General features: G+C 43.5%; 5 protein-coding genes across 8 annotated transcripts; 1 reads left to right on the plus strand and 4 right to left on the minus strand.

The window, feature by feature from the left end:
• Positions 1 to 7,776: 7,776 nt before the first annotated feature.
• LOC147861247 (uncharacterized) lies at positions 7,777 to 11,194 on the minus strand. Its single transcript, XM_087324045.1, has 5 exons — positions 11,064 to 11,194; positions 9,658 to 9,894; positions 8,861 to 9,075; positions 8,347 to 8,385; positions 7,777 to 8,120 (listed from the first exon to the last, which is right to left on the minus strand). The coding sequence occupies exons 1-5, from the start codon at positions 11,131 to 11,133 to the stop codon at positions 8,052 to 8,054; spliced, it is 630 nt and encodes a 209-aa protein (XP_087180171.1). The 5' UTR covers positions 11,134 to 11,194; the 3' UTR covers positions 7,777 to 8,051.
• A 1,918-nt stretch (positions 11,195 to 13,112) lies between these two features.
• Positions 13,113 to 16,876, minus strand: LOC147861248 (uncharacterized). 2 transcript variants are annotated; one of them, XM_087323771.1, is made up of 4 exons: positions 16,308 to 16,876; positions 15,578 to 15,728; positions 14,733 to 14,907; positions 13,113 to 14,421 (listed from the first exon to the last, which is right to left on the minus strand). In XM_087323771.1, the coding sequence occupies exons 1-4, from the start codon at positions 16,741 to 16,743 to the stop codon at positions 13,483 to 13,485; spliced, it is 1,701 nt and encodes a 566-aa protein (XP_087179897.1). In that variant the 5' UTR covers positions 16,744 to 16,876; the 3' UTR covers positions 13,113 to 13,482. The 2 variants fall into 2 exon arrangements, with proteins under 2 accessions (XP_087179897.1, XP_087179896.1); XM_087323770.1 differs by having other exon boundaries at positions 16,290 to 16,743.
• Positions 16,877 to 18,729: 1,853 nt separating this feature from the next.
• On the minus strand, positions 18,730 to 22,322 carry LOC147861249 (uncharacterized). Its single transcript, XM_087323241.1, has 3 exons — positions 20,348 to 22,322; positions 19,584 to 19,704; positions 18,730 to 19,198 (listed from the first exon to the last, which is right to left on the minus strand). Exons 1-3 carry the CDS (start codon positions 22,287 to 22,289, stop codon positions 19,057 to 19,059), a joined length of 2,205 nt encoding a protein of 734 aa, XP_087179367.1. The 5' UTR covers positions 22,290 to 22,322; the 3' UTR covers positions 18,730 to 19,056.
• A 1,364-nt stretch (positions 22,323 to 23,686) lies between these two features.
• Positions 23,687 to 29,472, plus strand: MED21 (mediator 21). 2 transcript variants are annotated; one of them, XM_087323202.1, is made up of 6 exons: positions 23,687 to 23,799; positions 26,924 to 27,036; positions 28,109 to 28,314; positions 28,780 to 28,857; positions 28,969 to 29,020; positions 29,116 to 29,472. In XM_087323202.1, the coding sequence occupies exons 3-6, from the start codon at positions 28,114 to 28,116 to the stop codon at positions 29,190 to 29,192; spliced, it is 408 nt and encodes a 135-aa protein (XP_087179328.1). In that variant the 5' UTR covers positions 23,687 to 23,799; positions 26,924 to 27,036; positions 28,109 to 28,113; the 3' UTR covers positions 29,193 to 29,472. The 2 variants fall into 2 exon arrangements, with proteins under 2 accessions (XP_087179328.1, XP_087179330.1); XM_087323204.1 differs by lacking the exon at positions 23,687 to 23,799 and adding an exon at positions 24,637 to 24,792.
• A 1,980-nt stretch (positions 29,473 to 31,452) lies between these two features.
• LOC147861251 (uncharacterized) lies at positions 31,453 to 37,547 on the minus strand. 2 transcript variants are annotated; one of them, XM_087323784.1, is made up of 5 exons: positions 37,436 to 37,547; positions 36,934 to 37,071; positions 36,305 to 36,673; positions 34,315 to 36,211; positions 31,453 to 34,227 (listed from the first exon to the last, which is right to left on the minus strand). In XM_087323784.1, the coding sequence occupies exons 2-5, from the start codon at positions 37,024 to 37,026 to the stop codon at positions 31,679 to 31,681; spliced, it is 4,908 nt and encodes a 1,635-aa protein (XP_087179910.1). In that variant the 5' UTR covers positions 37,027 to 37,071; positions 37,436 to 37,547; the 3' UTR covers positions 31,453 to 31,678. The 2 variants fall into 2 exon arrangements, with proteins under 2 accessions (XP_087179910.1, XP_087179911.1); XM_087323785.1 differs by having other exon boundaries at positions 36,934 to 37,068; positions 37,436 to 37,454.
• Between the last annotated feature and the right edge of the window lie 33,231 nt (positions 37,548 to 70,778).

Here is a 70,778-nt window from a genome sequence, read left to right on the forward strand (position 1 = left end):
CCTCGTACGGATCCGACCAGGAGATGAATGGAAGACCGTGTTTCGCACCAGATATGGGCACGTCGAGTATACGGTCATGCCATTCGATCTCACTAATGCGCCAACAGTCTTCCAGAACATGGCAAATGATATATTCCGAGATCTCTTGGATGTTTGTTTGATCATCTATTTGGATGATCTATTGGTTTATTCAAAGACCCAAGAAGAGCATGATTCTCATGTACTGTTAGTACTAAAATGACTTCGAGAACATGATTTTTATGCAAAGCTGGAAAAATGTAGTTTCGAGTGCAACCAGGTGGAATTTCTAGGATATGTCATCTCCTCGGAAGGCATCTCCATGGATCCAGCTAAGGTCAAAACGGTGGTAGAGTGGCAGACTCCACATTCATTGCGAGATGTGCAATGATTTTTAGGCTTTGCCAATTTCTACCGCAAGTTTATACAAGATTACTCAAAGCTTGTTCGGCCTCTCATACAGCTTACCAGGAAGGGACAATCGTTTGGTCTGAAGAAGTAGACATGGCTTTTGAGAGTCTTAAGAAGGCATTTACATCAACTCCTATTCTAGCTTATGTTGATCCGGAAAAACCATTCATCATTGAGGCAGACGCGTCGGATTTCGCCTTGGGTAGCATTCTATCACAACAAGGCGATGATGAAAAACTACATCTTGTGGCTTTCCACTCACACAAGTTTGACTCCGCCGAAATCAACTATGAAATTCATGATAAAGAGCTTTTGGCAATAGTGGACTCTTTTACACAATGGAGGCATTTTCTAGAGGGATCTTCTCATCAAGTCACTGTATTCAATGATCACAAAAACCTTGCCTACTTTCAAAATGCTCGTGTGTTAAATCGACAACAAGCTCGGTGGACCCAATTCCTCACTCGTTTCGACTTCAAAATTAGTCATATCATCCGGGAAAGCAACAAGGGAAGGCAGATGCATTATCACGGCGCTCATATCTAGCACGACGTCCCAGCGAGCCAGCTTTTGATAACCAAAAGCAAGTAATCCTGGGACCGACACGACTGCAAGCAACGCGAGTCTTCGGTATGCCATTAGATTCCCACGTTATTGATACCATACATGAGGACTTGAAGACAGATGCTTTCACCCAAGCCATTCTAGCACAAATTGATCCCTTTCGAGCATCTTGTTCACAATCGCAACAACCAGGTACGGACTATCGACAATTCGAATGTCATGATGGATTACTATTCTTTAAAAAACTCTTGTATGTTCCCAATGGTTCTTGTCGCCTTCGAGTAGTCCAAAACTGTCATGACACATATACATATGGGCATTTTGGTAGTACTAAAACATTAGATTTAGTACAACAATCATTTTGGTGGCCCCATATGCGACGATTTGTCGAAGATTTTGTTCAGACTTGTGATACATGTTGCAGAGCAAAAATGCCAAGGCCTCATCCATATGGTTTATTAGAACCATTACCAATTCTAAGCAAGTCGTGGCAATCCATTGCTCTAGATTTCATCACAGATCTTCCAGTTTCTAAGGGATTCGATGTGATCTTAACAGTCGTAGATCGATATACGACGATGGCCCATTTCCTGCCATGTACTAAGGAAATCTCCAGTGAAGAAACCGTCGAAATTGTCATGCGTGAAGTATGTCGGCATCATGGCCTCCCCGATAGTATCATCAACGACCGTGGACCCTAGTTCGTCTTCAAATTCTGGAAGCACCTCTTCAAAATGCTCAAGGTCACTTGTAACCTCTCCTCCGGCTACCACCCACAAACAGACGGCCAAGCAGAATGAACAAATCAAACGCTGGAGTAGTATCTTCGGTGCTTTCTAAGAGCTCTATCATCAAGATGATTGGGCAGATATTCTCCACTTCGCCGAATTTGCATATAATAACTCTGTCCACTCATCAACAAAGGTCACCCCCGGTGGTGTGTATTTGAAACACCGGAGTTACCCACAAATCCTTGCGCAGAAGATCATTTGGAGCGGCTACGCAAGATACAAGCGGATTTATCTACTCATCTACAGCAAGCTCAACAAACACACAAGGTTTACGTGGATCGTCATCAGCTTCCATCCAATTTTAACATTGGAGATCGGGTAATGGCTACTTCGACGACACATCAAGACTACTCGCCCATGCGAGAAGTTGGATTATTGGTGATTAGGTCCTTTTCGTATTATCGAAAAGATTAATGATGTCGTTTTTCGTCTCGATCTACCTCTACAACTACGAATACATCCGGTGTTTCATAGTTCTCTCCTAGAACCCTATCAAGACAACACCATCCCATGTCGTATTAAACCACCTCCACCCTCAATCGAACTTGAAGATGGATCTAAGTACGAGGTTGCAGCCATCCTCGATTCAAAGATTGTTCGCAACAAGCTCTCCTATTTAGTCGATTGGCTAGGATATAAAGTCCTAGCGAGCGTACTTGGGAACCAATAGAGAATGTGACCAATGCTCGTGCTCTTCTTGAAGACTTCCATCACCAATATCCAGACAAACCAGATCCTCAATCCAAAACGACTTGTGACACTCGTCGTTTTAAAGCGAGGATAGTGTCGCGATATGGCAAGATTCGAACCCAAAACCTTATGTTACATGGGTTGAGCTCTTGACCATTAGACTATATATTGTAATACGAAAGATATTATTTTCATTTAAGGTTTACTATAGAAAATTGATGTATATTCCAAATTTCTCTAGAACATTCTAGAAACTTCAAGAGTACTCCTGAGAACACTATAAAAGGAGGCACAAGGCATTATTTCGAACCAAATCGGTTCAACGTCAGTCTTAAGCCTCCTAGCCATCCTTGTATATTCTTTCACATAATATATCGTTGTCATCATCATTCTCTCTCTCTCTCTCTCTCTCTCAAGTGTTATACACCCTCTTTTCCTCTTAGTACTAATTTCCTCTCTGTCTCAGTACTATTCCTAACAAAAACCCGTCGAATATTCCGAAGAGTGGGCCAAAGTTTGACTTTCTCGATGCGAGAAGGATCAATTTCAACTCTTCGTTCGGTTATGAGATGTCCAAGATAAGTAATTGATTTCTTGAAGAACTCACATTTTGATATCTTCGCGTAGAACTTCTTGTCGCGCAATGTTTGTAAAACAAAGCAGACATGTTTAGCAATGATGTGTATAGACTTGAAGGACATTAGGAATCTGACCTTTATGGTATGAAAGTTTTGCTTTGTTGTCGTGCTCTTTCCGTTGGAGCTTTCGAAATTGCTCTTTTGTATGACCCTTCTTTCTATGCAAAAAGGATGATGTCACTTACAATCGCGATCCATGAATTCGTTGGGTGTCTTGCGTTTCCTAGTGAATTGCGACTGCTTAGTCCTGGGCGCTTCGTTGGGTTTGTTATGGTCCTTCGAAGAAGTGCGTTGATAGCGAAGAACTATTTCAATGGCCTCTTTGAAGGATTTTGGATCCTTATCGTGCACTATCCAATGATAGTCCGAATTGGGGATGTCGTTGACAAAACAAGCTATTAACCAGTTGTCCCCTACTAGACCCAATTTTTGGATTTGGGTTCTCGCATGTTGAACATAGTCTTCTAGCGAGGAAAACTTCATGCTAGAGAGGTTCATTAAAGCTTGTGTTGTCTCAGTTCGAGATAGAGGTTGCAGAAATTGGCCCTTGAAAACTATGACAAAATTTGTCCAGGTATCGGGCAATTTCCCCAATGTTCAGAGCCCACGCGACCAAGAGGCGGCCTTACCCCCTAGTTCTCGACCGTCATATGCAATCTTCGTACTATCTGGCGTGGGATAGAGCTCAAAATGAGACTCCCATCAGCCCAGCCACGTGCAAATTGCTTCTTCGGTTCTTTCCTTTTTTCTCCCATAAATTGCTTTACGACAAATGATGGTTCACCCTGATGCTTATCGGGTCTATTAGTGTCACGTTGTAAACTAATGACACGTGTCTCAAGAGCACTTTGAGATTGCCGAAATTCGAACATCTGATGAGCGTTGAACTATGGAAATTTTGTATTTGTAAGAAATACGACTCAATGGAGATTGGCCCAGGAGGATTTCCTTGAGTTCCTTCTACTTGAGCAAATAACATCGGGTCATTATTATGAGCCATTGAATGATCATTTATGGCAAAGAAATAGGATAAGGTCAGACAAATAGTCATAAAATCATGTCGTGATGTAAACATATCATGGGCCAACATTAATCGATATCATGATCTCACGTCAATACCCCTCTAGATGTATGAGATGAGGTTCAAGATCAGGTTACTATGGTAACACAAAGGTGTTTTAAAAACCATGGGGGTGACAAATGAATGTCTTTCCCTAATCTCTATATCAATTTTTTCTTGGCGGCTCCCCAAGGCTCAACCATGTATGTTCGCGTCATGAATAGTTTGTACACGAAAAAAAATGTTAACAATAAACTATGTTTCGGCTCTTTAAGTCCTATTACGAGAACCCCGAAGTGCACTTAGACCTAAAGTCTAAACATGTATTATAGTCATATGTATCAACAATGTTGTATGGTCTTGGTCATATTTAAACTCGAGACCTTGAGAACAAATGCATTAAACACTTGAGCTAACCAAATAGGTTGCTCGTGTGGAATGTTAACGTTTTATGCGTATAAGAGATATGTGAGGCATTTGCCCATATATGTTTTTTTAAAAGAAACATATATGTCAAGAGTCCTTATTTCCCTCTCGTTTACCACAAACTATGTTAGTACGTTACCTAACCTCAAGTCTCATAATTACGATGGCATACGCCAAAGTGCAACCTAATGGTCAAGCCAAATGAGTCGGCCCATCACATGGTTACGTCATTATGAATGCCTTTCGTAAGAATGATCTCATGGTGGCATCGTATCCATATAATGAGGGAGGGATATTGGATATGTGTGCCTTAGGAACGACCTCACATGAAGTGGGTGAAGCCCTATGTTCTCAACATCATTGTGGCTATAATCATTTCGTTACGTAACGAAATCGAAGTGACCAACGGGGATGTCAACAAAAATAATTGTTGAAAAAAGGATGGTGATTATGTCATTCTCACAAAAATGTGAGGACGGCCACCAAGATCCTTTCCTCGAATATACACATACGATATAGAAATCACGTAATAACTAATATACACATGTATAGTTATCACATATATACGACCAAATACGTATACATGTGACCACATGCATATATTAAAAAAATTGTAATATCAAATAGCCAGCAATGATGTAAACGAGATACGTAATTGAGGCATATAACCTCTACGCACATGAAACATCCAAAAATAAGGGTTGATCGTAATACGCAATTGAGGTAGTAACCTCTTACACATACGGCACCAAACACATATCATTTACTTAGAAATTGAGGTATTGACCTCATGCATACATAACATATGTATGTGAACGTAATACGCAATTGAAGTATTAACCTCGTACGCATACAACACGAATCACACATCAAATATATGTGAAATTAGGTATTGATCTCATACACATATGAATACGTTTTATACAACCAATCTGTTACCACTACAACATCATTGAATCAATAAAGAAAAAACATATTGACTATACATGATTAGATTGGGAGAAGAAAGAATAGAAAAAAAAACAAGAAAGAGTTACCAAAGTTCCTTTGTTGATCGTTATCTGGATCAAGGTCGACCGCACATCGATCGATCACCATCCATCAAGAAGACAACAAAAACTAACAAAAGAAACATTAGAAACATAAGCTCTGATACCAATTGTTAGAGTGATGATCTAATGTGAGCATATGATGGGATATAATATATATGAAATAAGAAAGGAGAGAGAAAAAGAAGGGTGTTGATCCACCCGAGCAAAGGGATCGAGACGGACCCGAGCCTCGATCGGCGTCCCATACCACCGTCATGGCGTCGAGTCATACTTGGTGATGGCATGTATACATGACCATATACATGATTAGATGGGAGAATAAAAAATACAAAAAAAAACAAGAAAGAGTTACCGAAGTTCTTTTGTCGATCGCTATTTGGATCAAGGTCGACCGCACGTCGATCGATCACCATCCATCAAGAAGACAAAAACAAACAAAGGAAACATTAGAAACATAAGCTCAGATACCAATTGTTAGAGTTATGATCTAAAGTAAGCATATGATAAGGATAAAAGATAGATAGATAGAAAGGAGAGAGACTCAAAGGGTGTCGATCCACCCAACCACCCCCAATCGAAGGGATCAAGATGGACTCGAGCCTCGATCGGCGTCCCATACCACCGTCGTGGCGTCGAGTCATACCTAGTGCTGGCGCGCTCGCTACAAGAGTTGGCCCACCACGAAACAGAGTCTCGACGTAGTCAAGAGATGATGAAATAAGGGTAGTTAGGCCTCATATTTATAGTGAGACCCAAGGCCCCCAGGCAAGTTCACACTTGGCCTAATGGGTTGTCTCAATCCCAAGGATTAAAAGTAATCCTCCCCTTCTTTACACTCTTGTTTAACCCTCACACTTATCCTCATGTATAGAATACTACGATAAATTCTCACCACGGGATATTATATGGTCATGCCCGTAACAATCTTTGCACACCAACCTCATGGAAGAAAAACTAAGTAAAAAAACAAACTTTTAGTAAGGATACCGAAAGATGTTACATCTTTGCCATTGTTGCTAAAGATTAAAACCACCGCTTGAAGCTTTTGGTAAGCTCCCACGACTATTGCATAGAAAAACCAGTGTTACCTTTCTTTGATTTTGTTGTTCTTTTTTTTTACTTTTCATCATAATTTACATCGGTAAATCATCATTAGTGAAGCGTAGTGTTCATTTTGATTTTTTTCCTTTCTAAGAGTTATAGCAAAATCTTGACATGTTTTTTGATGTCATGTAAAAGGGGTCAAGGTTCTCTAGTTCTTCCTCCCAATCTACCTCCCTATCTCCTAAGGCTTGTACGTTACAAGAACAAGCGATCATTGGAATAGAATGCATTTGCCTTTTGCTCTTTTTCTTGGACTTCACTAGATGGATTGACTCCTAGGATGCTTTCACTATATTTACGAAGTGATACTCAATAATGTGTCCTCTGCAATGTAAGTAGTTTAGACCTCTTATACTTTATTTTGATCCAACGCAATGGAAGTTTGGGTAGTGTTAGATCCAAAGTAGTTTCGTTGTCTAGGTGTTCTAATTCCTATCTATTGGGGGTTCCTTTAAGCTGACCTTATTGAAGAGAAGTATTGATCATACAATGCTCAAAGTAAAGCTAACAAATAGTACAATAATAATTACCTAATGATGCATGTTCATGAAAAAACCAATGCATTCATTCAACTAGCAATGGGCCCGATTTCGGCTCAAACCGAACCGAACCATTAAGCCATGGTTTAAAGGTTTATAAGTTCCAAAATAATTAAATAGTTTGGTTTGGTTTTAATTATTATTAAACGGTTTGATTTTAGTTTGGTTTGGTTTGATTTTAGTTTGGTTTGGTTTGGCTCCTTATTTTTCACATACAAGGCTACATATTCCACATAATGATATGGATATACTATTGCAACACAAAAGTCTTGGGTCAATTGAGATTAATCAAAAACCTTGACACATTAAAATTTAGAACAATGAAGTCCCACAAAGTTAGATCAAACATAAAACTCTTTATCATAGATTAGAATGCCTTAAATTTGCTACAGATTTCAATGTCGGTAGATTTGATCCTATCTTTTATATAACACTCTCAGTAACATCTTGGGCATTATGTGGCACCAAAAGACCAATTACGCATTGTGTAACGAAATAAAGGTTTTCATGATATTACATAGCAATTACATTCTTTTCAATATTTCATGCCATCTTAATGAAATATGGCAAAGAATGATATTTTACATGAATAGTGTTTAAATGTTATGCATTATTTTGCAAAGATGAAGCTTTCCATATGGCTTACAAATTACAAATTTCATGTTATGCTTTTATATGTAAGAGACGTTATAGTGTGATTTCTCAAATAGCAATGTTCTGTATATGTTTTGTTTTTTGAATACATAATCAGGTGTTGATTATTGTGCCGCCCCATTGTTTTCTGCCTTGACCATCGGCTTTTTGCATTTTTGAATCTCTAGAGTCACCTACAGTTTCAAAATATGTGCATGCATAAATAAAAAACATGCAATATCACATGGTTGTTTTTTTGCCAAATAACCAAGCTTCAATACTACATTTACGTATTATACACAATGCAAGATTAGGGGTTTTAAAGGCCTTCATGTGAAGGTATAGGTCTCCAAGACAACAATGATGAATGTTCAAGACTAAGATGATAAAATGTGTGATGAATTTTGAATTTTTATTTACCTTCATATGCGCAGGATGGGTTCCAATGGCAGCCATAACCTGCAAGTGCAGGTAGCAATGGTTTGCATCAAAAAACTCCAAAGCAACAAGTTGTGTATAATATGTATAATATGCGCTCGCACTACAAGTACTATGTCTTGGGTTCAAAACCCAATTATCTCACCTCTCAATTACATACTTCATATATATCTCTTTTAATTCACTAGATGCCATTGTGGAATGTAGGGGTTGAACCCATGACCTCCTGGTCTCCATTGGGCAACCTTACCAACTGAGCTATATCCATCTATCTCTCTCTCTCTCTCTCTCTCTCTCTCTCTCTCTCTCTAAGTCCCTGGGTTCAAAGTTCAACTCTAGAATATAGGGGTTGAGCGCACTACCTCCTGAACTCTCTCTCTCTCTCTCTCTAAAATACAAAATTTGACATCTGTTTTGGACCATATTTATGTATAGTCTATATGCATTGCATTCATACATGCACAAAACACACATATTATGAAAAGAAATAGCTCACCGTATCGAATTTTTCACCAAATACACCCAATCGCACGATTTGCATTCCTTTACGAACTTTTACTCCTTGATAGATCTCTTCCGTCCCATACACAATTGCACTTGTTGCAATCAATTGATCACCAACATCCACCAAACCCGATTTGTCAGCATTCCCATCTTTTACAACTTCAGCCACAAAAATGTTCCCTACCTTGTCTTCCTCCAGAATAATACCTGCATTGCAGACAGAAATGCTTAAAAACTTTTGAGGTAGTTTGAACAAATTTTCCCACGTAAAATATTAGAAATAAAGATACTAAAACAACCCTAGCTTGTTTTGGATTAGACAAATAGGAAACCACTAAGCTTTCAAACAGTTACAGAAATACCAGTCTAGCATAACAAATTTTTTGAGCCAGAATGCATGATTCTCCACATAATTTTTTGAAGCAAAAACATCATAATACCCTAACTTGTTTTTGGACTATTTAATTGGATATACCTAAGTTCTCAAAAATCGCTGTAAGACTTCTCTGAAGCATCAACTTTTGTACTACCACAGGAGAGGTATTTTGTTAGTTATTTTAAATGAATGTGAAAGGTAATATTGTAGATACACAAAATCAAGTTTCAGCTAAAAAAAAATTCTTGACCCCAAAATATGATTTAAGGCATGATTTGCAAAATCACGTCACTAGAGAATCATGTGATATCACTAATGAAAACTTTAATAAAGAAAAATAAATAAATAATAGAAGCATTATATAGGAATGCCAAGATTTGCAATGAGAAAATAATGGAAAATATCTAACTCACCAAGTGGTTTCTTCAATTCAACTTTCAGCCTTGAGCAACCAGGAGGCGGGAAAGAATCCAAATTTGGTTCTTTGTCTTTGAAAGGTGTCACTTCTCCAGAATCCATTGATGCACATAAAGCTTTATGATGATGCATCATCCCTCTATTACATAATGGCCCAAAAATACGTGCACAATAAAATGCATCAATACGTCTATCCTTTCGGAAATTTGTCCCCTTCGAAGTATGGATCGATCCTGAGTTCAATCGCAAAATAAGTTACTTCAGCCACAAACATCCAAATCCCAATATATATATACAAAGCAAACGTCTTTATTCCTAAAACAAATCAAATCAATAAAATCTTACAAATACATCTCAATTTGCTAATCCTCAGAACAAAACTAATTTGTCTGAGAATTGAAATATTTGTTACAATCTCAACGATTATACCCAAAACAGATGTACTATGTCATCATGTCAGTTGATTTTTGAAAATGTGTTGAATAGACTTTGCTCTTAGGTATAAATAAATTTCACGTCTCTTAATTAACGAGTGTTAAATATAATTACATCCTAGTTGGTCCAATCTCCTAATAAAATCACTTGTTCTTCTCTTGATTTTAATGGATCTCTTCCAGCACGATATTTACTGAAGCCAAAAGAAATATTTTCATCTTCATGGGCGAAAATTTCTCTACCTCAATATATAAAAAAAATTCCACGTGAGGCAGAAATGATGGTTTTCCTACCGTCTCTTATAAAATCATCCAGAAACACTTTTTCGACATAGCCACAAAGGTTGGTCCTCGGCTCTCTCTCTCTCTCTCTCTCTCTCTGGATGTTGCAGGGGTGAAATATACTGCAGGATCAAAGTTCATGGAATTGAGAAAAACCCAAGTTCAATCCTCGTCATGGGCTCAGTCCCATCCCTTAGATCAAATTCAGTCCCCGGTACAGGTTCAAATCACAATGTTTGCACACTTCTTTTGTTACACCACATATCACTTCTCTCAATCTACAAGCCATACCCATGTTATCCAATTGGTGCATCAAACTAATAACAAGCAAAAACTTTTCGGTAGATGCATTCTTCGGTAATATCATCATGACTCTTGAAGCCATGGGCAGTGGCTATACCAAACCTCAGGGGTCTCCAAACAGATGGCAGGAACCATCTGAATTATGGTTCATCAACATTCTCTCTTTTTCCTGTATTAGGGTTATATCCCAGTACAAATCTCACTCTATAAAACTGCTTCACTAGCTGATCCTGTGGAATGGACTCGCGGGCTTCTGGTCTTCACGTCAGACAACGTTGCCGACTAAGCCAAAACCCTCCAGGCAGTTGTAGCTCAGTTAGATCTCTCTCTCTCTCTCTCTCTCTCTCTCTCTCTCTCTCTCTCTCTCTCTCTCATATACACACCTGAAGAGCTCTGTCTTTCTTGTCGAAGAGGTAGCGGCGGTGGTAGGGGTTGCAGTAGCAGAGCTTCCATAGCCTCATGAGGGGTTCTCAGGACACCATAGGATAAAGAAAAAGCAAGCTCCTGCTTAGCTTCTTGGAATTCATCTCCACCCATCCATTCGATCCTCGCCACATGTGGATGATCATGTCAAAATCCGTTTCTGTTTTGCTTTTTTTGCTTTTTTTGCTTTTTGTTCTCTGCTTTTTGCTTTTTGTTCTCTGCTCTTTTGCTCTTTGATTTTGCTTTCTGCTTTCTGCTTTTTGCTTTTTGCTTTTTGCTTTTTGCTTTTTGCTCTTTGCTCTTTGCTCTTTCTTGCTTTTATCTTTTAGCTTTTTACTTCTGCCTCTTTGCCCTTTGCTCTATGTTCTTTTTTTTGCTATTTGCTCTTTGCCCTTTCTTGCTTTTATCTTTTTGCTCTTTGCTTTAGGTCTTATTTGCTTTTTGTCCCAATCCACCGAGACCTGAGGTAGACCATGACTTGTTGATCAACTAGGGACTCAGATCCCAACCAAGAAATGTGTCGTTACTGTGCTAACTGGGAAGTAAAAACATTTAGTAGCTCAACAAACCCTTTCATATGCGTTCGATTAAATACATGTGTGTTCTTTGTCAAATCCTTACTTTTATATAAATCGCCAAAGTGTTCCGACAAATATGCATGGTTCTTCTCTTTCAGAATTGTTGTCCTAATTGCTTCAATGCTTTTGAATAATAGCAAGTGAAACGCCTAGATAGTAATAAAATGGGCAAGAAAGTGTCTCCAAATCTTCACCTTTTATGTTCAACTAGACTAATAACAAATTATTAGTAATTTGTAGCAATTGAAGTCAGATTTCTCTAACTATTCTGGTCAAAACTTCCAGGGGACCTCGTCACTTTTCACATTCTTCTTCAATAAGTTGATCATGTTATTCTCTTAGGGATTTTCTTCTTCATAGCTTAAGCTTGATATTCCTAGCGCTTCGATATTTGAAATATATTAATACTTTCTGCAACACAAACAAGCCAATGTGTTGGTCAAAAAAGACTACTGGGAGTAAGAGTTGAAAGTGACTACTACCCAACCAGATGATCTATCCTCTTCTCTTTCCCAAGTCCTCGATACAATAACAAAGCCTTTGCATACACATCGAGACTTCAAGGTTTTGATGCTATATCCATAACATTAGAAATAAGTTGGTAAGTGCATGCACACAATGAGATGCACATGGGAAGAAGCTACGAGCATCTCTCGAATCATATGTATATTTAACCGTTTCAATGAATTTGTTTCCTACGTTATTTATGTCTAAACCATTTCATATATATATATATATATGGGCTAACATTTATAATAATACTAATAAACACATTCAATTCAATGTACAACAAATCTAGGTATGACGATTAAAGGTTCCAAATACTTAAAAAGTATACTCACTAACTACGACAATTTAAAACGAATTTCAAGCATAAAACAACATACATTCATGCAAGCTACTTGAACACAGTTTCATGTAATGGACATTTTCAAGTGCATAGAAGCATAGATTGTAGTAACGATTGAACAAGAAAAAATATTCGAGTGCTTGCAAGAGATTTAGCTACTTTTTATTAGGGGTACAAAATTTACTTTGCAATAGATATCTACTAAGATTAACTTGATATATCTGGAAATCGAATTAGGCATCAATAGAACAGATTGCATAGTAGAAGTATTAAAATACATCTTATACAGGTACATTTTTGGAAGTATGTACTCAGATTGTCATTAGGAACCACAACTCCCGTGGTTTTGCTGTCTTTGTAGGTTGTCCCTTACTTCATGCATGGTTTTCGTCCAATCGTGATTGGAATAGCATCACAAAATCAGGCATCGTTCCATCTCGTTCTGAGCATAAATGGAGCACAGAACTTCAAAATCAAAACACGATCAAAGACCCAAGTAAACCCAAGGAGATGCCTCCAAGAATCGGATAGCATATACAAATTTTAAAATAAAGTAAAAATGCAAGTTAAATAACTCAGACTGTGTGCAATGGGATTTCATATACACATCGATATTTAAGGAATTTTACAAAGATAAGAAGCTTCAATGTTGCTGAAGACCGAGAAGTAGCCCAAGAAAACACATGATACAAATGGCATAATCCTCAGGCACCATACATTTGAAGTAAAGGGGAGAGTAGATCCTGGTTATTGCATTCAAATATATAGTCATGAGTTCAACTCCCAGTACTCGCACTGCCAAATAGCAATCGATGTCCCCCATAAAGAGAAATTAAGGATGATACATCTAAAAGTATTCATTTCAATCTCTCGGTTATAATGAACAATAAATAGCAATCCATCTCTCCATAAAGCGAAAAAATAAAGCACACATTTCTCAACTATTTGTTTTCATCTCTCAGTTGAGCGATCGGCTTGGCCAAAATACTCACCAGCAACAGTGATGAGTATATTGAGCATGTGCAATTCCTCATCATCCAATTTCTTCTCCATTCTCAGCTTTGCGCAGATACGCAATAGCTCACGAAATGCTGCGGATGTCTGATCATCAAGAGGAGTGTCAACCACAGCTGAAAGAGCAAAAAGCCATACTGCATTTCCGTAAGACAGGTTTCCACTTTCTTTTAGCCATGACACATGATACCGAAATAGAGTTGCTCTTGAAACTTCATCCAATCTCAACACCATCTTAAGAAGAGGTGCGCTCGAAACTACTCGAGAGACGCTATCGTTGTTAGCTTCTGGGATCTCATCTTCATCTACAGAAGAGCTGCTTACTCTAAAGACATCATCATCATTAGTTTTCAGGGTCTCATCTTCATCTATAGAGGAACTTCCTCTAAAGACATCATTATCATTAGCTTTCAGGATCTCTTCTTCATCTATAGAGGAGCTTCCTCTAAAGATATCATTATCATTAGCTTTCAGGATTTCTTCTTCATCTATAGAGGAGCTTGCTCTGAAGACATCATCATCATTAGCTTTCAGGATCTCATCTTCAAGAATAGATGTGATTTCTCCATCTTCATGCTTCTCAAAGGACAAAATGTGCCCTCCATCATGCTTCCCAAGCGAGGAATTGTTTCCTTCTTTGTACTGCTGCTCGGCTGAGGGATCATTTCCTTCCTCCTGCTTCTGAAAAGAGGAGTTTCCTTCATCTTCATGCTTCTCAACAGACGAGCTTTCTCCTTCTTCTTGCTTCTCACGGGCTTTCTTATTACTACTTTTGCCAAGACACACACTTCTCCAACAAGCTTTGTCTTGAATCGGTGGCAGTTCCTTCAAAGTATCTCCTCCCAACATTGAAGCATAAGATGCATTGGCTAACCCCTGATACATAAACCATCAATAACTGTCAGTTCAAAACATAGCCTTAACGCCCTCTCTTATTTCTAAGAAATGCATACATATGTTCCAGGGAAGACGTGGCTGCGTATAGACCTAAAATATCACATCAGAATCACAGGAATGGAAGTAAAAGAATCTAAAATAGAAATATTGCGGGTCAATCCACGAAAATAGGATCTGTTATAAAGCATCTTGTTGCCATAAAATGAATATGTATATTCCATTCAGAAGTGGCTTCATACAGAATTAAAATGCCATGTCAAATTCACAACAGAAGTATTTTACAAACTTACTGTTCGTAGGTCTGAAAAGTCCTTCAGAAACTCTTGAACCCAATCCTTGGAAGGTAAAATGTCCAATGGGCATACAGGAATAGGCTGAATTTCAGGCATATAATTAGTCTGCTTAGAGAGCTTTTTCTCACCGATCCTAGCAACCTTCACCTTTGGGCAACGTGCAGTCTCCCACCTTAAAAAACAGAGATAGATTATTCAAATCATACTTTGCTAAAGAAATAATATGTGCGCGTGAAGTAGAATATAACTTCATCAATCCATCACAATAAGCTATTCAGCAATCATATGAGAAGATCATGATCACCATGCACCTATGTGGTGGCCATCAGTGAATATGTCTTTCATTTCTTATGATTAAATGGGGAACGCATTTTTAACACAACACAAAATGGTTGGTTTATATACAACAATCAGAGGGCAGGAATTATAGGATATATAGATGGTGAATACTTACTCTTCGACAGAAATTTATATGACACAGTTATAAGTTTGTGAACCAAATAAATCCTAGAAGAATAGACCACTATAAGACAACAGTATGTAGTTGGGTTATCGTAGATTTGATCTGATTCTCTTGTCAGTCAGTCAGAATTTATCATTGAGCCGCTCGATTAAAATTAATCATTAAATGCTTCTAGTGAAATGTATCCACTTTTCTCTTGCACCAAAGCTTGTACATCTATCAGGATCAACATAATATTTCTACCTTAACAGCTATGTTTTTTCCTAGAACACATTCTTTCATAGATTCCAAACATCCTTCAGCAAATTATTTATAAGTCGATCTGTTTTCCAAAACATATTATTAGTCAAACCATAATAAGATTCCTATGAACACTTACATGACCCGTCGGAGATACTCAAATCCATCTTGAGGTGGTCCTGAATCAAAATTAGGTTCACCATGAACCTGAAAAGCAAGTGGCTGAAGACTGACCTCCTCATCACTGTCGTCTTGGTCTTCAACCTCCTCCTCCTCACTCAACGCTTGACCTAAATGACAACCATTTAACTAGTTTCGAATTTTAGCTGAATATGGCTGAAAGCAAACTACTAACATACAAAAAGAAAGAAAAAAAGAAATTTGATTTTGGGCAATTGCTACAATTATGTAGCAGCTATCAATACCCCTTAACAAAGAGGAAACTATCGACAACACACTAGGCATGTTCTTTGCTCGTTCATTCAACCACAGAACCAAGCTCATTAGAATGATCTAAATACCGAATTTTGGAAACAAGATTATTGATTCATTTCAGCTATTCACTTTTCCGTTTCGTTCTACCATTTTAAAATCTCTGACCTACACATCTACAGAGAGTGCTTTATATCGATTGATTGTCCCATAGATCATATTGGTTCTTCATGGACATTATTACATCATCATCATCATCATCTCTCTCTCCCTCCCTTTCATGAAGAGAAGGCCGCAGAGAACTTCTTGTAAGGTATTTTGGGTTCCACAGACATGGTGTCCCCCTTCCCCTCCCCCCCCCCCCCATAGATGTTCATAATCAAAGCCTAAATCAACATCGTCATCAACATCAAACGCACCTCTCTCTAGCAACTTACTCGAGGGATTGATCGTCGGAAGCGGAGGCCGGTGATGCTTATTGATGTTCCTTCGAAGATTTGCAGAGACATGAATCTCATGATCGGGGAGCTGGGCCAAGCTGCAGAGCTCTTGATACAGAGGAGCTCCCATGGAATCCACCATGGCCTCCCAGCAACCATCTTCCACGGTTTCATGTTGCCACTGAAGAAGCTCCTCCCTCGCGTACCTAATGGTCTCCATCCTCACGTTCTTCTTCTTCTTCTTCTGCTTATTGATGTTCCTTCGAAGATTTGCAGAGACATGAATCTGATGATCGGGGAGCTGGGCCAAGCTGCAGAGCTCTTGATACAAAGGAGCTCCCATGGAATCCACCATGGCCTCCCAGCAACCATCTTCCACGGTTTCATGTTGCCATTGAAGAAGCTCCTCTCTCGCGTACCTAATGGTCTCCATCCTCACGTTCTTCTTCTTCTTCTTCTTCTTCTTCTTCTTCTATGAGGGTTTAGCGTTTAGGGTTTCGGGTTTAGGGTTTAGGGTTTCGGGTTTAGGGTCTCCATCGCAGCGGCAGAAACCAAACGACTTTGAGGCGTTACGAGGATTTGAACTCATGACTTCGTATTTTGTTTTCTCTTTATAGACTGAAAAAGATCCCATTAGGTCTTGGTCTTGGTTTAGTCTTGGTCGGATCTTGGTCTGGATTTGGTCTTGGTCTTGGTCTTGGACTTGGTCAGGTCTTGGTCTTGATCTTGGTCTTGATCTTGGTCTTGTATTAGACTAGTCTTGGTCTTGGTCTTGGTCTGGATTTGGTCTTAGTTTGGTCTTGGTCTTGGTCTGGGTCTTGGTCTTGGTCTTGGTCTTGTTCTTGGTCTTGATTGGGAACTATGGCCTTGGGCCTGGGTCCTTAACTTCCTCTCGATCAAGCACAATTATATGTCTACTAAGAGGAGGTTAAGGAAGGGTGCTTGTTCTCTTCAAGCCATTTTACTATTAGAAAATTGGGGGGTGAACCCCTCTTGCCTATTCATGCACGAGGATCATATCACAATGCAAGCTACCATAATTATGAGCTTGGTCATTAAGTGAATTATATTAATAATTGCTTGGTCATTAATTATCTCTATCCCTTTTATTGTGTTTGGGCAAAATTAACACTCGATACTAATTATAGGAAACAACAGAAACAAACTATTTTAAGGTGCCCTCGAGTGCAAGGCAAAAGGCAAATATGAGACACCGTTGGGATCTTATACCATTGCATATGTTCACCGTGTTATAATATCAATGAGATGTCAAAATGAAGGGACTAGGAAGTCAATTCCCTTTATATAGCTAAACTTCTTAGGCTCTGTGACCACCATCCTCACGTGTAAATAGTCATTGTAGGTTTGTCCCAAGTCTTGAGATAACCAAATTCCCATGTATCCTACCCTTAAACCATTAAAGTTAGCTTTTTGAATCGCCACCTAAGGTTAAGTGTACCCTGTTGCTAAACAATTTTTGTTTTTTTAAGAAGGTGTTATGGACATAGCTTTAGGACCGAATGGGAAGGCTAATTTATCATAAATAAACAAGGAAGGATAATTATCCTAGGATTTGAGGCAACCTAGCATGGTTAGCAACATGTACACACCTACATGGCAGTCAAGGGACCTTATGCTTTCAGATATAAACATGGGACTAGCTACATCATTTTATCATCTGCTTAGGGAGACTTTGAGGCTTTGGTGGTTTTGCGAAGCTCTTCTATCAAGATGCCTATCATTGAATCTACGCCAAGGTAAATCTCTAGACCATACATGGTGGTGTGGGATGCCACCAAAGTTTAGGGATAGCCTCAAATCATTTGCCTAGGGGTGGTCAGGAGGAAAGACGTTCTCGCTTATTTATTCTTTATTTTCAATAATAGCATTAGTTTGATCTAAGCACAACACAAGGAGTTTTTAATACAATACTTTTGAAATTTGGCTTATTTCTCATATATGATTTATCAAATTTAAGCAATCAAGGAGTTTTTATTTTGGGTCGTATAGTTGGTGAGAAGGCCAAACTTTTAATCTAGAAGTTCATACATAGTTTCTCACGCTTTGAAGTATCACTGTAAATCTTATCACACATGACATGATTGATTTTTGCAACAAACATTTAGTAAGCCTTGAGGGTCATTCTCATGAATGGAATTGAAATCAATAGTATCATCAAACTTGGTGCTATGAAACTAATAATGGAATAGCTACGGAAAATGAGTTTATGTTTCGAATAGATAGCAATAATCTACATATACATATATATATATATATATCCACATTACACAAAGAAAAATTGTTCGAGCTTTGTAAAAGTTCATAAGATTTTCACTTGTTTCAAACCAAGCACAAAGCTATGTCACCTTCAGAATTAAAAAATTAAAAAATAAGCTAATTAAAAAATTAACCACTTGAAAGTAATGATAATTTTGTTCTCTTGGATCCTTAAGGGTATAATGTTCAATTTTTTGCTCTCATGAACTATAGAGGTAGATAAGATCGAACTATGGCCTAGTGCTTTAAAGACGATTTCATGGCCAATCGATTAACATTATTGGGTGCAAGAACTCCCGTCCAAATATCTACTTTCCTTGAAAATAACCTTTAAAATGTGTCATTATATGTGCGCATCTAGATCGTTGAAATTTCTATAATCTTCTCACTATTACAAGTAGTCAAAAACATTTGGAAAACTCTTTCACAAACATATTCATCAATCCAATCCAATTGGGATATGTTGTAGTTATCTTGTTCCAATCGCACAAGAGTCGGTGTGAAGGGCAGAGAAGACGTGATGAAAACTTGGTACCCCTTTCCTTTTGCCTCCTCTATCGTTGGAAACCAAGAACGAATCTTTCTTCCATACCTTCTGCATCTCAGCGAATCTGCATATCATCTCAACTTTGAGGCAAAGATTCAAACTAAATGTATCAAACACACACATGTGTATACTAATGTACATTTGCATGTAAAGCTATGTGTATTGTGAATGTGTAGGCCACAAATTGTGCGTTTATATGCAACATACACTCTCCCCCACATTAGTTATAACTATCACACTTCATTGATGTCAATAACTACTAGAGGGTTCTTTGCAATAATGTGTGTAGGTGCATATGTGCAAATGATGTAAGTGGACGTGGATCAACATGGGTAGAAGCATATGGGTATGGGTATGGTTGGGTCACCACCCTCACCTTGTAAATATGCCTTTCACGTGTAAAATCATTAGTTATTGATAACAACATTCAATGTCGTTAAAATGCTCACCTCTCGACACGATCGATCTTCCCACCTCTTTTCATTTGCCGTTGACCGTTTGGCCGATGTTTCCTTGACAAAGGTGAGCCAATTGATGGTTTTGGCGAGATTACGTTGATCCTCACGTCTCCTGTGACAAAAAAAACATTTGAAGAGGAATGTGGAGTAATCCCAATGCACTATACCTACAATGATATATATATACACATACATACATACATACATCTAATGTTGACACATGCATACATACATACATACATACATATATATATACACACACACACACATACATACATACATCTAATGCTGACACATACATGCATGCATGCATGCATAACATACACACATGCATAAACAACCAAGGAGTAATCCCAATGCACTATACCTACAATGATATATATATACACATACATACATACATACATCTAAACACACACACACACACATACATGCATACATCTAATGCTGACACATGCATACATACATACATACATACATACATACATACATATACATACATACATACATACATACATATATATATATATACACACACACACACACACACACACATACATACATACATACATCTAATGCTGGCTGGCACATAAATGCATAACATACATAGATGATTACATCTAATGCTGACACATGCATGCATGCATACATAACATACACACATGCATAAACAACCAACGAGGCTGTTCCATGCTGATGGATTGCTCGAATTAGGGATGGCCAAGACAGGGGAGCCACAAATGTGAGAGGCTTACTTGAATTCTGGTAGCTCCCTGAGCTTGATTTGCTGCACACAGATGGATCGAAGTCACAAAATCCCTCAGATGAATGAGGGGTATTGTCAATCGTGCTCGTTTCAATATGAGAATCAGCTTCTTCAACCTCATCGCGTCCTTTGATAGTGATCGGATCCATTCCATCCTTCATGTCTACTCTAACCTTTTCTATGCTTATTCCATGCCCAATCCCTCGATGAGAAGCCAACATTTTGCAATCGATTGCAGATGAATCAGGAAAACCTGTAATGCTATGGTGAGGATCTGGAGTAACCATTTGTCGGTGTGATGTAGGGGTCAGGTTATCAGGGTTTTGAAAGCATTGGATCTGTGTGGATGATGCAGAAAGTATAACACTATTTGATCTTTCCTGGGGGGATATGGCCTCCATCTGACATTCATCAATACATGATCCTGTACTGTTTTCAGCCTTTCGGCATTCATCAATACCTGCTGCTGTACTGTTTTCACATCTGTCACTCTCCCTAACACACACAGCGGTCTCTTCTGACACCTCAGAATTGATCTCATAGACAGTAGTTGACTCTGATATGAAAGAAGTCATCTCTGTGGATGCAGAAGAAGAAGATGATGACGATGACGATAATGAAGAAGAAGAAGAAGAAGAAGAAGAAGAAGAAAGAGATCCTTCTACTGGTTTCGACATGGCCATTGATGTGCAGGAATTCATATGAACAGTTGGTTGTGCAGACATGGCTTCAAGCTTCTCACCTTCGGGCATGTTTGAATCTTTCATGGTTTCAAGCAACCATGGTTTCTTCCCAAGGCTCAAAGCTAACTCCTCAAGTTTTTTACCACAATCTTCGACTTCCCCTGTCAAGTTACCGCATTCGGCTTCTTTCTTCCTGCTCTTCATATTAACAAATTTCTCCTTATTACTGCTCTTGGACATCAAAGTATCAGATTTTGCTTCCTTATTACTGCTCTTCACGTCGACAGATTTCACCATTTTATCTGTGATGCTACCACATTTCGCTCCATTTTGGCGGCTATTCGTATCTACATATTTCTCCATCTTCTTGGTACCCAAGCTATTGCAATTTCCTTCATTTCTGCAGTTATTCGTATCTACACAATTCTCCGTTTTCTGTACCAAGCCACCACATTTCGCCTCATTCTTGCTGCTCTTCAGATCGACAGATTTCTCCATTTTCGGCGACTTCGACCTTCCAAAGCCGTATTCGTCTTTTCCTTCTCCAGTTTCATGATACATTGTCTCACCATTTCCGCTCGAATCTTTGCGACGATGCATAGGTCTAATGTATTCATCGCCTTTTCTTATCCAATGATGGTCGATGATCTTCTCTGTGTAACTGCTCTTCCGATGATGTCTCTTTGCCTTATCCTCCATTTTCATCTTCCCTGCGTATAAGTTTCTCTCCCGTTCTCTCTTTTTATCCTGGATAGTCATCTTCCCCGTGTGTACGCTTCTCTTGTGCTTTCTCATTTCTCTGTGATCTTCCTTGTTAACCCTTCTGCTGCCATCGCCAACATGTCGGTGACGGTTTGCTTTGTACAGGCAACGCTCAGACTGGTCCTCTACACGAACGTTGCGACCATTAAACCCTAGAATTTCCTCGGTTTCCACGCCTGCAAGCCGTTTAAACATCTGTTTACATTCTCGATCAGAAAAGGCAGCGCAAGCTTGATTAAGGGTACCATGGCTGCGCCAGGAGGAATCGCTGCAAGACGAAGACGTGTCGAATTCATCAGCGGATGAGGAGGAAGAAGAAGGAGGAGGATGAGGAATGGCGAGAGGTAGGGAAGTAGAGAGTGCAGGAGGAGGAACAGGGAGGTTGAGCTGAGACAGGAAGGTGAGGATGAGATGGTCAGGAATTCCATCGTGGCCTAAGGCTCGAAGCTCTGCTCGCAGTTCAGGCAGGGTGAAGGAGAAGTCCATGGCACTGACTCTGCAGAGAAGAAGGTGGAGGCGATGGCGGCCCAAGAACAAAAATCTGCAGGGGAAGTTTTGTTCTTGATCATCGAAGCCGAATTTGCGAGACTGCGTTTTGGGAAATTCCACCAGGATACCCTTCTTCCCCTTCCGGGGTGGTTTCCGGTTTTGTCGAAATTGTAGAAATACCCCTGACATAAAACCACCGGTATTCTTTCACTTCGTCTGGGTGATTTCCGGTTTCATCGAGATTGTAAGAAATACCCCTAACGAAAAACCGGTATTTTGTCACGTCGTCTGGGGTGTTTCTGGTTTCTTCGAAAAATACCCCCTGACGAATACCATTGGTAGGTATATTCTATCACCTTATCTAGGTGCTTTCCAGTTTTCATGAAATTGTGGCAAATAATACCCTTAACAAAAACCACCGGTAGGTATACGTATTCTATCACCTCGTCTGGGTGCATTCCGGTTTTATTGAAATTGTTAGGTATATTCTGTCTCCTCGTATGGGTTGGTCCCAAAATTCATGAAATTGTGGGGAATACCCCTGTTGAAAACCACCGATCAGTATATGTTATCACCTTGTTGTCTGGTTTGGTTCCAGTTTTCATGAAATTGTGGGAAAATACCCCTGACGAAAACCACCGATTGGTATATTTTGTCACCTCGTATGGGCTGATTCCAAAATTCATGATTTTGTGGGAAATACCCTTGATGATGGCTATGTATATTTTTGTCACCCTCTCTAGGTGCTTTCTGTTTTTCATGAAATTGTGGGGAAATACCCCTAATGAAAACCATCGGTGGGTATATTCAGTCACCTCACCTGGGCCGGTTCTCGGGTTTCATGAAATTGTGGGAAATACCCCTAACAAAAACCACCAATGGTAGGTATATTCTATCATCTCGCCTTCCTTAGGGGCCCTCCTACTATTGCAGACGACGACGACGATCTTATTGGATCCACAATAATTTGAGGTCACTCAGTAAGTCTACATTGACGTTTAAGTCGGCTTTACTCGCGTGTCTCGTGCCGATAGACAGGGGGGCCACCTGTCCCTGAGCTCGGGCTACCAATATCACTTGGTCGGGTTTCCCATGTCAGGCTCTTAGCTTAGTGTCGGTGTTATAGAGAAGACTATGAAACATTCATTCTGTCCTAGGAACAGGAACGAGAACAAAGTGTCCCAGGAACAAGAACAAGAACAAAGTGTCAACATTCTGGTTACATACATTTGGGACTTTTGCCCGGCCAATGTCAGGGGGACAACCGGGTTTTCCAACCTACTGGAATCTCTTCCGGTTCATACATATTTTTTGAACCGGCTATTTATATAATTTTGTAAAAAACACAAAAATAAAAAGGTAAAAGAAAAAACTCTCTTTCCCCCTCTGTTTTCCCTCTTTGAGCGTGTCTCTGTAAAATCTGATTTCCTGCTGCTATCTGCTCCCATGATCCCATGATCCCTGCTGCTCACCGATTGCGCGACATCTCCTGCTCAACGATCTAAAGGTATGTATTTTGCCTATTTTTTCTGTTTCAAGTATATGGTTAATCTAATTAAAACTCAATCTTTTGCTAGATGTTTTTAGCTCTTTTTCCAAGTATATGGTTAACCTAATTAAACTCAATCTTTTGCTAGATGTTTTTCGCTCTTTTTCCAAGTATATGCTTAATCTAATTAAACTCAATCTTTTGCTAAAACTTGAAGCCTTGGGGCTTTGGCTGTTCCCCATGGCCACCTGAATCTAATTAAACCTTTTGATTTTGTACCCGTACAAAACGATTTGGACCAAAAATGTACCTTGCTCGGAATGCATAGCTGCTAGCTATGTGGGAGGGAAATAAAGTGAGACGAACATTACATCCAAAGAGATGTACTCCGTAGTATAATAGTTGTGGGGCCATATACATTTCGAGAGAGGTTTGAAGTTTGAACCATATTCGTCCTCATTGGAACTGAGCAAGGACATAGATGTTAACAGAACTCCACCACATATAGGGGAACTCCTTATGTGTAATAATATAACAGAAGTGAGATGTCCCACTAGTCTTTGGGGTTATCAACATGACCAAACTTGTCATATGTATCCCTTTTACAATCTCCATTTGGTCATGTTAATTTTCATTCATCAAATAAGCTATAAATGCATGTTTTGATCTTAGTGGCCAGAAGAGTCTCCTTGTGAACTCTAATACATTTCTTCTTCCATTCATCTTTCTATTACTCTTTGTAGAAAGTTCTTATTTTACATTCAAACTTCCAACCAACCTTTTTACCATTCTCATGAATAATGTTGTTCTTGAGGTTATCTAACTTTCAACCTTGTACCATTTTCTTGAATGGTCCCTTGGTTTATGTCACCTACTTTTATGCGTTTCAGAAGACTCTTAGCTTGTGTCGATGTTATAGAGGAGACCATCAAACATTCATTCTTCAACTGTTGTTGCATTGATCTTGATACCTTGGTTTGATTTGATGTCACTTTGGTATTTATGAGTAAGGTAGGCCCCTCCTCAACTAAGAAACCCCACTGAAAGAGAGACCAAGAATATGCCTCCCAAATTACCAATGCTCAATTCTCTGTAGTGTAACTACTCACAACCCAAATGGTTTTAGCCACTCAATTCGCACGAAAGTTTTGTCTTTAAGTGAGGGTTTGCTTGAGCAGAGCACTATACCTCCTGAGTAGATGGTACACTTACAAGGATTCTATTATGAGGATAATAATTCCATCGTTTCACAATGAAGAGCATAACAGCATAAAGCACTAACTTCTTGAAGGTGAAGACCCAAACAATGCACAAACTACTTTTGCTTGGGCTGAGAACATTGCTCATCATTGATATCATGGGCATGAAAGGGTGCTTGATGTGCATTCTGTTATGAGGATGATAGTTCCATCGTTTCACAATGGAGAACATAACAATGTAAAACACTAACTTCTTGAAGGTGAAGAACCAAACAATGCACAAACTACTCTTGCTTGGGCTGAGAACATTGCTCATCATTGATATCATGGGCATGAAAGGGTGCTTGATGCTTGCATGAATTGAAACATTTCCCTGACTCTTGACACTGCCTATGCCCCTAACCTAAGGCTCAATTATGCAAAAGGCCATGGCGTTATTTGTAAACCGTATGCTCTTTTCGAATTAGGCATCTTTTGAGCATGTGAGCAAGTTCAAGCTTTGGTTCGAAGTTCATGACATGAATTCAATAATTATTTGTTATGGACATAGCATTAGGTTCAAACGGGAAGGTTAATATATCATAAATATGGTTTGAGGCACCCTAGCATGTTTAGAAACACATAGGCACCTAAGTGGTGATAATTATCCTATGGTTTGAGGCAATCTAGCATGGTTAGCAACACGTAGGCACCTATGTGGTGATCAAGGGGCCTTTTGCTTAATATATAAATATTGGAGCTACCTCATTTTATCATCTCCCTGGTGAGACTCTAAAACTTTGGTGGTTTGACAAAGTTTGTGCGCCAAGGTGCTTGCATCTAATTCGTGGCAAGGTACATCTCTAGACCATAGATAGTGGTATGGGCACCCCTAGGATTTAGGGGTCATCTCAAATCCTTGGCTCCAGGATGGTTGGGAGAAACAACATCCTTATTTATTTCTTAATTCTCAACAATATCATTAAACTTTTTTATTAGCATATCCTTTCAGGCTCATGTGATCCACCATTACGCAACCTTCTGGCATGTGGAAGGTTGTGAGTTGACGAAACAGAGGGATGGCATGAATTGTGTCGGTCTTTTCACATTGTTCGCCTAGATATTCCCACATTTTGTTGGCGGTTTCTTGGTTTGAAATAAGATACATAAATGAATCTGCTACATGGAATGGGATTTTGGATTGTGCTTCAAAATCCTTATCTTGCCATGCTGGAATTTCTGAATCATTATCTGTATGCCAATAGATGTAATCTGCGCAAATAAATTTTCATCTGTATTTGCCATGGACGATAATTTGCAGCGCCAGTTAGTTTGTCAATTCGAATAGATCTAGATACTGATGTGGAGGAGGGTGTTGTAGCAGCAACAATGTCTGGGTTTTCAACTGTGGCCATGATTGGTTTTCTTTTATTTGTGAAGTAAATTTTGAGTTTATAAATTTAGTGTTTCTTATAGTGAGTAGTTTGTGATGTTGATGACTTCTTTTGTCGTCGTTTCATGTTGCTGTTCTTTTATTCTTGTTTCTGCTGCTGCTGATTTTTTGAACGTGCTGATTGTTGTTGATTTTGAATGCTCTGATTGCTGTTGATTTTTGAATGCTCTGATTGCTGTTGTTTTTTGAACACTCTGATACCATGTGATAATGAATGTTTATTAATTGCAACTGATAGAAGTGTTAATTTTATTAATGAGTATTGGGACTATTAAATAGTCAGATACAAGATAGGAAAAGTTATTTTGGGATATGAACGGTTTTTTCTGGATTCATGTGAATTAGTGCTCACAGAAATTCACCTCTGGAAGATTTGACGGACATTGTTGAGCAACATAATGGAGTTAACGTCTACAATAATTGGAGGAACATAATTTTAGGATGAGATTAATACTGGATTTTGGTCGAAATTGTAGGCATCTAAAAATGTGCATTTTCGTATGTATTACAGAGGTTTTAAACGTCTTCATCCGAAGGCTATTCGTTTATGTCTATACAATCGTGGTTCAGGAGCCTCATCAATTGAAACAACTGATAGTTTGCTCGTCAATCCCTCATTTGCAGGTAAATAATTGCACTTCCTGTTCTTTCCTTCTTGTTGCTTTCATGAACAATGTGAACTTGTTTTCCCTAAAATTAAATTTATTACAACAGTTCTAAAATGCAATGAATTTACAGCACAAAGATTTTGAATGTATTTTTAATTCTTCAAATATGAAGACGCTTGATTAGGGTCATTTACTTTTTTATGTCTGTCAATATATGTGATTCCCTAAAATCTTAGTTAGACCTATGAAACTCATGTTCAAATTAGTTTCTAGCTTCCTAAAGACATGAGTCCAAAAGTCACGAGTAAACTTGGAATCTCGATCACTAACAATATCTATTGGTAAGCCGTAAAAACCAAATAACTCGTCAACACATTAATAAGCCAATTATTGAGCATTTACCATGGTTTTCGTAGGATAGTCCCACACCACAATACCCTTGTTAAATCATAACACAAGTGGATGAATGGGATTTTGTTAGTATATTTAGCAAAACTCTACAGTGAATAGATTAACTCAAGCTCAAATAATTCTACCCAATCAAGCATAATTTCTATAAATGGTACGTGATGATTGAAAGCAAACATGTATATGAAAAATGTTTTATCCTAGCAATGGTATGAGGTCTTGCTCAATGCACATTAAGGGATCATGCATGGTGATTCTCTTGGAATGCAAAGAGGCTTTCCATTATGCTTTCTGCTTGTTGATTTGGATGAAAAAACATGTCTAGATGCGAGGTTCCCATCTTGACTACAACACAAGAAAGTGCTCTTGCACAAGTTTCATTTACCTACATATCACATGAACCTTCCTACGTCTATGGTACCTACAAGACAACACACTTATTGGAGTCTTTGATTTAATGAAAATGTTTGATTAGGTTGTTAGATTATCACATCATTCAGGAAAGGCTCATATCCATGTGTGACCAAAGTCTTTGTGTACATGCGTGTCTAGCACATTGAGGTTTCTCATTGGGCTGCACTGATTGTTGAAGAAAATTGGGGGAATTGCATACAATTTTCAATGTTTCTTAAATTTCCCTAGGTGTAAGTAACAATAATAGTGGTGAACATCTCAAGCAGGACCTATGGACATCATCTCACAGCTACAAGACCAGGTGAATAAGATTGCATACTTAATTTTCAATACGGTTGGGACACTTCAGAGAGATGCTCCTTCATCCCGCCTTTCACAACAGTATCCGGAGCCTCCCTCTTCAGAGATTAATGTGGCAGTTGCCCAACAACCGATAGCTATGGCAGAAGAGCTTCTCCAAGCTGCGAAGGAGGTACTTGAGTTTTTTGCATATTTATTTGCAGGTTTATTCAGTTTCTAAAGTTCAGAACCAAGAATAAAGCAAAGAAATAAGTCTTATGTTTAGCAAAACTAGATATTCAAAGAGATTTAAAAGTTATTAAATCACTTCAGGAGATGACAGATATGAAAAAAAAAAAAATCTACTTATTGTCTCATTTTAAAAGCAACTACTGTAGGATACTGATAATATGAACGTAGCCTTTTATCTAAGATAGATTGCAATTGTACTTGTGATATTCCTTTTACTTATTCTCTTCATCCTCGGGGTTCTGTTTATGCTGTATTTTGTAGGTCAAGAGTTCTAGTTGTGCATGTCATAAAGGTGTGCATGGATGAATGAATGCACACAGCAGTTAGATAATGCGTCATGGTATAATTGATGTGCATTAAAAGGTGAAATTATATCAAGCTTTTGTTTTAAACAATGCATGTGCAGTTTGATGCTCTGGTGGGGGCTTTACCTATCACTGAAGAAGGTGAAGAAGCACAACTCAAGCTAATTGCAAAACTGCAAGTAAGAATTGATATCTAAAATGTTTGTCACAATTCTTTTTGAACAGTTTTATTTTTAAAGATCTTCTTGCAAGTAATGTTAAATGTGATTAACTTTTGCAATTTCACCCAGGCTGAAAATGAGGAAGTCGGTGTTGAGCTGCAAAGGCAACTTGAATCTGTTGGTATGCATTGTGATAGTTTTAAATTGTGCTCGACTCATAAGTACATACTACAATGTCTTTTTTCTTACTGTATGTAATCATGATGTGGGATGCAGACTCGGAACTGCAGCAAGTGCGGGAGTTGTTTCATGCAGCAGCAGACAACTGCCTTCGCTTGAAACCACCACAATAACTAGTTGTTTATATAGTATAAATATCAAGCTTTTCTTTACCTCTACATTGTTGGAAGACATTCTCAAAGACATTCTGTACCAATTTGCTATCACTCTTTTTTTAAAGATTTTGGGGCAGTATATAGTATATTATGGTGATGGTTATAGCATTCTGTTGCAGTGTTTGATAATTGGTACTACCCAGGTGGTTGGCATATATCAGAATATCAAGAATGGTGTTCTAGGATGTCTTGTACATGAGAAACATTATCAGGCTCCATGAAACCACATTTTGCGCCAGTCTTTTTTTTATGATTATTTCATGATGCTTATTGGGATATTTGTGAGTGTCTTGTGATGGGAAATCGGACTGAGCACTCCTCTGCGGGAACTAAGATGAAATTAAAGCCATTAAGGTTAGGGGGACCCGGGCCTGAAGGATGTATGAGGGGAACTGATTGCAGCAGAAAACCATGGTGAGTGGTTGATTGTGTGAAGTGATGAGCATTGTTTTGAGCCACCTGCAGATGTTTAAGCATACTGTGTGCTCAAATTATAGTTTTGGTGGTTTTGCTTGCCTTCATTGGGGTTTCCCCCCCCACTTCATTCCACATATACAATCACTCTTTCCATGCCGTATATCTACCATGGAAATCCTCATTTTGTGCCATTGGCTTCCTAAAATGTGTATTTACTGCTCTCTTCCGCTTATAGAAATTGTAAGTTACAGACCTAAAAGACACTAAGATACAGGTTCAGTGGAAAACATTCTGATCAAGAAGGTGAACCTAGAGCAAGATGATCCTTGAAATCAAGATGTGGATATATCATATAACTATGTAATGGAAATAGAAAAATGGAAGGGAAGAACTTCAAGGATGATTTTATCAAACTCTGTGAATGGGCTCCATATCCATAAAAAAGGTTGTACCTTGAATTGACATTCTCTAAAGTTGTAGTCTTATGCCAGAAATGATCATAACAGCCAATAATGTGCTGAAGACTTCTTCAAATAATAAACTATGTGAATGACCTCAATATACGTGATGAAGATTGTACCTTGAAATGATATTCCCTAAAGTTTGAGTCAATTATACCATAAATGAATTATTTCCTGATTAATTGATGACAACTCAGTAAAGGTGTCCATTTCAAATCATTATTGTTAAGTGTATCTAATTCTGAGCATATTTTATTGCATCATTGGAGTAGGATTAAATGAGTTCTTACTAACTTCTTAGGTATGTATCTCCCACCCACCATAATATAAATTATTATTTAGCTAGAATTGTCTCATATGTCTTAAGACGTTCAATGCACGAAGTTTAATGTTGCCTTTTGGCTCTTCAAAGTGTGATGTATACTGATGTGTACCAAATATGTAACATTGGCAGATGGTATGGTGATCACTGATGATGATGATTTAATTCTATTCAGTTAACATTATCTTTCAGTTGGTGATGTAATTTTACTGTTAAAATGAAGGGTTGAATGAATAGTATCACCTCAAGATGTCATGCCCACAATGTTTGAATGAATTGTACACTCAATTCTCTTACCATTGTTCCTACATGCTGATGATCTTATGATATCATCTCATGATTCGTGATACAATAACTACTTATTACCCATCTATTTATTTGTATATATTTATTGATGTTTATAACACAAAAGGTAGAAAAAGGGTCACTTCTTGCATCACTATATATTGTATCTTCAAACTCTTTGCAGAACCTAGATGTAGTCTTGCAAACTTTTTGATCGGACAAAAAGGTCTCTTAACCTATTGTCTTGCAAGTGCATGTTCAAAGAGAGGATTTCTTAACATATACCATCTTGAAAGTGCATGTTCAGAGAGAGGGAAAGACTAACTCACATCAACCCTAATTTAAAGTCATATTGGTTGAATATAAACATTTGCTGATTGCAATAATCATCAGTACAATAACACAAGCTCCTTTGTCAAAATATGCATTCTATGACCACAGTATGTTACATGTGGCATTGTTTGTGTGATAGTTTCGCCATTACCTTAATTTCAGATAATCAAAATGCTCCCGTAATTTAACTGTAGATAGCTATTGTTCTGTAAGTTCTTGACTTGGTTACTGATGGCTCTTCTGAATTAAGGCAACAGTTAATAACTCTTAATTACCAAAACAGGGTTTCTTATGTTTAAATAAGATCCTGTGTTCCTACAAGATAACACCACATAGAAGAGGTAATCATACTACCACCATCATAAACTAATCACAGACGATTACCATCACAAAAATCGAATCAATAAAGAAATGCATGTAGCAAATTTTCCAAATTTACAGTGAGATTACACATTCATTCTAGCCTTCACCACCAACCAACATTGAGGTAGGTAATATCAACCGTTTATGTTCACACTTCATGGACACCGAGGACAAGGCAAATCCTCTGCCTATGTCATCTGCTGCTTTCAACCATTCATTTAAACAAAACCTAACTTCACCAGTTACTACAATAAATAAATAAACTATTGCCATGTCATCTGTTTGAAGCCAGACCTACTATACTGATCAAATCCAGTTTCTGGTTCTTTCCTTTTTATAACCGTACTCGATGATGAGGTACCTTGCTGGTATGATAATTGAGGAATTCCAGAAGAAACTCTAGTATTATGTCCATCATCTCTGGCATCTGAATTAATATAACCTACATCTGGGCCAGCATTTAAGTCTAGATTAGATCTGGCCCAAGCAGCATTCGAGTCCGAAATTTGTTGCGCTTCCCCAATGCTACTAATGAGGTATGGCCTCGCATATGGAGAGACAACTCCACCAGGAGTCAATAACTGTTGTGGACCACCCATTGGAAAAGGAAGTGAATTTGTATTTGCTGAAGACATGTGAGGATTTGAGCTCATATTATACGATCCCGAAGTAATAGGAAACCCGGCTCCAAATGGAAATCCAGTATAAGAGAATGGGGGCGATACTGTTGTAGAGTAAGGGAGACCACTCGAATTTCCTCCCTGATATAGATCACTACTGAAAGGCCCAAGGTTTTGGCTCGAATTGAGCATTGGCTTTGTACTTGGTGTTGCCAGAACAGGGTAAGCTAACTCTGTTCTATTTGTTGGTGCTGCAAGGACAGGGTATGCTAGCTCTCTTCTGTTTGGCGTTGCTGCAAGGACAGGGTATGTTATCTCTCTTCTACTTGGTGTTGCTGCTAGAACAGGGTATGCTATCTCCATTCTATTTGATGAAAATCCTGGAATCATCATCGTTGCTGGCACAGAGCTACTGGAATGAGAATACCATGGACTCATACTTACTAAATCTGGATTTGGCCTGATTCCTCCGATGAGGACTGGATTGTTGTTGCTCTCAACATTCTTATGTTGATGTGGAGATTCTTCTACAAGAGCTTGTTCTACCTCTGGCCCATCGTTTAAATCAAAGTTTAGGATCACTCGTGAAATACTGCTACTAGTCTCTGGGGGTACATGTCTGGAAACAGAGGCCTGAGGACCGACGTTCTCATCACTTTCATCCAGTCTATTTAGATCCAATTCAGGCCTTAATGGTGAAGCACCATTATTTGCATTAGGGTTCTCATTTGTTGAACCAAGGGGAAGATTATGAGCTGGTTCCTGTGCAAGAGATGTTGAATCTTCTATCATCGCTATTTCATCTGCAACATTAAGGTCAATATCTAGGAACCTTGCTTGTTTACCACTCGCAACAAAATCTGCCTTTTCTGGAATGGTGTTAGCCTCAAGAGATGGTTGCAAAGTTTCAGCAACCCGGCGTGGTTCTGCAGGCCTGAATGCACTTGTAGCCGCAGAGCCTTTCCAGCCTTGCTCTCCATTTGTTCTCACCAGATTAGATGGAGGTATGAATGCCCCTTTTGATGCTGAAAGAATTGCAACTGGAGCTGCTATTGATCCAGTTTGATGAGAGGTCTCTAACATTGGATCAGAAGAAACTATTGCAGGACAAGAACTAGAGAAATCTTCATTTTCATGAAGAACCTCTTCTGCTGCAAACCCTTCATTTAGATCAAATATCGGCCTTTCCATGTCATTACGGCACAGCTTTTTACCAGTTGATAATGGAGCAATATCATCCACTGCCGGAAGCTCTGGAGTGACTGGACCAGTAGATTCTAGTACAATCGCAGGTACATCCCTATCGCACACATCTTTGTTCTCCATGTTATCAGTACCACAATCAGGCACACTTTCTAGATCTGCCCTCATATTCTCCTTATGATCGAGTTTGGAAGAAGATTCATGTACTTCTCTTTCGCTCGTTGTGGAGATCTTATGTATATCGGTCTCTCTTTTTTCTCCAGGTGTTTCTGTATCCATAGCATCGGCAATAGCATGCGATTCATCAGTTATTGGCCTTTCAGTTCCGATGTCTTTCACACCAGCATCATGGATTGTAAGGCTACTTTCCATGAACTTAGCAGCAGTGATCTCAGTTTTCAATTCATCATTGGAAAGGCTCGTTGAGATAGCGTCATGTACCTCAGATTTATTTAACTCTTCCACTTCCTGTTCAATTTCCTTTGCAACCTGCCTGGCTACCTCAAGAGCATCTTCTTCTGATTGTTCTGAAGTGGTTGAACCATCTTCTATTCTTGCTAACGACTCAGCTGCAAGAGTGTTCAAAATAGATGACATTGCTCTTGCACCGTCAGAAAATTTCCCTAAGTACGCCTCTGAATTGAAAGTAGCTGTTCGTCGCACACTCATTGAAGAGTTAATATCTCCTGTATTGGTGGACAATATGGGCATATTTTCCTCTTCCTCATTGTCAGCTTCCCTCATCAAAACATCAGGTTTATGTTTTACACCAGGTCCACTTGATATAAGATCGTTCATGTCTTTCCCTCTAGGTGAACCCAATTCTTTAACATAATCTGTGGTTTTATCCTTACCTAAACCTTCAATGCTTGTTTCCCCTGGTCGATCTGCTGATATCTCAGCATCCTGCTGAGGATTTGATCCTCTTTCAGACATAGTAAGAGACCCAGAGGATACAATCATGGGGCTTTCTTTCTTCGATTTATCACCTAAAACCATGGCAAATTTGTGTTAGAGCACAATAACTAGAATAATGAAAGAAAGCCAACCATGGGGTTGTGTTATAAGATATATACCATCTTTCTGTCCTGTATTCTTGCAATCTGGGTCAGTTGATACTCTGGTTTGTATGTTGGATTCCATACTGACGTCAGCATGCTGTGGGAAGCTTTCTCCCCTGACAGAGCTTTTCTCAGGGTCAGAACCTTCACATGTAGCTATGTTTGCTAGTAGATCAATACCCCCTTCAGGAGTGTCGATAGCTTGCCTTTCCAAATTCAAGCTAGGACTTGGATTCGCAGCAATGTCAGAAGCAGCAGGCTCTTTTTCTAACGAAATTAAGCGTGCATCGGATGAATCTTTCTCCCTAGTCTCTTCAACATCAGATGATTTGCAATAAGCGTCATCTAACTTCGCAGTATCTGACCTATCTATCTCCTCTTTACAATCAATGTTTCTTTTCACTACACCATCGATATTGTTACTATTGCTACACTTGGCATCCCCACTAGTGTCTGGAGAATTAACAGGAGCTCTACTACTCACGTTAAGAGAATCATGCTTATCAGTCGAGACTGGTGAAGATCCCCTGTTGTTGGCTACGCTTCCATCAATCAAAGAGTTGCCACTAACAGTAGGAGCTGGACTTCGTGCTGGATTGGGAAGTCTCACAATTAACCTTTGAGTGCTCGAAACTTCACCTCTACTGCCCTCAACTGTCCCTTTATCCACTAAGCTAGAACCACTCTTCTCATTTGTGGATGCTTTATGCCTCCCTGTTGTCTCTCTATGAAGCCCTGTGGAGAAAGATGTATTATGGCTTTTGGTAGAATGCGCCTGAACATGGCTGCGTAAAGTTGCCCCCGAGGATTTATTACCCTTGGATGTGACAGAAGCTGTCTTTCCCTCTTCCTTCAACGATCCATTTCCTTTTAGTGGTCCACTACTCCACGACTGACTATTGTTATGTGATTGACTAGAGCTAGAGCTTTTCTCCTCCTTCATGGTATCATTTGTCCCACTGACATTTGAGTTTGACTTCACTGAATTATCCTTGGGCATAGCGGTCTCTAACTGTGAGGATACGTAACACTTGGTATCTCCACTGGAGTCACAGCCATTTGGTGAAAGTTTCACATTCTTGGCTGAACTCCCTTTGATATTCTGAGTTTCGTTAGTAGGCCTAGATGATGACCAAGTTGTTGTTGCAGTGGTGTTTAACCCAGACTTGCCTTCATCGGAAGATTTCATCTCTTCATCCACCCGTTTTTTCCATGTATCTACCAGTTTCCTTGCTTTCTTTTGGATTTCAGCATTCTTGTGGCTCTTAAGATTTCTAACCGACTTTCCAACCATACAAGTTTTTAATGCATCCAAATCCACTGGTAATTTCTCTAATGCACAGAGTAACGTCAACAACAGCTCCTCTAATACTCGATCGCTTTCCTTTGGACTTCCATCTCCAAGCTTCCCCTTATGAGCTTCTTGCAACCAATCATCTAGAATAGGAATGCTTCCAAGATGAACAAGGTGATTGAGGCAATCTTCCCTCTCTGTTGAAGATATGATGCTTGCAAGAAGTATTCTATGAGTAATAACATTGGTTATCTTACTAGAACCACCCTCGCTCTGTTCCTGGATCATCATCTCAACAAGCTGCTCTGCAGATGATGTACTATTTAGGCCTTTGCCCTTCTCAGCAAAGTCCTCGAATCTCATGATACTTTCTCTTTTTGAATCCGTATCCTCCACCTTGATAAGCTTCTCTCGTTTACCCGAATCCAAACTTTGGTCACTTCGGTCCCTCTTCTTACTTCTCATGTGTTGATTAGGAGGAGCTATATTCCCAACATCTCCTCCCTTGGATGAAGTTGGTGTACTCAAAGATCGTTGAGAGGTCCTTGGTGAATGTGTGCTCGTTTGCATTTCGTGTTTCGTTCTATTCAACAGCTGATCTACTTCCACCTGATGTTCCTGTACATTAAATCAATATAGAATACGCAGTCAATTACATTTGTTTGAATTAGTGATATACTATGCACTTCAGCATATCAGAAACCAACTTACATCTGTGTAGTCTTGATCTGTGAGCCAGTATAAACACTTGTTAGTGGTATCGTAAACCCTCCTGCATACAAAGCAAGAAAGCCGTGGAGGAAGCTCAATACCCTTTCGGAGAAATGCGACTTTGCAAGGGTGAAGCAAATACGCGGATGATATTTCATCCTTATGGAAAGAATAAAAGATTTCGTTCGGTGTCGCGTCGATCGAAGCACCTTTCCCTAACTTTAACTCGTCAGGTCGATATAGCCAGTTCACACTAAGGTTCGAGTTCCCGTCTTTATCTGTTACAAGATTTCTGATGATTCCGATAAAAGGAGGAGCATTTCCAGCTTGAAACAGTGCACAATCTCCAATAACGAATTTACGCCCACCCTGCATTTTATTTGCAGCATTAAAAAATCTTAGTTATCTAGCAATCTCATGTGCACCAAATATAATCTGAAGAAGAAAAAGACAAAAGAAAAAAACTAATGATGCAAACAATTTCTATAACCCCCCCCCCAATCTAAGCAAGACCCATCTTAATGGTAGAATTACACACAAGTACACAAAAGACGAGTGTTTTTTTTCAAAATAAAAGCTTATAGTAAGAAAAATAAAAATAAAGACAGAGAGAAGAGGAAGAAGAGAACCTTAGAGAAATTTTTCAATTGAGTTGAATGAGACTGTGTTGGCCACATGTGCCACTTGTGCTCCTGCTTATCTTCACAATGTTGCCCATGCATATCATGCCTCTTCTCTTCTTCTCTTTAGGCACAGAATCCTCTCTTCTACACACACAAAACCCTGTTTTTTCATACAAAAATCCTGTAAAGAAGAAGAACCCTCACTTCCTTCACATAAAAACTCCTCTCTCTTCCTTCACACAAAACCCCTCTCTTCCTTCACGTAAAATCTCCCTTTCATTCACATATGTAAAAAACTCTTCACATAAAATTTCAGTTCTCTTATTATAAAGGGCTCCTTCCTTCATATGATTTCACTTCCTTCTTCAAAGAATCCCCTGTTTTCTCTTACATAAATTCCTGTTCTTTTCACGTAGAATCTCCGGTTACCAAAAACAAACAAATTTCCTGTTCTCTTTCACATAAAAACAATGCCCTCTTCTGAGACATTTCTGAAGATCATACTTACCAGAATAGCAGCGCGAATGATCTGAAGAGAAGCCCTGTAATTGTAACCCTAAAGTTAAAACCCCAAACAAGAGGCAAAGACTAGATCGAAGAGAGAGGGAAATAGATAGATAATATGTGCTGAATTAGGTCTTCTGTTGAGTAGAAATTATGTCAAAAAACAGAAAGATATATTTATGTTTGTTAAAAGAGAGGCGTGACGTGTGCAGTGCAGGGATCTCATGGCGAGAGCTCAGATCTAGCCTTAAAAAGCAAGCCTGTTGACGCTAATTTTAGGAGGAGAAGAACGGGAGGTCGTGGATCCATGGAAACTTTTCCAGGAAATGAAGGCATAAAAGGAGGAGGGGAATCAAATTAGGGTTTGGGGAGAGTCAGGGGTCAGACAGGAGGAGAAGAAGAAAGGGCTTTGAGCAGAAAACAGGAAGCTTTACAGAGAGAGAGAGAGAGAGAGAGAGAGAGAGAGAACTATGGGCAGGGGAAATGAGAAGCTTTTTAGAGAGAGAGAGAGAGAGAGAGAGAGAGAAGGAGAAGGAGAAGGAGAAGGAGAAGATGATGATTAGGAGGTATTGCCCGCGTGCAGATATCTGTGTGTGTGTGTGTCTTAGGGTTTACTGTTTAGGGTTATAATTAGGATTTGTGGTGTTTTGATGTTCTGTTCTGATCGCCATAACAGAGTACTTACTGACAGCTATGACTCTCTCTCTCTCTCTCTCTCTCTGTCACAACCTCCTCCTACTGTCTCTCTCTTTCTCTCTCCTTACTTTGTCAGAGTACTCTTTTCTCTCTCTCTCTCTCTCTCTCTCTCTCTCTCTCTTCTTACCCCCCCCCCCCCCCTTTCTATGTCAGACATCTCTGTCTCTCTCTCTATCACTCTTCTTACTCTGTCAGAGTTCGTCTCTGTGCCTCTTCTTTCTCTCTCTAAAACACACCCACACCCACAGAGGCCATTCTCTCTCTCTCTCTCTCTAGAGCTCTGTCTTCTCTCTCTGTCTTCTCTCTCTCAATGAATGAATGAATGAATGAATGACTAATCAGAAGAGATGTCGCTTTCCTTCATTTCTCTGTCTCTCCCTCCCCTGCGTGTCTCAGAAGAGCTTTTTCTCTCTGTTCCTCTGTCTCTGTCTCTGTCTCTGTCCCTCTCTCTCTCTCTCTCTCTCTCTCTCTCTCTCTCTTCCTTTCCTGTCCTGCCATTTTTTCTTCAAAGCCTAGGTAATGAACAAAACACAGACATGGACATATACATATATGATATACATATACATATACTTTTATACACATACATATACATATACATATACACACATACATACATACACATACACATATACATATACATATACATATACATATACATATACATATACATATACATATACATATACATACACACATACATATACATATACATACACACATACATATACTTTTATACATATACATATACTTTTATACACATACACATATACATACACATACATATATGTGTGTACAACATATGTATGTCACACCCCTGCTCCCCATGTCACCCTCGTTCGCGTCGAACCTGCTCGCCATCGCATCCGATGCCCATGCTGCCATGACAACAACGTTGCGATCCTTTGAATACCATGGTGGAACGTGCGCATTTTACGGAGCCTTATGTCGGCATGGCTTTGAAGTTCACCCGATGATAGTCTTGACATAACGTCGCGTGGGGACGTTTGCCTGCCTTTGTTTCTGAGGTGCGCGCAAAGGATTTAGGGTGCCCTGTGTGGCTTTTCTATTTGGACACTTTGTGGTCCACCCGATGTCATGGCGGCAATGCCACATGCTTGTGGATATATATATATAGGCATGAGGCCTCTGTTTCCGAGGTAGGTGGAGCAGAGGATTTAGGCAACTTATGTGGCTTCGATTCGGTCGCTTGTGGTCCACGCGATGTCATGATAACAATGCCGCATGCTTGTGAGCAAGCCGTTTCCGTGGTACACGGGGAGAGGATTTAGGGAGCTTATTTGGTTTAGAGGATCTAGGGCAACTTATGTGCCTTCAATTCGGTGGCTTGTGGTCCACCTCATGTCTTGATAACAATGCCGCATGCGTGCAAGCAATCCATTTCCGAGGCAAGGAAGAGGATTTAGGGAGCTTACATGGCTTATTTTGGTGATGGAGTTAATGAGAGGGAAAGTATATGGACTAGATGATATACGTTGAAGTTAAGGCTTGTAAAATGAAGAGGAAATAGTATATAGAGATGAGATGTTATAGAGAAGTTAAGAAGGCACTCTCTTACGGGTGTCATTAAGTAGATGCTTTGGAAAAAGATAGAGGAACTTGGGTAAATAAAATCCATTCTTTATATTTTGATAGTAATTACATTGTGAATTATATAGTAAAGGTTTGTTAGCTTTGGTTTTCCCTCTCCCCACCTACATGAATGTGTCATATTGGTGCCCACATGCTATACCACTTAGCATTTGTGCTTGATGCCATGTGTTAACTTAGGTGATATATATCATGTTTTTCCCCTTAATCTCATTGCTATTATTCCTCTATTATGCACCCTAAAAATCGGTTTGTGTGGCATGATAATCCATAATCTCTCCCTGGATAATGGACATTGTTGCATTGTATTGGTAGTGATGACTTGCTCACCTTCATCAAGTTGTATGTCCCACCATCATGAAACAATATCCCTTCCAACAGACCACTCCAATACATTGGATACTAGAGACGCAACTTAATAAATTTGGTAACATAATTATGACCCATGAAAACAATTGCATCCACTATATTCAAGTTCCATTACCTAGATTATTATATCTTCAATTCCATAGTTATTTCGAGCTTGACAAAGTTTGCTACAACTTGCATCCAACCCTTTCCCATAGACATCCACCCCATATATATCTAAATCATTTCCATATAGTGTGAAAAGGCTCAATGTTATGTATGCATAACATAGATGAGGATATGTCACTAACATTATGAAAACATAAGTGAAGGATATGGTAGTTAGTGTTTTTTTATGCCAAAAAGAATATCCTTCCATTAGTTGAGAAAAGCCTAATCGGCTACAACATACAAATTAGATGGAAAGGAAACCAATAGACTTCTAAAACCATCGTGTCAAAGCCAATGACTAGCCAACTATCCTTCCCTTAAACTAGTTAAGGAGATGAATCTATATACATCCAAATTTGCGGAAAAGAACCAACAAGGCAGAGAGAATTGCCCTATAATCTTCCATCTTTCTATAACTTCCCGAAAAGCTATTGTAATAATATTCCAAAATATGTATGTATAGAAATACTATTGTATAAAGAACTCACAAATTCTAACCAAGCTGAAGTGATGGTTTCTTCAACTGGTACTATTTGACCTTGAAAACTCCACACACACACCCAACTTTCCATAGAGCTATATGACAAGTGAAGTCAATCAATCCGCAACTCCTTTTTTAATTGCAAAACAATATTCAAGCCAACATTAGATCCTACAAGAATGCTAACATCCAATTTGTTAATTCTGAAAGCATGATTGGAATCCATTTCATAAGAAGAAACTCAATTATGAAATTAGCTCCAGGCCACATATACCCACGAAAGGAAGCCTATCAACCTCGCAATTAGAAAAAATTCATCAAAAGTCTACTCCAGAACTTTTTGACCATTGTACTCTCCCAAAAGTAACTCTGAATAGATTCTTGTGATTACCAAATTGGATAACTTCCTTGAGTGTGACTTATCGAAGCTTCCGCATATTAACTTTTACATGGTATCAGAGCGCGAGGGTTGAGAACCTCTACTGTCGACAATTGCTCAAAACGGACAAACCATAATCACCGGTAAAGAACAGAAGAGAGAAGGAAGACATGGACAGGTGAGGTTGATTCCTATAGAAAAGCTCGACCAGAGCAACTATGCGTCCCGGTCGTATAAAATGCACTAGTACCTGCTTGGGAACGGATACTGGAGCTACGTGGAAGGAGCAAATGAAGCAACGCTAGATTCGGCACACAAGGACTTCTCGGTATGGGAGCAAGGAGTGAGCAGAGTGTTGTACTGCTTCGTGTCTTGTGTGCACGACCAGATGCTTGGCTACATCAGAGACGCAAAGTCACCGAAGGAGGCCTGGTAAAATCTCTGGAAGATTTTCGCCGCAAGTACCTTGAGTCGGAAGTTGTAGCTTCGGCAAGAGCTCAACAGTATTTGGCAACGGGACATGTCGGTCACCGACTACACCACTAAAATCAAGGAGATCTGCGATGACCTCGGGTCCATCAACGTGACGATGGACGAAGACGAGATGGTTCAGATCTGCCTCGGTGGTCTAGCACAACGGTACGGGCCAATCCGGACGGCACTTTGCACACGGGAGAAGCCACTGTCCTTCTTCGATCTGCAATCGATGCTCCTGGTTGAAGAAAACCATGCGAATGGGTCAAGGACCACTCAATCAGATAACTGAATGTTGTACAAAGAGGCAGATCGGTCCCGTGGGCGTGGAGGATGAGGTGGGTCGGCACGCAATAGTAGCGGCCGACAAGAGCAGAATCGAAGGCACATAGATTGTGCTGACAATAGTTCTAGACCCTCCACAAGCAAGGGGAGTCAAAGTGGCGCCAGAAACCGGCAAGGGAAGGCCGACACGAAATGCTAGTACTGTGGCAAGAAAGGCCACCGGGAGAGTGAGTGCTGGAAGAAGCACGCCGATTTGGATAAATCCGGATCCGGTAAGGCCGGACAAGGAAACTGATAAAGCTCGCACTACGTAGAAGGATCGGAAGGATCCGGAACCGGAAAGACCAGAAAAGGGCCAACCTTCGTGATGAAGCACAAGGCGAACTCAATGAAGAAAACCACTTTCGGATTGGAGGAAGTGTGGTACGTTGACTGCAGAGCGTCTAACCACATGACGAGCCATGAAGAGTGGTTCTCATATCTAGAAAAACCGGAGCAACCGGGAGTTGTCGAAACCGGAGACGACACTCCTCACCCGATCGTGAACGTCAGAGAAGTTCCCTTGAGTCATGTCAAACAAAAAGGGAAGCTTATGAATGTGCTTCACGTCCCGGCAATCACAAAGAACCTGGTGTCAGTCGGTCAGATCGTTGACCAGGGAATGCAAGTGCAGTTTACGCACCTCGGGTGCATCATTGAGGAAGAGGGCCAGATCATCACGCAAGGGTGCCGAGATGGGAGGATGTTTATCCTCAACACCAACGACGTAGGCATTGCTTTGTCCGCAAAGGGTTAGAAGGTCGAGTCGGATATCTCGATATGTGGCACAAGCAGATCGGCCATGTCAATTACCGGAGGCTTCAAGACTTGCAATCAAAACAGGTTGTATTCGGATTGCCGAAATTCAGTGGTCGGAAGGCCCTAATTTGTGAAGCTTGCCAACTCGCCAAGCAACACCGGCTTTCGTTCCCCACCGAAAGAAACTGGAGCCGTAACAAGCTCGACTTGATACATTCGGATGTATGGGGATAGACACATAACGTAAGTCTTGGCGGGAGCCGATATTTCATCTCCTTCATCGACGACTACAACAGGCACACATGGAGATGGTCCACGTGCAAAGAAAAAGGGAAGAAGAAGATGCCAGAATATGACATTGGCAGAGACGAGTTGGATCGAAGCGAATCCGACTCTGAAAGACATGAAGACGAACCTTGAGAGGTGAAGTTTGAGTCGGCCAAGAAGGCCTCGAAATCGGCTAACGAGAAGTTGCGTTGATCCACCCGCCAGAAGAACCCCGTGAAACGGTATGGTTACAACGAGTACATGGTGCATCACTATGCGTACATGACGAAAGTGGCGGAAGTGCGTGAACCGGAGAGCTACGCAGAAGCGGAAAAGGACGCTCATTGGCATGCCGCTTGTTAGGGACAAGGCCGTCAATGCGAAAGTGCAAGCAACATTTGTGATGAAGAAGAACTTGTGTATGCGCATAAGAGAGAGAGAGAGAGAGAGAGGCACAAACAAATCGTTATATTCCAATAACAGCAGTTACAAAGAATGACAACCAACAACCTTTTCTAAAGGTTACAAAGTCACTTTATATAGTGATTGTCCTAGGGCAACTGCCCTTTATGCTATTTACAGAAATAGCCCAAACTTGGGCTATCCAAAGAGACAGCGTGAATACGGCCATTATACACTCGTATTCGACACTTCCCCGTAATGGGCGTATACATGGGTTATCTAAAAAATTATAGGTATATACAAGGCTTATCGGATAGATCGGTTTTGTTAGAGTCGGCAAGATCCGAAGACAGAAGATGGAACCGGTCGGGTCGGAAGAGCTGAAGCTGATCCTCAAAGAACCGATGTTGGTTGTCTGAAACCATCCTGTGCTGTGTGTCCGACTTTAATCGGACCGATATCTCGTTACGCCCATCTGGTGCCGAAGGGACCGGAAACAATCCACCGAAAGACACTTGGTCATTCCATCTGCGACATTATCAGTTGTGGATATCTTCTCTAGACCGATTTTCCCTGAAATGACGTAATCCCGAACAAAGTGATATCGAACGTCGATATACTTGGAGGCGTTGTGGTGAACCGGATTCTTTGATAAAGCAACAACACCCTGATTGTCATTGTAGACAACTGGAGTCGAGTCGAGGTCGACTTGCCGAAACGTGTGCGCCAGCCGACCGAGCCATAAAGCTTCTTTTGCCGCGGCGGACGCAACTACATATTCCGCTTCGGTCGTTGAGGTGGTTGTGCACTCCTGAAGTTTTGACTTCCACGAGATTGCTCCATTGTCGAATTTGAAACAATATCTGGTTGTTGATTTCCGACTATCCACGCAGCCAACGAAGTTCGAGTCGGTGTAACCGACTATGCCTGAGGTTGAGTTCGGGCTGAAAAGAATGCCGTGGTCTTTTGTGCCAGCTAGATATCTGAACACATGCTTGACTGCGTTCTAGTGCGATCGGCCGGGGTTGTGCATGAATCTGCTGACGACTCCTACGACGTGAGAAATATTAGGCTGTGTCACGACCATCGCGTACATAAGGGTGCCGACTGCCGGTGCATACGATACCAACTTCATATCTTCCCCCTCTGGACCGGATGTCGGGCAGTCTCGTTGAGACATCCGAAGGTTAATGGGGAGTGGGGTTGAAACAGACTTGGCCGAGTGCATGTTGAAGCGTTCCAAGACACGTCCGATGTAGTCGGTTTAAGACAAGAAAAGTTGTCGTTTATCGCGATGCCGACTAATCTTCATACCAAGTATGTGTCTTGCCGGACCGAGGTCCTTCATGACAAACTTCAACCGCAGTTTCCGAACAAGTTCGGTGAGCTCTCCGGCATGCTGACCAGAGAGTAGCATGTCGTCCACGTAGATGATGAGGAAGACGAGAGACCCATCTTGAGCTGTTTTGGTGAAGAGACAGTGGTCCTCATCACTCTTTGAGAAGCTGATCGATTGGATGATGTTAGGAAATAGGTCCCTCCGGATGGGAAGTGAGAAGAACAGTACTGATGAGCAAACTCGGCCGAGGCCCAAACCGGATGTGGAAGACCCAGCTACGGAAGACCCGGTGAGAACCGGATGACAAGTACCCGGCAACGGAAGACCCGGTGAGACTCGGATGACGAGTACCCGACAAGAGCCGAATGGTGAAGACCCGGTGTGAACCGGATGTGGAGTACTCGGCAACGGAAGACTCGGTGAGAACCGGATGACGTGTGCCCAGCAAGTGCCGGATGATGCAGGCCCGATGAGGAGTGCTCACCGGATGAAGGGACATATTCGTAAATATGTTTCTGAGAGTCCATCGGGACTATATTTGTAAATAGCCGAAAAGGCATATTAGTATAAATATGACTTAGGGCAAACTAAGAGGGTTGTTGTCATTCTTGTTGGCGCAAGACTAGAGAGCGCGTAACAGTGTACAGTGAGTGAGAGAGAGAGAGCGCGAGGTCGTTGCCTCTGTTGTAACCGCCGCCTGTGGCGAAGATCGAGAGCGCGAGGTCGTTGCCTCCGTGAGCTCACTGTTGTAATCATTGTGATATAGTGATAGTTTGGAGTTTGTGGACTCCCATGGTTTTTCCCTCTCAGGGTTTTCCATGTTAAACATCCTGTGTACTCTTCTCTCCTTTGTGTCGTGTTTTTCATTCCTCGTTTTCTGTGTTTGATTCTAAGCTCGGTTGTGGCCGAGCGGTGTTCATTGGAGCGTGTAGTTCCTGTCAGATGAAGTCGTCGAACTTCTTGTACCACTACCGGGGTGCCTGTTTCAGGCCGTAGAGACTCTTCCTGAGTCGGCAGACTACATGTTCCTGGTCGGATGCCACAAAGCCTTTCGGCTACTCCATATAGATTTCCGCCTGTAGGTCACTGTGGAGGAATGTTGTTTTTACATCTACCTAAATCAGCTCCAAGTTGTCAGTGGCCACGACGTTGAGCATGAAACGAAGGGTCGTCATTTTCACCACTGGTGAAAAAATTTCGCATATTTGTTGCTGTTGACCTTGTTTGACTGCCTTCGTTCATCCCGGCCGTCGTTCCCGGTCATCTCCATTGTTGTTCGGCACGGACGACCATGTCTTTCCGGCTGTCCATTTCCTGCACACGCACATTGCTAGCTGTTGTACACTCGCACATCCGAATCGTTGCGTCTCATTCTGTGACTTTGTCTAGCACATTGTGATCACCATCATTTGTCACTAACCACACACCCGCACAACATCATCATTTTGCGCACTCGTATATCTACATCGTTGTCGTTACTTGCACATTTTCACCATTTCTTGCATCTCGCGCCGCCGCGTATTCTTCTTGGACTTCTTCTTGAACTTCTTCTTCAAAGGGGGTTCGCCGTTGTGGTCGCCAAAAGGTGTTGTATGTTCTAGGGTTAGGGTTAATAGATTATTGATAATGATAAAGTTAGGAATAGGGCTAGCAATGATGGGAGACTGATAATGAAGATAGACATAGTGTAATGGTAAAAATGATGAAGAGTATGAGAGAGATCATGTGCATCGAGAAGCATTGCGGGGTGGGGGGGGTGCCTAGAATGGCTCCACCCCCCTCCCAAGGGGGTTCAACGTTAAGGAGAGGGAAGAGATGGATAGATAGATAAATAGATTATATTATCGTCTTCAGAGGTCAAATATGACCTATGAGACCAAAAATATTACATTTCACGTGATACGTGTGAAAGTGAGTAGTGACTCTCGATGTTCAAGAGCTTTACCAATGAATGTTGCAATCGAGAGTGCACATTGTGGTTGTGAGAGGAATTCATGCAAAGATTGGGCTTGATCGAAGAGATGTGGAAAGCATGGTTGAATATGATCAAAGGTAGAGCATTGTATCAAAGTGTGATACTCAGACTCGCGAACTTGTTTAGGGCAAAGTGTGCATAGCCGACCACTCTCATCACTTGTGCCCCAACACCCTGTTTCACATCGCAATGCATGTGAGCTAAGTCGCATGGAAGCAATGGTTCGAATGGCAGATAACGGTTTGGGCTCTAACATGTATGGATGTGTACGATTTCCCCGTTCTGCAAAGAATATGGTTTTGTAGTTAGGTGCAACATGTGTAGTATAATGTGTGAAGCGTGAGCCTCCACATTTGTCCCATGTCATGATACATTGGCGTTGCAAAAATGCCTCATTTACAGAGGAATCTAATGATGCATCATGAAGCAAGTGTCTCGCATCCCATCTACCAAACCATTTTTCTATATCTTGCATCCAACCTTAACACAAAATTTTGCTTTTATGCGTCTTTTGGATCTTTTTTCTTGCTTCCCACGCAATTCTAGGAAGTCGATGTGAGGGACTCTTTTGACCCTTAAGCATGTATTCAACAACCCTTTCCATGGCCATGATCTCAATGGGAAGCGATCCCGTCTCAAGGAGGAGGAGGGTGTAGGGCGTTTGTTTCTTAACTTGTAGAAACTTGGTAAGAAAATGCTTTTGGACATTTTCAAACTCTTTCCACATAGATTTAGGGATGCTACCGCCCCATACTTCCACCCCATAGAGAAGAACCGGTGTCACCAAAGTGTCGAAAAGATATTTCTTGAGGACCCAACACTTAATATCTCCAAGATTGCATGTGTTCTCAAATGCATAGTATGCTCGCTTACCCGCCTCTAAGCGGCGTGTAGCACATTCATTCCATCTATGATTTGAAGGAACTTCAAGGCCAAGATATTTGAAGCTTTCCACACATTCAAGTTTCCATTCATTCCCTATAAGGGGTTAAATAGGTACAAAGGGGTAGATCCACAAGGGTGCAAGCCCCTTGGGCATTCACACCTAGTCACTCACTCACACCTCTTTGTATCCACCATACTCACACTTACATTCACACTCATAATCGTATAAGATTACACATACATTACATCATTCACCCTCACTTATCAATCACATGTACGTCTCGTACGGTAACAGGAGGTTCCCTTTGTGGAGTGTCCACCCTCCTGATGAGAATCTGACACGGATGCCGTCTTCGTCAAGCTGTCCGACTGAGATCAAGGGACTTGAGAGCTCAGGAATGTGTCAAACGTTGTGTAGTACGAGTGTAGAGCCACTCGGAAGGTTGAGCTCTACGGTGCCGATTCTGATTATAGCACAATGCTGCGAGTTTCCGACTCGAACTGAGTCGGAGTGCTGGTCCGAGTATTGCCGAAACTGAGATCGGCGAGGTGTCACATGATACGATGCGCCCGAGTCTAGGAGCCATGTGCTCGATTCCTCAGTCGTAAGCAGAACTTCTGATTCGACTGGGTTCTCTATGGACAATATGTTCGGGTTGGTCGTCAAAATTTCGGTTGAAGAGCCGATGTAGTTGACCTCCTCATGCCGCCTACTCTTCTGATCCGCTCTCTGAGCTTTGTCGGTTTTTGCTTTGAGCGCCTGGCAGTCGGCTTTGATGTGTCTCGGTTTCTTGCAGTAGTTGCAGATTCGGTCATCCTGGGACTTGCTCCGGCTTCGCTAATTATTCGGCGGTCGGGAAGAACTTCTTCCCCGGTTGTTCGATCGGTCAGTCGGTCGAACCTTGTACTACATAAGCTTCATCTGCTGAGTCTTTGGCGAAAGACTTTCTCCGAGCTGCTTCAGTTAGGATTGCGCTCATGACTTTGGAGTACTTAACGACAACTATTGAAGCATTGCACACGGTTGTAATGGAAGTTTCCCATGAAGAGGGGAGACTACTCATGAGTATCATTGCTTTGAGTTCATCCTCGATTGCCGTCCCCTGAGACGAGATTTGGAAGCTTATGCTTTCGTACTCCTTGAGGTGTGCCTGAACCGAATCAGATTCTTTCATCCGCAAGTTGTAGAGGCACCGGATCAGATACATCTTCGTTGCCGCAACCTTCTTTTCATACGTTGTCGCGAAGATTCCCGTGTGCGTGTGCTACTCGAGCGACCACCGGGGTCTTGGACTGGGGAGGATGTTCGCAGTATTATCGAAGAGATGACGATCAATGTAAGATTAGATGAAATTTGTTCACTTGAGAAGAAGAAAGATTGTACACTTGAGAAGTAGAAAAATATGAAGAAGATAAAGACAAATATAATTATATTGATGATAATGGTGTTGGTGATACCACATATTGAGCCCCCTTACACAAGCTCAACTAGAGGCTTTTATAGGTCTTTCCATGCTTGTGACATGCACAAAACCATGGACTAAAACCATGGTTTTGTGCACACGGTTTTGCTTATGTCATGCACAAACCATGGGTTTAAAACCATGGTTTTGTGCACATGGTTTTCTATGGTTGTTTCATCTATAATTTGTATATGAAAAGGAAATACATAAAATCTACACTATATGATAGTTGTCCTAGTGGTAAGGCAATTATCTTGTATCTTAGAGGTACAAGGTTCAAACCTTGCTTGCACCCCTCTGTATGAACTCAAGTGCCACTAGGCCTTAGGAGGCTTATTTGCTAAGTGTATGTTCAATGTTGCACATCCTTGGTTTATTCGTCTCACTCGCTTTCACACCGTAGCCGACAATCGTCACGACATCCACCCCTACCAAACCCGCACATCCTCCGGTATGTGCCGAGAAAGGTGAAGAGGTGAGATCTTTGGCAACGATGATCAACCGAGTTCCTCTGCACGCTCGTCAACCTCGTCTGACTTCGTCTTCCACTTCGAGTATGCGCAATCTTTCCAACCGAACCACCGTAGCCACCCGATCCACCATATCCGGCGCTCACACCTTCTTCCCCGATCGGTTGTAGTAGATCTACTGAACGATGTCGTCGATCCGACTGCTCTTCCTTCGTCCACCGTGTGTGTCCTTCGATTGGACTCCTGGCCACTCCTCACGCTCACCGTCTTCAACTGGGTGTTGTGGATCGTTCGTGTCGATCTCTGATTATGCCATGTTTGCCCTTGTCCAGATCGGTCTCCGCCGATTGCTTCTTGGCTCGGTTGGCCTTCGTTTGCATTCGCATTTCGCCGAGTTGGGCTCGACCGATTGATTTTGGCCGGGTCGGCCCCCTTTTGGATTGGGATTGTCCGATCAATTTCGGCCGAATCAGGTTTCGGCCGGGTCGGCCCCGGTCGATCGGCTCCCATGTGGATCTTCCTTCGTTCGGGCCGGAATCCTGGCCGGATTGTCTTCCGGTTCGACCGGTTCTCGCCTCTTCCTTCCTTCCCGCATGACGCCTCTCCATCGAACTTAATCGCGGCTTCATCCTTGGCCTCCTCGTCGGCCATATCCTTCCCTCCATGTATGCTCACCTCGAGCCATATTGTCTCCTCTCCGCCACCTCCTTTATCTTCGGTCTTATGTCGACACATGGTCTCGACTGCCGAAGTCTTCGGAACCAGTGTGAAGGAATTCCTTCGTTCATGCACATTTACCTTGTCTTCCTCATCGCCCTTCCGGTCTTCCGCTTTTCATTCGCCTCGGTTTTGTCTCCCTTTTAAGCTTTATTTCTTTTGTTGGTGGCGCGTTGCTACATCTCGCCCCTCTTCGATCGTCCCTCATGGGCCGTCTTGTTGTCGTTGATATTCTTGCTCGCCCCTTATCGTGTAGTCGGCATACACTTTCCACTTTGCTCCAATCCTCGATGAGGCCATTTGCACCATCATCTTCTTCAAGTTTGAGGCCGATAGACATCCTTTCCATTCGATCGATTGACTTCATGAACATAAGGACCTTATCGACGCCCACTATTCTTTGTTCCCGCTCCGAGAGTTGAGAAAAATGATGCTCGAAGTCTACGAATGCTTGTGTCGCGCCTTGGTGGGTCTTCGCTGATGTCACCCATTGGTCGAAGTTGCGTCGATCTCGTCCCTTCAGTCTCTCATAGCCATATTCCTCCAATAGAGCCTTCTCGAAAGTCTCCCACGAATCATGAGCTTCTAGAAGCTCTTTTACATCTTTGAAGATCGATTGAGACACCACCCGACAAAAGTACTCCAGCCTCATAGCTTCGTGCACACCTCTTGAATCCATCTTCGCATTGTAGACTTTTAGAAAACTTTGGACTTCAGCGTCGTCGAAATAGCTCACTTGCTCGACTACCCTATCGACGGCTTGTTGGGCTTCATTTCGTCTTTTCCCTTCTCTCAGAAACTCCATCATCCTTTTTGACATTGCCTCCATGAGATATTCGCCATCCATCTTCGTCCTCCCCTACTGCTCTTCACGTCGGGTTCACCAAATGATGTCGCGAAGATTCGCGCGTGCGTGTGCTACTCGAGCGACCACCGGGGTCTTGGACTGGGGAGGATGTTCGCAGAATTATCGAAGAGATGACGATCAATGTAAGATTAGATGAAATTTGTTCACTTGAGAAGAAGAAAGATTGTACACTTGAGAAGTAGAAAAATATGAAGAAGATAAAGACAAATATAATTATATTGATGATAATGGTGTTGGTGATATCACATATTGAGCCCCCTTACACAAGCTCAACTAGAGGCTTTTATAGGTCTTTCCATGCTTGTGACATGCACAAAACCATGGGCTAAAACCATGGTTTTGTGCACACGGTTTTGCTTATGTCATGCACAAACCATGGGTTTAAAACCATGGTTTTGTGCACATGGTTTTCTATGGTTGTTTCGTCTATAATTTGTATATGAAAAGGAAATACATAAAATCTACACTATATGATAGTTGTCCTAGTGGTAAGGCAATTATCTTGTATCTTAGAGGTGCAAGGTTCAAACCTTGCTTGCACCCCTCTGTATGAACTCAAGTGCCACTAGGCCTTAGGAGGCTTATTTGCTAAGTGTATGTGCAATGTTGCACATCCTTGGTTTATTCGCCTCACTCGCTTTCACACCGTAGCCGAAAATCGTCACGACAACGTTTCTGACAATGTTTTCCAAAGTTCAAAAGCTGTCGTGCATGATTGCACTATGAAGTACACTGACTCCGACAAGTGCATCCGAATCGTGGCATGGACAATTCTGTCCAGCTTTAGCCACTCATTTGCCTTGTATGCTTCTGGAGGATTTTCATTCTCAATCGGGTCTATCTGACCCTTGACTATGAGATAATCCTGCATTCGTTCCTTCCAGAAGTTGAAGTTCGAACCGTCGAACCTCCTTAGACTCATCTCCGATGAGCCGGATGTTGATGCCATTTGCTTCGGTTTCGGTTGGTAAGACTCCGTGTAAAGAATCTAGAGATGGATTCTTGTGAAGTGAAAGAGATGTGAGTTATGTGTGTGTGTAAGAGATAGAGATAGAGAGACACAGAGTATACGCAAGGTTAAAAGTATATTGACAAAGGAGAAAGACTCAACATTATACAAGGTGGGAGGAGGGTGCTTTATGTTGTGACCCTCTCTCTTCATTAACTACAAGGCTCATGGAGCATGGGGAATGTGAAAGCTCATAAGTTATGTGTCATAGAATATGATTCTATGACTCATACTAAATGGTAGAATACAAAGTGGTGACATAATGGTGACTCTTGACCGTTGAGGTGTGTCTTCACTCTCAAGGTGAGTTCACACGCTAGACCAAGTTGAGCTTGATTCTCAACACGCCCTCTCAAGCTCAAGTCAGGTCGGTTTCAGACGGTATCCAAAATCCGCTTCAATTCACGTTCGGGAGTCCGCGTCGACTCGCGTCGACTCGCTTTATGCAGAGTTGTGAAATCTGTGCTCCAGCTTGCGTTGTGCGTAGTTACGAAGTCTGTGCTTCGGCTTGCATCTTTCTTCGTGGCTTTGCGCGGTAGATCAACTCTTTGCGGCTACAGTGTGTGGTTGTAGAATCTACGCGTTATTGTGTAGTGTCTTCAGTACTCCCCCTCAAGCTTGGCAGATCAGGGATCGTCAATCCGAGATCGGTCATGAATTGCCATAGCTTGTCGGCTCCTAAGGCTTTAGTGAAGATGTCGGCCGTTTGTAGATTGGTGCTTATGTGTTGTAGGTCGACATCGCCAGCCAGAACGCGCTCTCGGATGAAGTGATAGTGCACTTCGATGTGCTTTGTCCTCGCATGGAACACCGAGTTCCGAGCCAGATAGATACTACTCATGTTGTCGCAGTAAAGGGAAGTCGGATCCTTGATGGGTACGCCCAAATCCTTCAAAATCCTCTTGAGCCATACAGCTTCACACGCAGCTACGGCTGCGCCCTTGTATTCCGCCTCCGTACTCGAAAGAGCGACGGTGGGCTGCTTCTTGCTACTCCAGGATATTGCTCCGCTGCCAAGGGAGAAAACAAATCCGGAGGTTGATCTTCTATCCGCTTTGTAGCCGGCCCACTCGGCATCTGTGTACCCCTCGAGTCGTATTGGCATCGCGGTCCTGTAGAGGATGCCGCAATCCATTGTGCCACTCACGTACCGTAGAACTCGCTTAGCGCAATCCAAGTGAGTGTCACGCGGTGTTTGCATGAATTGTCTAAGGAGACCGACCGGATAACTGAGATCGGGTCGAGTGATCGTGAGGTAGATGAGACTCCCGATGAGTTGCCGATACTGAGTCGGCTCACACGCTTTGGTGCCGGAGTTCGCATCCAGTTTGAGATTACGATCGAGCGGGGTTGCCACGGATTTGCACTCAGCCATCCCGGACTTGTATAACAAGTTGAGGATGTAGTGCCGTTGAGAGATCATGATTCCGGCTGGAGTCCGAATTACCTTGATGCCGAGGAAGTAGTGGAGCTCCTTCATGTCCGTCATCTCGAACTTGTCGGAAAGGAGGGATTTGACCTTATTGATTTTGACGAGATGCTCACCTCCAATGACTAGGTCATCCACATATAAAATGATGACGATCGGACTTGCGGAATTGCTTCGTATGTAGAGGGAGTTGTCTGATTTTGACATACGGAAGCCAATTTGATGAAGATATTGCGTTATCTTCGAATGCCAAGCATGCGGTGCTTGCTTGAGGCCGTAGAGTGGCTTCTTGAGTCGGCATACAACTTTCGGATGGGTGCTCGAGTTGAAGCCGGGTGGTTGTATCATGTACACCTCCTCTTCTAATTCACCTTGTAGAAAGGCGTTCTTGACGTCCATTTGATGGAGGTGCCACCCTTTCGCCGCGGCAAGCGCAATTACGGTCCACACCGTTGTCATCTTTGCCACCGGGGCAAAGGTCTCTTCGTAGTCGACGCCATGCGTTTGAGCGTATCCTTTCGCTACGAGTCGAGCTTTGTAGCGGTTTACGGAGCCATCGGCATTATACTTCACCTTGTAGATCCATCTGCATCCGATCGCCTTTTTGTGTGGTGAGGTGGGAACGAGATCCCACGTCTCGTTCTTCCGTAGTGCCTGCATCTCCTCGTTCATTGCTTCGATCCATCGCGGGTCCTTTGCGGCTTCCGAAAAGGTTTCCGGCTCCCATACTGTCGCTACCTTCATCATAAAGGCATAATGGTACGCCATATAATCGTTGTAGCCGAATCGGCTTACGGGCTTCTTTTCACGGGTGGATCGGCGGAGTTTTTCATTTGCAGAGATGAGGGCTTTCTTAGCTCCGATTGGTACCTCGAAACCGCCAAACTCACTATCGAGTGAGTGAGTCGATTCATCGTCGTCGAAGCGATCGTCTTCATATTCCGCCATTTTTGCCTTGCCTTTGTCCATCTTCGGGCTAGTCCGTGATGTGCTTTGATCGCTCAAAGGCTCTTGTGGTCCGCTCAGTCGGGTCGTGATCGGACTTTCTTCGAACATGCGCGTAAGGTGATCTTCATCCTCTACCTCTTGTTCGGTGGATTCCGGGTCGAGCGGGGTCGGAGTCGAAGTTGTCTTTGGTGCATACCAGGATGCGGACTCGTCAAAGACGACGTCTCGACTTACCCAAGATTTTCGAGTTGAGGGGTTGTAGCACTTGTACCCCTTTTGCTCCAGTGAGTATCCTACGGGGATACATTTCTCCAACTTCGGGTCGAGCTTTTGACGCTTCTCATCGGGGATGTGCACGTACGCAATGGAGCCGAATATCCGAACATGTGATAGGTTTGGCTTCTTTCCGAAGAATCTTTCGTGCGGAGTGACCTCGTGCACGCTAGATGTTGTGCACCGGTTAATTAGGTAGATGGCCGTATTTGCCGCTTCGGCCCAATATGACTTGGGCATATGCTTCTCGTTCATCATGGCCCGCGCTATTTCGAGGATGTGCCGATTTTTGCGCTCGGCTACTCCGTTTTGTTGCGGAGTGTGTCGGCAAGTGAATTCTCGCCGAATTCCTTCCTTTCGGAGATACGTCGTGAAATCGTTCGAGAAGTACTCCTTGCCGCCATCCGATCGAAGGCATCATACATGTCGGCCCGTGGCTTTCTCGACTTCATTCTTGAAATTTTGGAAGTGTCCGAACACTTCGCTCTTTTGCCGCATCGGGTAGATCCAAGTGTGCCTAGAAAAGTCGTCGATGAAGAGCACGTAATATCGGCATCCGCCGAATGTCGCCGTTTGAGCCGGACCCCATACATCGGAATGAATTACGTTGAGTACGCCTTTGCTCACATTCCACTCCTTCGGAAATGGGTGTCGGTGTTGCTTGCCGAATTGGCACGCTTCGCATACATCTTCAATCTCCTTCTCTTTGAATGTCGGGAGTCCGATGACGACTCCTTTCGATTTCATTGCTTTGAGTTTGTTGAGATTGATGTGGCCGATTCGCTTATGCCATAGCTCTATTTCGGAGTTGGCTTTCGTGTTTTTTGCGAACATGGCGGATTTCATCTCGCGTGAATCGAGAATGAACATCCGGCCCTCTCTTCGTTCGCGTGTGATGAGTCGGCCCTCTTTTTCGATGAAGCAACCACCTTGATTAAATTGAACTTGCATCCCTTGCTCTACAATTTGGCCGATGGAGACCAAATTTTTCGTAATGGTCGGTACATGCAAGACATTTTTAATGTAATTTTGCTTACCTTCTTTTCCAAACGGAACATTGCCAATGTGCCGAATCGGGTGCGTAGTGTCGTTTCCGGTTTCGACATAGCCGGGTCGGTCCGGCTCTCGAAGTTCTCGGAACCATTCTTGATGCGATGTCATATGGTTCGAGGCACCGGAATCGACGAACCATACGTCTTCCGGACCGGAGGCACTAGTTGAGGTAGCGGCCGACATAGAGTTTGCTCTATGTTTCATCATGAACATTCCGCCACGGTCGGGGTTGTGCGCATTCTTTCCGCCACGATTTTCGTAGTCGGAGTTGTGCCCGTACATTCCACCACGGTCGGAGTTGTGTGCATACATTCCGCCACGATCTTCGTAGTTGGAGTTATGCCCGTACATTCCGCTATACTCTTCGTAGTCGGAATTGTGCGCGTAATTCGTGAGTTGTCGGCTTGTGGAAGCCGATTCACGCATCTTCTTTCGGCACTCTTCTTCGTGATGGCCGAGCTTTCCGCAATATCCGCATTCGGTTGCGTTTTGACGGCTCGGGCCGTAGTGGAAGCTCCCCCTTCTTGCGAAGGTTCCTCGTTGGCCTCCGTTTTGCGGCTGAAATTGGGAGTTGTTGTCGTAGGTCGGACCTCGTCCGCCTTGTCCTAGGCCGATTCGGCCTCTCGCTCGTCCGCGTTTGCTTCCTCCATTAGAGTGCGTGTAGAGCATGTGGCCTTCCAACTCATTGCTCCTTGTACGCACGTGGTTTTCTTCGACCAATAGCATTGATTGGAGCTCGAAGAAGGAGGGAGATTTCTCCCGTGCTAGAACGGCGGTTCGCATCGCGCCGAACCGTGGTGCGAGGCCACCGAGGCATATTTGCACCATCTCATCATCATCTATACGTATGCTTATTGAGCCGAGTGAGTCGCAAAGCTCCTTGATCTTCAAGGTGTATCGTGATGGACATGTCCCTTTCTTGAATGTTGTTCAACTCTTGGCAGAGTTGAAGCTTCCTCGCGGTCGTGTTGGCGGCGAAAATCTTTCGTAGATTTTCCCACGCTTCCTTCGGCGTCTTGGCTTTGCGAATGTAGCCGAGCATGTGATCATGAACACACGTCGCCAAGCAATACATCACGCGGCTTGCGGCTTGCTCCCATGTCACGTATCCGGGAGCCGCTTCGGCGGGTCGGTCTTCATGCGCTCCTTTGATGTAGCTCCAATAGCCTTGTCTGACAAGGTATTGGTGCATCTTGTACTCCCAAGATGCGAAGTTGTTTTGATCCAACTTCTCGGTAGGGAGAGCGCTCCCCATTTGAGTATTCATTATGTCGATTCTTCTTCTCTCTTCGAATGCGAGCTGTTGTTCTCTGACCGGACAAGGCCTAACACAAGGTGTCACAGAGACACTTCACCAAAGGGTGATTACGGCATAGGATTATGACTCAACGATTACACCGACTTAAGTAGGTTACACGATTAGAGCGCTTTTGTTAATTACACGCGTAAGATATAACAGTAATTACAGAACGGAAATCAACACAGAAGTATAAACACCATACGCTCTATTAATTATCTGCTGCGATTACAATGGGGTCCGGGCCTTTAAATAGGTTTCCGGCCCGTAGTACAAAACGGTGCCTATCGCACCTATTCGGGATCCGTCCAGATCTGGAACGGCATACCGTTTCCAGTCCGTCCGTCCACACTATGCTTATTTACAACCATACTTAATTAATTCCTTCACTCCGTATTTTGGACTCCTTGCCGGCCGGTAACACATGGCACGCCCGTGGGACAGTACCTTGTACGTCGAACCCTTCTCGGCCCCTTCATTGTTCACCCAAATTGTCCAAAATACTTTGTTCCAGAGTTTCCAATTGTTCTTCCGGTTGCGGTTGTTGCGGTTGAGTTGGGGGCGTTTCTTCCTTTTGCGGGTCCGAACGCTCCCCCGCTGTCCCGGCGGTCCTACTTCTTGACCGTCGTTGGAGGTGCTCTACTGGCTCCTCCGTTTCCTCTTCCTGGGTAACGGCATGTATCTGTGCCGTCAAGGGTTCCGGTTCCTTCTGTCCCGGTCGCCGTATGGTTATCTTAACGGGTCGGACTGGTGACACCTCCTCCGGTTCTGGGAGCCGTTTCTTCCCTTTCGTCGCCTTCGACGCTAGCAGCTGCTGTCGTTTGGATGCGGGTTTCGAGGTGCTTCCTTCCGATAATCTTGGCCGCTTCTTTGGCTGGACGGTCTCGATCGGCGGCGCGAGCAATGTTATCCACTGAGCTACGGCATGCCACAGCTTCCGGCCCTCCTTGCCGTCCTTTCCTCGTACCGTGTCGATTGCCGCGCACAAACCGTCTGCAATCAACACCGGCCAATCCACCTTGATCCCTTCATAGGTGGCTATGATCATCCCTGCCCGATTTTTTGGCATGACAGGGGGTCGGGGGTACACGTGGCCGTACTCATGGAGCACTCGAGCTATCTCCCTGAATAGCGGATCTTCGCCACACTGCGTTCGATAGCCTTTGCCGGCTAGAGAGTACTCACCGAAATATCGGATGAGTTGCTCCGAGGTTGGGTTATCGATCTGAAAAATACCTCCCTCCGGAAGGCCTGTTAGCGCACGGATCGCTTCCTCGGTGATGACTTCTGTGTCGAGCTCCTTGATGACCCGGTCGGCTTCTTTGTGCGGTGGTGCCTCCATGATGGTCAAGAACCCATCCAGTCTGTGTTGCTTGAGCCATTTCCTGGCCGCTTCCGACAGCGTTTGTGGGTCCATGTCTGCTTCGAGGTCGAGGAAAGATGGCGAGGTAGAGTGGTGATGAGAGTGAGAGCGAGCGAGAGAGAGTTCCGAACGTGGGGGTTCTCTGAGTGCAGGTTCGCGTTTGCTAAGCTTCCACTGCCTTGGTGCTTCTGTGCTCCTTGGCTCGCGAAATGTAAAGGTCTCCATGCGTTCTGCTTTTTCTCTGTGCGTCTTGGCGCCTTTTTCGAGCATGCGCACGTCGTGTACCAATTTAGTATTAAGTAATGTGGCGGCTCTTAAATGCCCACTACGTACCTTTTCGCTCCTTGCTTTCACGTCCGTTCATACCTCGATTTTTAATGATTTTTTTATTTTATTTTATTTTATTTTAATGACGGTATGTGATCTTACACATCCGTAGGTCCCTTCGAACCCTTACCGTTTTCCTTACGGGTTGCCGTGTCTTCCTTCGCCTCTGCTACGGGTTCCCCGTCGTCTTTTTCTTCCATCCGTACCGTTCCCGGACAGGTTCCCGGTATAGTGCCGGTGGGCTGCATAAACGGGTTACTTGGCATCGATCCTTTATAGGGCTTTAGTCTAAATCCGTTGACCCACTTGCCTAGCACTTCACCGACAAGTGTCCCTAACTGATAGGACCCGTTGTATTCCCGTGTCAGCCAATACGGGCCTGTCCATCTAAACCGGAGTTTACCCGGCATCTTGCCCATCCTCGTTTGGAATACTAGCACCGGCTTTCCGATTTCGAACATCTTCTCATTACCTTTCCGGTGACGGTCAACGAACGCTTTCCGTCGTCGTTGCTCCAGTTCCATGTGTAGGATGCTGGCCAGCCGTTGCTCCTCCAGTTCGCATAGTGCTGCTAGCCGCATTTCCTCCGACTCCTTTTCATTCAGCCGTTCTCGTAGTTGGATCCGTAAGCTTGGTACCTGAAATTCCACCGGCATGACCGCCTCTAAGCCGAACGCTAACCGGAACGGTGTTGTCCGGATACTTGTTTTGTATGCCGTTCGGTACGCCCATAGCGCGCTATGGAGCTTTGTATCCCAATCCGTCCGGTTTTCATTGACGATTTTGCGGAGAATGTTCTGGAGCGTTTTGTTGGTTGACTCTGCTAACCCGTTTGCTTGTGGGTAGTACGGTGTGCTCCGTTTATGGACCACGGCATAGAACGTTGTTAAGCTTTCAACTACCTGGCCGAGGAAGTGCCCTCCTTGGTCGCTGATTAATTCAATCGGACATCCATATCGGCACCAAATGTTTTCGTACAGGAATTTTGCTGTGGATGACGCGGTGTTGTCTTTCAAGGCCTTAGCCTCCACCCATTTAGTGCAATAATCTGTTGCCACGATGACATAACGATTACCCGTTCTCATTGCCGGTGGCTTGAACGGTCCGACAAAATCCAACCCCCACTTCTGGAATGGCTCTAGTGGAAGTACCGGTTGGTGTGGCATCCATGCTTGCTCCGTAGGCTGGCCCATTCGTTGGCATAGGTCACATTCCTTAGCATACTTGACGGTGTCTTTTAACGTCGTGGGCCACCATAAGCCGCTCTGCCATACTTTCCTTGCCGTCGCTTCCCCGGCATAGTGTCCTCCGGCAACCCCACAGTGTGCTTCCCGTAAGATTACTTGTTTCTCATCACTACGGACTGCCCGTCTCCATATTCCATCTGCTCCCTTGTGGTAGAGAGTGTCCCGTAACAGACAGAAATTGCGGCTCTGCACCGCCAGTCGTTTCCTCTCGTTCCGGTTCATTTCCTCCGGTGGCAGGCCCGTGCTTAGGAACTGGTGCATGTTTGTCAGCCACCTATCTTCTGATGCCACCGTGTCGTCCGCTGCCGTTTCCGGGGTAATACGGAATAACTCTGCGTCCGGGAATTCATCCGATACTCCGTCGCCTGATTCTCCGGACTCTAACCGGCTCAGGTAGTCTGCTACGACATGCTGGATTCCGGGCCGGTGGAAGATCTCGAATTCGAACTCCTGCAACAGCAAGGTCCAACGGGCCAACTTACCGGTCAGGGACGCCTTGGACACTAAGTACAGGAGCGCCGAGTGATCCACATGAAAGGAGAACTTCCTTCCCAATAGGTAATGACGAAACTTTGTGACACTGTAGATCATGCCCAGGGCCTCCCGTTCCGTAGTCGAATAGTTCTTCTCCGCTTGGGACAGCTTCCGGCTGGCGTAATATACCGGCCGGTACCATTTGGGCTCCGTAAGTTGCATTAAGGCGCTGCCGATAGCGATGTCGGAAGTGTCAACGAACACATGAAATTCCTTGCTCCAATTCGGAGGCTGTACGACGGGTGCTTGCGACAAAAGTACCTTCAGGGCATTGTATGCCTTATCCTCCGTATCCGTCCATTGGAACGGTGTCCGATGTACCGCGGTGTGTAATGGTGTAGCCAAGTCAGCCAAGTGACGGAGCATCCGGCTGTGCCACCGGATCTGTCCTAAGAATCGTCTTAGTGCTTTGGTCGTTTTCGGCGCCGATGCCCCTAGTGTTGGGGACGAGGTCGTCTATGCGGAAGATCAAGAAGCATTCGATTGGTGTTTGAATACCTGCGTATGACAGATTGTAGGTCGTGCACAGAGAGAGAGAGAGAGAGAGAGAGGGACACAAAAGACTTTCTTATTCAACAAAGCAATAATACAACACCCAACCTTACAAAAAGGTTACAAGGTCACTATATATAGTGACCGACTTAGGGCAACTACCCTTTATGCTAATTACATAAATGGCCAAAACGGGATAGTGTGAATACGTCCATTATACACATGTATTCGACACTCCCCCGTAATGGGCGTATACATGGGTTATCTAAGATTACAGGTATAGACTTAGGTTCTCGGACATATCAGCTTTGTTCGAGTCGGCAGGGTCCGAAGGCAGAAGACCGAACTGGTCGGGTCGGAACAGTTGAAGCCGATCATTAAGGAACTGATGTCGGTTGTCGGGAACCATCCTGCTCTGTGTCCGTCTCTAACCGGACTGGTTTGTCGTTACGCCCATCTGATGCCGAAGAGACCGAAAACGGTCTGCCGAAAGACACTTGGTCATTCCATCTGCGACATTGTCGGTTGTGGATATTTTCTCTAGACCGATTTTCCCTGAAATGACGCAGTCCCGAACGAAGTGATATCGAACGTCGATATGTTTGGAGGCGTTGTGGTGAACCGGATTTTTCGACAAGGCAACAGCACCTTGACTGTCGCTGTAGACAACTGGAGCCGAGTCATGGTCGACTTGTCGAAACGTGTGCGCCAGCCGACCGAGCCACAAAGCTTCTTTTGCTGCGTCGGACGCAGCTACATATTCTGCTTCGGTCGTTGAGGTCGCTGTGCACTCCTGAAGTTTCGACTTCCACGAGATTGCTCCATTGCCGAATTTGAAGCAGTATCCGGTTGTTGATTTCCGACTGTCTATACAGCCGGCGAAGTCCGAGTCGGTGTAACCGACTACGCCTGAGGTTCGGTTCGGACCGAAAAGAATGCCGTGGTCTTTTGTGCCAGTCAGATATCTGAACACATGCTTGACTGCGTTCCAATGCGATCGGCCAGGATTGTGCATAAATCTGCTAACGACTCCTACGGCGTGAGAAATATCAGGCCGTGTCGCGACCATCAGGTACATAAGGGAGCCGACCGCCGGTGCATACGGTACCGACTTCATATCTTCCCCCTCCGGGCCGGATGTCGGGCAGTCTCGCTGAGAGAGCCGAAGATTCATTGGGAGCGGGGTTGAAGAAGACTTGGCTGATTGCATGTTGAAGCGTTCCAAGACACGTCCGATATAGTCGGTCTGAGACAGAAAAAGATGTCGTTTATCGCGATGCCGACTAATTTTCATGCCGAGTATGTGTCATGCCGGACCGAGGTCCTTCATGGCAAACTTCAACCGCAGTTGTCGAATGAGATCGGCAAGTTCGCCCGCGTGGCGTCCAGAAATTAGCATGTCGTCCACGTAAATGATGAGGAAGATGGGTGATCCATCTTGAGCTGTGTTGGTAAAGAGACAATGGTCCTCATCGCTTTTTGAGAAGCCGATCGATTGGATGAAGTCGTCGAACTTCTTGTACCATTGTCGCGGTGCCTGTTTGAGGCCGTATAGACTCTTCCTGAGTCGGCAGACTAGATGTTCTTGGCCGGTTGCCACGAAGCCTTTTGGCTGCTCCATATAAATTTCCTCCTCGAGATCACCATGGAGGAAGGCTGTTTTGACATCTAGCTGAATCAGCTCCAAGTTGTCGGCTGCCACTACGCCGAGTAGAAAACGAAGGGTTGTCATTTTCACCACTGGTGAAAAAATCTCGTCGAAGTCGACGCCATATTCTTGTCGGAAGCCCTTCGCAACTAATCTAGCCTTGTACTTTGGGGTGGTCGAATCAGACGTCTCTTTTAGTCGATAAACCCACTTGCAAGGAAGAGCACGTCGGTTCCTAGGTAATTCGACCAGATCCCAAGTCTTGTTTGCCCGAATGGAGTGCATTTCCGACTCCATCGCCAGATGCCAGGTGGCTGAATCGACAGATGTCGATGCTTCTTCGTAAGACGTCGGTTCGCCGGCGTCGGTGAAGAAAATTCCAGGAGAGTACCTCTCCGGAGGTTGCGACAGTCTCTCGGATCGTCGAGGTATGATTGGACTGGTCGCATCGGGTATCGTGGTCGGATGGTCCGAAAGCGGATTGTTCTGCTGTGCCGAGTCGGAGTTGTCCGAGTCGGTAGTGTAAGGTTCAGCTACCCGTGAAGCTGACCGTGTGTTGAGAGCGGGGCCTTCTTGAAGGGTCGGCACATCGGAAAATGTTACCCTTCGGACTTCGATCGGTTTTTCGACTGATGGATTCATAGCCGACTCGTTGAACACAACGTCCGAACTTCGAACGATTTGTCTGCGTTCGGGGTCCCAGAGTCGGTATCCCATTTCGCCGTCGGATCCATATCCAAGGAAAATGCATTTCCTGGACCGAGGTGCAAGTTTTCGGCGATCATCTTTCGGAATAAGGGCGTACGCCTCGCATCCGAAGATCCTCAGCTTGTCGTAATTCGGCTTACTGCCGATCCATAGTTCCTGAGGAATTTGAAGTCCTAGAGGTCTACTTGGCGACATATTGATTATGTGTACTGCCGTGAGTAGAGCCTCTGCCCAGAAGCCATCCGACAGTCCGGAGTGTTGGAGCATGGAAACTATCCGTTCTTGGATTGTCCGATTCATGCGTTCGGCAATCCCGTTTTGCTCCGGACTGTGTGGTGCCGTAAATTCACGTCGGATGCCGCGTTGTCGGCAGAATTTGACGAATTCTTCGGATTTAAACTCTCCCCCATTGTCTATCCGAAAGCATTTCAGCTTTCGGTCGGTTTGATTTTCTACCATAGCAAGCCAATCGGTGAAGATCGAGAAGACCCGATCTTTGGTGCGAATTGGATAAGCCCACACCTTTCGAGTCGAATCGTCAATATAAGTGACGAAGTAAGAGGCACCGCCAAGAGACTGATGCGGCATTGGGCCACAGACGTCCGAGTGGACCAAATCGAGAGGTCTCGTTTCTCTTGGTGCTGATGTCGGGTGTGATGCGGCTGCTTGTTTGCCATACTGGCAATGCTCGCAGAATTGATGGTCCGAGAAGGAGAGTTTGGGGATGTATCCGGCTCTAGATAGGTGCGTGATGCCGGCCTTGCTGAGGTGTCCTAATCTTCGGTGCCATAGTGATGACACAGGAATATCCACCAAAAACAGGTTACCCTCTCTGAGCGTAACATGTATCTTGGGTCCTCTAGCAAGCAGGAGGTTCCCCCTGTGGAGTGTCCACCCTCCCGAAGAAAAACCGGCACGAATGCCGTCTTCATCTAGTTGTCCGACTGAGATCAATGGCCTTGAGAGCTCGGGTACATGTCGGACATTGTGGAGTACAAGTGTAGAGCCACCTGCAAGGTTGAGCTCTACTGTGCCGATTCCGATGATGTCACAGTGTTGTGAGTTGCCGACTCGAACTGAGTCGGAGTGACGGATCGTATATTGCCGAAATTGGGATCGATGAGGAGTCACGTGAAATGACGCGCCCGAATCTAAGAGCCATGTGCTCGATTCTTCAGTCGTGAGTAGAACTTCTGATCCGACTGGATTTTCGATTGATAGTATATTCGGGTCGTCCAGTAGTACATCAGCTGAGAAGCTGACGTAATTGATCTCCTCATGCCGGCCACTCTTCTTGTTGTTCTTGTTCTTGAGTGCGCGGCAGTCGGCTTTGATGTGTCCGGGTTTCTTGCAATAGTTGCAGATTCGGTTATCCCGTGACTGGCTCCGTCTTCGTTGATTGTTCGGCGGTCGTGAGGAATCTCTTCCTCGTATGTTCGATCGGTCTGTCAAACCTTGTACTACGTAAGCGTCGTCTGTTGAGTCTTTGGCGAAAGACTTTCTCCGAGCTGCTTCGGTCAGGATTGCGCTCGCGACTTCGGAGTATTTAACAGCCGTGGTTGACGCGTTGCACACGGTTGTGACGAAAGTTTCCCATGATGAGGGAAGGCTGCTCATGAGTATCATTGCTCTGAGTTCATCCTCGATTGCCGTCCCCTGTGACGAGATTTGGGAGCTTATGCTTTCGTACTCATTGAGGTGTGCTTGAACCGAATCGGATTCTTTCATCCGCAAGTTGTAGAGGCGCCGGATCAGAAACATCTTCGTTGCGGCGACCTTCTTTTCGTAAGTGTCCGACAGTGTTTTCCACAGTTCGAATGCTGTCGTACACGATTGCACCGTAAAGTGTACCGATTCCGATAGGTGCATCCGAATCGTGGCGCGGACAATTCTGTCCAGCTTCTGCCACTCAATTGGTTTGTATCCTTCTGGAGGTTCTTCATTTTCGATGGGATCGATTTGCCCCTTGACTATGAGATAGTCCTGCATTTGTTCCTTCCAGAAGTTGAAGTTCGATCCATCGAACTTTCGTAGACTCATTTCTGACGAGCCGGATGTTGATGCCATCAAATTTGGTTTCGGTTGACGAAGCTCGGTTCGGAGTTGACTACGAGCCTTGTTGGAGTGCAGCCGGTTGGCTCACCCGATATCGCTCTAGTCGGATTTGAACCCGAGTCGGTTCGGCTTCGGAACTTGCTCGAATTGACTCCGGTAGCTTGAGGGACAGAACCGACTGGTCTTCCCGAATGTTGCCGAGTCGGAGTGAGCCCGGTTCGCTTCGGATATATATGCCGAATACCGATTATTGAAACCGATTATCTGGACCGATTCTGCTTCGGTTGACTGCAGCAACGAGAGAGACGGATCCGACTGATCCTCCCGAATGTCGATCAGCCAGATGAAGCACGAATTTGGGGTTGTTGTCTTGAGACCGATCTGCACCGAGTGGTTACAACGAGCGGCGAGCAGCGTTTGATGACCTCTTCGGATGCCGTTTAACCGAATGGAGCACGATCGTGTCAAAGTTGCACAAGGGGATTTCACCTCGAGCGGTTACGATCACAAGGAACGGAGTACAACCTGCTGGCTTACTCCAAGCAAAGATGATCTAACGCGATGAGATGCAGGCCTCGTTTTTCTTCTTCTTCTCTCTTTTTCGAATGACGCAGGAAACCGAATGCTGAGACGACGGCCGACAGCGGATTGAAGGACCGACTACTGTGCAGGCTCTGATACCAGATGTTGGGGACGAGGTCGTCTATGCGGAAGATCAAGAAGCATTCGATTGGTGTTTGAATACCTGCGTATGACAGATTGTAGGTCGTGCACAGAGAGAGAGAGAGAGAGAGAGAGAGGGACACAAAAGACTTTCTTATTCAACAAAGCAATAATACAACACCCAACCTTACAAAAAGGTTACAAGGTCACTATATATAGTGACCGACTTAGGGCAACTACCCTTTATGCTAATTACATAAATGGCCAAAACGGGATAGTGTGAATACGTCCATTATACACATGTATTCGACACCTAGTATCGCGTTTACTTTGTCCGGGTCGACCGCAATGCCTTCCTTACTTACAATGTGTCCCAGTAAGATTCCACTTGAAACCCCAAAGATGCATTTTGTTGGGTTTAAGCTTAGCCGGTATAACCTACACTTTTCAAGGCATAACCGTAGGTGCTGCAAATGGTCTTTTTCCCGGCTATAGACTGCAAAGTCATCCAGGAAAACCTGCATGAAGGCTGGAATGTATTCGCCAAAGATCTCCATGATGATTCGTTGGAAAGTTGCTGGTGCCGTTTTTAGTCCGAACATCATTACTACGGCCACAAACACCCCCCATTCGGTTACGAACGCTGTCTTCTCCTGGTCGTCAGGGTGCATCCGGATTTGATTGTATCCGCTGAACCCGTCTAAAAAGCTATAAACTTCATGGCCGGCGACGGCATCCAGTACTCCATCCGTGAACGGAAGAGGGAATGCATTCGTAATTGTGGCTGCATTTAGTTTCCTGTAATCTACACACACACGGATTTTACCGTTCTTCTTTGGGACGACGACGATGGGGCTCAGCCACGTCGCTTTCTTTACCGGCCGGATGAAGCCCACTCTTAGGAGTTTGTCGATTTCCTCCTTCACTTTGGCGGCGTAGTTGGGGTTCATTCGGTAACGTCTTTGCGCCACTGGTTTCGCGTCCTTGCCTAAGTGGATCTGATGTTGATATAATTGAGGGTCCAACCCTCGCATGTCTTCATATGACCAGGCGAATACGTCGCGAAACTCCGTGAGAAGTTTGATCATCGTCGCTTTATCTTCCGGCTTCATTTCTTTGGCGATGTGTACCGGCTTTGATTCGTCCTTGCTTCCTAGGTTCACTTCGTCGAGCTGGGATGTTTTTACCCGTTGGGAAACGGCCATTTCCCGTTCCAATGCTTCCTGTGCTTGCCGTAATTCCCGAATCGAATCTTTGTCTGGTTCGGCTTCGGTTTCGTCCCGCTGCGGCAAGTATGGCGCTACGGCTTCAGTCACGTCAATCTCGAAGAGTGGTACGATCTTCGGGTGTTCCTCCAAGTACTGGGCTTCTTCGTCGTCTGCCAACCCTTCAAGCATGTTCACGCATTCCGCATACAGCGGTGTGCATTCCTTATCGTTGCTCGTCCGTGGTTGTGTCGGTACCCGGACCTTGGCTTTTCCGTGCCGGAAGGTAATCATATTTTTCCGCCAATTTTGCTTGATGTGTGCTGTTTTCAACCATGGTCTGCCCAGCAACAATGGGTATGCGCCTTGCGCCTGTAGCTGCAGCACGACAGCCGAGATGTGAAATGTGTGACCTCCTATGGTGACTTCCAATTTCTGTATTAAGCCCGTCGGCCGTACAGAGCTCGTATCCGCCATCCGTAGCCAGAACGGACATGGCTCCCATTCATGTATACCCAAGGCATCACACGTGCGGAGGCTTATTACGTTCACCCCGGAACCTCCATCGATTACTGTGCCGGGAAGTTCGTGCCCTTTGACAATAGCTGTAATCACCGGACTACTAGTGTCCACCACCGTCAGTCCCTCCTCCAGATTCGAGAAGAGGACTGGTGCCGGTGGGGCTACACCGTCTGTCATGACCGTTTTTAGTCCTTCCGTAAATCGCGGCACGAGCTGCAAGAGTCTTCCTAATGGCAACGTGATCTGACATTCTTGCAGTGCTTGCCATGTCTCGTTTTCTGCGTGGCTATCGCCGGCACTCCCTATGGTATTCGCCTTTTGCCGTTCCGCGTCCGCGACGTTCCTTTCATTGGCTTCCTTCACCCATTCCGTCGCCTGTTTTCGTATGGCCTCTTGTGTTTCCCACTCTTTGGCCATGCCTTTCGACCGTGTGGTTACTTGCTGTAAATCCACCACTTCCAGAACCACCATATTAATTGCTGGTCGTTTATCGTAGCTCTTTGCCGGGCACTGGTTACTGTAGTGGCCTTCCTGCCTGCAGTAGTAGCAGTACTCTTTCCGGGTATTGCTGGATTCAGCATTGCTGGTAGCCGGAGTCGGTCCCGTAGTGAGTGGTGCGTTCTGTGCTGGTTGGCTCCTTGGGGTTCCATGTTCCGGGTCCCTAGGGTGACCACCTTTCTTGAAATTACGTTTCTTATTATTCTTATTTTTATTTCGGTAGTCCTGTCGTGGTGGATCGTAAAATCGGCCGTAGTCCTCCTGGTGCCTTCGGTAACCAGGGGAATGGTCTCTGTCGTATTGCTCGTGTCGTCTGTTGGACTCCCGATAACGGTCCGATCGCTCATACCGGTCGTAGTTATCATGCCGATCCCCGTACCGGCCATCATTCTCTTGTTTGTCCCCGTACCGGACATCCTGTGCCGGTCGGTACCGGTTCATTCTTTGCCAACGATCTTCATCTTCGTCTCGACTGCTTCTTGGCTCGATCCGTCGGACGGGTGGTGCTTGTCGGTTTAGCAGGTTATACTCGCACCGGTCCGTTGTATGACTCTTGGATTGACAAATCACACACTGGGTTCGCATGGTGCACTCCACTGCCGAGTGTCCGGCATTCAAGCAGATTGTGCATTGAATTGCCTGCCGGAACCGGAGATCTTCATCGGTGGGTAACGCCCGTTGCAGTGCTCCTAGTGTAAGCCATGAGCTTGACTTTTCCATTTCTCTGACCCGGTCAATGGTGCTTCCTCGAAAGTCGATCACCGTACACACCGTGCGTAACGGTTCCCGGAGTGCGTTTAAAAATATCGTCCGTAATTCCTCCTCCGGGGGTGCACGGGCAAGCTGGCTATGCATTCGTTGGAAACGGATGACGAATTGGGGAATGCTTTCCCCTGCCTCCTGTCGGATCGTATAAAACAGTCCCACCATTATCATCTGGTCGACCTCCTTGTGGAAAAAATGCAAGAATTTTGCTTTTAATTCTGCAAAGGTTGTGATGGTCGCCGGGTCCTGCGTCCGCGACCATCGTGCTGCTGGTCCTTCTAACGTGACCCCGAATTCCGCTATCTTTGAGCGTTCTTCTTCCTCCGGTGTCAATCGCTGGGACGCGTGATTTGCTTCCCATGTCTGCTCGAAGGCATGAACATGCGCTTCCGCGTCCGGATCATCGCGATACTTTGAGTATTGGAACGGCATGTCGTCGTCCAGTATTAGGCCGCGGTTTAGTGGCGTTTGTTGATATCTTTCCGGTTTTCTCTCCGGTTCCACTTCCGGTTCTTTTTCCGGTGCTTTTTCCGGTTCCTCTTCCGGTTCTTTTTCCGGTTCCTTCACCGGCTCTTCTTCCGGTACCTTCGCCGGCTCTTTCGTTGGTGTCGGTGGCTTTGCTTCTTCCACTTCCGGTGTTGGTGGGTTGACGGCTTCCGTTTGCGGTTCCGGATAGCCCTGGTCGAACGGTTCCGGTTCTGGAGTCGGCACGGTATCCGACCCGTCGTCCTCCGGGCCGCCGGGGGTATCGTTGCTGCTCCGGTAGTTCGTGTGCACGCTGTATCCCCCTTCGGAATCCGATTCGTAGGCTGAAAAGGCTTCTGCCTCGTTTTCTCTGCTTGCCAGCGCCTCGAGGAGGCGTTCGGTTTCCCGGAGACTACTTAGACCGCTTCCGTCGTCCTGGTCGCGAGTTTGCTGTAACCGAAGAGATTCCTCCGCGACTCTCCGGATCTCGTTGGAGAACGAACGATCCGAGCGAATTTCGTGCGCTGCTTGCTGGAAAGTCTCACGCCGTCTTTGCCGTTCGGCGAGGCGTCGAGCTCGGTCTGTAACCAGGTCGTGCGTTGGTCTAGTCATCCATTAAGCCGTCGTTCGCTGCGAGAAAGCAGGAATCGTGGTCGCCAAAACTGTGTTGTTCTCTGACCGGACAAGGCCTAACACAAGGTGTCACGGAGACACTTCACCAAAGGGTGATTACGGCATAGGATTATGACTCAACGATTACACCGACTTAAGTAGGTTACACGATTAGAGCGCTTTTGTTAATTACACGCGTAAGATATAACAGTAATTACAGAACGGAAATCAACACAGAAGTATAAACACCATACGCTCTATTAATTATCCGCTGCGATTACAATGGGGTCCGGGCCTTTAAATAGGTTTCCGGCCCGTAGTACAAAACGGTGCCTATCGCACCTATTCGGGATCCGTCCGGATCTGGAACGGCATACCATTTCCAGTCCGTCCGTCCATACTATGCTTATTTACAACCATACTTAATTAATTCCTTCACTCCGTATTTTGGACTCCTTGCCGGCCGGTAACACGAGCTATGTAGCGAAGCTACGATAGCGATGAGCCGGTTCTTGGTCGTCGGCGTGGAGCACAACACACGATCACAATGAGGCGAATGGGCTAGATTGAGCTACCAAATCGCTCTGATACCATGTAAAGAATCA

This window comes from Azolla caroliniana, unplaced genomic scaffold (assembly GCF_043228905.1).
Source record: "Azolla caroliniana isolate FFs.n. ecotype wild unplaced genomic scaffold, voAzoCaro1.0.p SCAF_8, whole genome shotgun sequence".
Lineage (NCBI taxonomy): Eukaryota > Viridiplantae > Streptophyta > Polypodiopsida > Salviniales > Salviniaceae > Azolla > Azolla caroliniana.

Bases quoted from the DNA above. Each gene is read 5' to 3' on its own strand.
- LOC147861247 (XM_087324045.1), bottom strand. From the start codon at position 11,133: ATGGAAGCTCTGCTACTGCAACCCCTACCACCGCCGCTACCTCTTCGA. The intron at 9,895-11,063 runs GTGTGTATATGA...GATTGAACTCAG, and splicing joins AGAAAGACAGAGCTCTTCAG to GATCGATCCATACTTCGAAG. The intron at 8,386-8,860 runs GTGAGCTATTTC...CTGCACTTGCAG, and splicing joins TTGGTGAAAAATTCGATACG to GTTATGGCTGCCATTGGAAC.
- LOC147861248 (XM_087323770.1), bottom strand. From the start codon at position 16,743: ATGGAGACCATTAGGTACGCGAGAGAGGAGCTTCTTCAATGGCAACAT. The intron at 15,729-16,289 runs GTGCGTTTGATG...GTTGTCATTTAG, and splicing joins GAGTAAGTTGCTAGAGAGAG to GTCAAGCGTTGAGTGAGGAG. The intron at 14,422-14,732 runs GTAAGTTTGTAA...TTTATGTATCAG, and splicing joins ACTTTTCAGACCTACGAACA to GGGTTAGCCAATGCATCTTA.
- LOC147861249 (XM_087323241.1), bottom strand. From the start codon at position 22,289: ATGGACTTCTCCTTCACCCTGCCTGAACTGCGAGCAGAGCTTCGAGCC. The intron at 19,705-20,347 runs GTAAGCCTCTCA...TTTTTGTCACAG, and splicing joins AGGGAGCTACCAGAATTCAA to GAGACGTGAGGATCAACGTA. The intron at 19,199-19,583 runs GTGAGCATTTTA...GATGATATGCAG, and splicing joins AAGATCGATCGTGTCGAGAG to ATTCGCTGAGATGCAGAAGG.
- MED21 (XM_087323202.1), top strand. From the start codon at position 28,114: ATGGACATCATCTCACAGCTACAAGACCAGGTGAATAAGATTGCATAC. The intron at 28,858-28,968 runs GTAAGAATTGAT...AATTTCACCCAG, and splicing joins AGCTAATTGCAAAACTGCAA to GCTGAAAATGAGGAAGTCGG. The intron at 29,021-29,115 runs GTATGCATTGTG...TGTGGGATGCAG, and splicing joins AAGGCAACTTGAATCTGTTG to ACTCGGAACTGCAGCAAGTG.
- LOC147861251 (XM_087323784.1), bottom strand. From the start codon at position 37,026: ATGCATGGGCAACATTGTGAAGATAAGCAGGAGCACAAGTGGCACATG. The intron at 36,674-36,933 runs GTTCTCTTCTTC...AATAAAATGCAG, and splicing joins AATTGAAAAATTTCTCTAAG to GGTGGGCGTAAATTCGTTAT. The intron at 36,212-36,304 runs GTAAGTTGGTTT...TTTAATGTACAG, and splicing joins CAGATCAAGACTACACAGAT to GAACATCAGGTGGAAGTAGA.